General features: G+C 56.0%; 2 protein-coding genes across 7 annotated transcripts; both read right to left on the minus strand.

The window, feature by feature from the left end:
- Positions 1–1,072: 1,072 nt before the first annotated feature.
- PPP5C (protein phosphatase 5 catalytic subunit) lies at positions 1,073–24,351 on the minus strand. The gene is made up of 13 exons (XM_078439654.2): positions 24,067–24,351; positions 18,060–18,301; positions 10,069–10,216; positions 9,266–9,387; positions 6,353–6,418; positions 5,937–6,035; positions 5,032–5,137; positions 4,126–4,268; positions 3,905–3,992; positions 3,099–3,139; positions 2,832–3,010; positions 1,786–1,867; positions 1,073–1,597 (listed from the first exon to the last, which is right to left on the minus strand). The coding sequence occupies exons 1-13, from the start codon at positions 24,185–24,187 to the stop codon at positions 1,535–1,537; spliced, it is 1,500 nt and encodes a 499-aa protein (XP_078295780.1). The 5' UTR covers positions 24,188–24,351; the 3' UTR covers positions 1,073–1,534.
- A 2,340-nt stretch (positions 24,352–26,691) lies between these two features.
- HIF3A (hypoxia inducible factor 3 subunit alpha) lies at positions 26,692–57,233 on the minus strand. 6 transcript variants are annotated; one of them, XM_078439648.2, is made up of 15 exons: positions 56,690–57,225; positions 51,554–51,744; positions 50,367–50,512; positions 48,649–48,733; positions 48,271–48,383; positions 47,644–47,852; positions 45,944–46,050; positions 45,578–45,725; positions 41,568–41,686; positions 40,355–40,545; positions 39,712–39,816; positions 34,591–34,862; positions 33,317–33,434; positions 31,775–31,856; positions 26,692–28,985 (listed from the first exon to the last, which is right to left on the minus strand). In XM_078439648.2, exons 1-15 carry the CDS (start codon positions 56,713–56,715, stop codon positions 28,888–28,890), a joined length of 2,010 nt encoding a protein of 669 aa, XP_078295774.1. In that variant the 5' UTR covers positions 56,716–57,225; the 3' UTR covers positions 26,692–28,887. The 6 variants fall into 6 exon arrangements, with proteins under 6 accessions (XP_078295774.1, XP_078295777.1, XP_078295778.1 ...); XM_078439651.2 differs by lacking the exon at positions 50,367–50,512 and having other exon boundaries at positions 56,690–57,228; XM_078439652.2 differs by lacking the exons at positions 50,367–50,512; positions 56,690–57,225 and adding an exon at positions 55,386–55,497.
- Positions 57,234–69,379: the final 12,146 nt, after the last annotated feature.

Below are 69,379 nucleotides of genomic sequence, written 5' to 3' on the forward strand. Positions count from 1 at the left end.
TAATCTGGCTGTAATAAACTGGAACCATAATAACTTTTCTGAGTCCCGTGAGTTCTTCTAGCACAGTACTGAACGTGAGGGGCGGCCTGGGGACTCCTGACTGCAGCTCTCAGCGACCCAAAGCCCCAGCGCGCCTGCAGAGGGCAGCTTCTCAGCAGGCGGGATCCCCCCGCAGGCCTGCAGGGCTCCCACAACACCGCCCATGGGACACCCCTGGGGTCGGCAAACGGGGATTCACGCCTACCTTCCCCGGGATATTCTAACCCCCGGTGCTCGGCCCCCAGGAAGGGCGTTCATATGCCACGATGCTTCCTTCAGAGAGAGGACCCTACCGCGGGGCCTTCCCAGATGTCACCGTGGAATTAGCAATGCCATCTGCTCATCTCTGCCCTGGGGGAGGCAACCCAGGGGGTCAAAGTGCCCACAGGACTCAACCCTCCTACTGTTGCCACCTGCCCGTAGACAATACCCCAGGTCTACATCTCCCTGGAAAAAGGTGGGTCCAGAGGAGTTCAAACTTGAAAACAGGCCTCTCTCCACAGGCCCAGGGCCAGGCAGAGCAGCCGGGGTAAGATCCGGTATTAATCTTTGATGCAGAAGGAAAGCGGAGCGGTAGGAGGTACCTCTGGTCTTCCTTGGTGGGGGAGTCGTCTCCATCGGGTGCTGCAGGAACCAGGGTGGGGTCTGCCCTGGCGGGCTGTGCGCGACAGAGGGCAGGCTGCAGACCCAGCACATACTCGCTGACAGGATCGTCGGTGGGGGGGGGGAAGGCGGGGGAGGCGGGAAGAACGAGTCTCCTCCAGCTTCTGCTCCGGCCGGGCCTCGCGGGACTGTTCCCCGGAGCGCACCCTGTGCCGCTGCCCGGGGCTCTCCCTCCCGGGCGGCAAGTCGCTCCCTCCAGAGCCCACCGTGAGGGCAGACACTAGGGCAGCCGGGCTGGTCGGGCCCCCAGCCCCAGGGCACCCCAGGGCACCCCAGGGAGGTGGGAGATGAGGGGGGTGGAGCTTCGAGGCCCCCCCCCCCCGATGATGTGGTCATCCCAATCCCAGCAGCTCCACCATCTGAGACAAGCTGACTTACAATAATGACTTTATTTTAACATATTTAATTACAGACATAAAATAGCTGGGGAAGGGGGTGAACCCCAGCCTAGCCCCGTCTCGGGGCCGCCAGGAGGGGGAGACGCAGGCGAGGCCTCCCTGATGACCCTCCTTCTGGGGGGGTCTTCCTATGGCGGGGCCCTATTGCTTCAGGGGGGAGGGGCCATGCAAACGAGGGAGGCGGGGAAGCCTCTGGGCCCCGCCCACCCCACCCGCTGCGGCCTCCCTCCGCAATGCCCGGACGTGCCCCAACCCTGGCCTCTCCACCTCCTTTCTCTTTCTCCGGGGAGCGGACCCTCTGGCCGGCCCCCCACCCCCTCTGCAAACCTAAAGGGGAATAAATACAAACTTTACAAAGTAAAAGGGGGTCCAACGTTGCCCTGGGCTGGGCCTGGGGTCAGATGGGGAGCAGGCCCTGGGATGCGGGCCTCACATCACATCATCCCTAACTGCAGCAGCGTGCTGGCGTAGGCCATGGGCTTGACGTCGGGATGAGGCTGGGACACGAGAGCACACAGGGCAAGGGAGACAGAAACAGGGCAGCTTCAGGGGGGTTGTCTGAACACCAGATGCAGAGACCAGCCCGCCCCCCAAGAGCTGCTGAGCACTGCGCTCTGTCCTTGACTGGGCCTCAGCCTTGTGCTCCCCAGGCCAGGGACAGCAGGGGACAGAGGGGGTGACTCACCACTGCTGTGAACTGGTGGAACTGGGGCCGCAGGTCAGAGCCCCGGAGGTGGATATAGGAGGCTTTATTCCCCATCTGGTCACTGTGGGGACAGGGGCAGAGCAGCTGGTCAGGGGTGGGGAGCAGGGGGGAAACACAAGGAAGGGCTGGGGAGGGGCCTGGAGGGAAGCGACCCAAGGAGGCTGGATGGCAGAAAGTCCCAGTGAAGAGGGAGACACAGACGGACAGAGCCCATCAGAGACACTGACAGAAACGGAGTCAGAGACGTTGAGAGCAGAGAGAGAGAGGCATGGACACAGATAGCCCCAGACACAGAAGTGAGAGACGACAACTGGGAAAGGCAGGAATCCAGGGGAAAGGAGGGGGGCCCAGGAGGTTCAGGTAGGAGGGGAGCAGAGGCGGAAGGGGAAGCAGGGGACAGGTGGGGGGCACATGTCCCCCCACGGAGGCAGGACGCTTGCCAAAGCCTGGACTCTGACCCAAGCACACCCTGGCTCTAACCACCAAGAAACAGAGGACAGAGGAACGTGCTGGCTGGCACCCGCAGGGTGTAGGCGGCCTGGTCCAGAGCACAGGCAACTCTGGGGGACAAGGGGCCTGGTTTCTTCAACCAAAAGCCTACAAGTGACAGGGGAGGAGGGACAGGGAACCGAAAGACCAAGAATGTGTCCCCTGTTACTCGGAAGAAATCAAACCAAAAAGAGCCATTTTTGAGAGACACGAGGAAACGGGACTCTGCGTTCAGGTGATCCCATCTGACACTTGACAGAGTGACAGTGGAATTCCGGTTGCACGAAAAGGTTCAGGGGCACCAGGGGGGGTCGGAGCACGGAAGCGGTGGTGCCCAGGGTGGGGGTGGCCGGAGGCCGGCCCGGGCTGGCAACTGCTGAACCCGGGTGACGAGGACGTGGGTGTTCCTTGTACGGTTTTACCTGCTCTTGTGTGTCTCTGCAACTTTCTACCGCAAAAAGTTAACGGAAAAACCAGCAACACAAGCAACAGCGGGTGGGGAAGGGAGGCCCGGATGGGTCGGAGGCGGGACCCACCAGTAGTTGGGGGCGGAAAAGACGGTGACGCAGCGGCCGCCATGTGCCACCTCGTAGCCCTCGGCCTTGACTTCGTGGCTGCGGATGATGTAGTCCAGGTGGTTGTCCTCCAGGAAGGCCTTGGTGACGTCGGGGCCAAACTGGCAGCTCACGCCCCGCTTGCTGACCGAGCGTCCGTTCTGGGGAGACAGGGGGCTCAGGGTGCCGCCCGCCCCACCCCCTCTGCCCGCAGCCCGCACCCGCCGGCCCAGCCTGGGGAACACTGACCTGCGGCTGTGGGTCTGACCAGAGCAGGTCGCACATGGGACCTGGGTGGGGGAAGGAGAGGGGACGTCAGCGCAGTTGGGGTGGAGGCTGGGCAGGGGCACGCGAAATGGGGTCCTGAGCCCCGTGACCGCCCCGCCAGATCCGGCCAATGTATTTCGGCCCCGCAGGGGGAGGACCCTTTAACAGTGCTATTCGGATCACACCCCTCTGCTGCTCAAAGCCTTCTGGGGCTCCCGCTGCCCTAGGAACAAAGCCCAAGCTCATCCCCCAGGCCTCTGAGGCTCTGCAGGGCCTCATCAACCCCCTTTAAGTACATCCCCGCTCACCCCAAAACCACTGCCCTGCCAGCTGTTCCTCCCGTGTGCGAAGCTCACACCTGCCTCGAGCCCCTCTGTGCTTGCCCGGGACAATTCTGCGTGGCAGGTGCCTCCTTCCCAGTCGGTCCTTGGTGTGGCTCCTAGAGAGGCCATCCGGACCCCCAGCACCCCACCCTCCCCATGCCCTGTGCAACACTTCCCACAGTCGTGCGTGCGTGCGTGTGAGTACTCGGCCACCTGTCCTCACCAGCACGGGAGCCCCGGTACGTCACTCTCCAGAACCCACAAACAAGTGACCAGAGCGCGCCCCACGCGGTGCGCGAGAACACTCCCTTGCAGGCACAGCCCCGTGGGGAAGTGCGCCAACCCGAGTCACAGGCGAGGACGCAGAGGCTCGGCCCTGCCATCCCCGCCAAGGGCAGGAAGCCCACGCAGGAGGTGCCGCGGCCCCGGGAGGGAAGGGGCTGTCACCCGGCCCACCACCCTCACCTGAATCCGGGGGCTGCCGGTTCCGCTCAATCTTCCTGATGTCGTCCAGGGTGACGCCATCTTCACTGAACAAGCCCCCGTGCATGATCTGGGGTGTAGTGCGGGGACAGCTGCGTGAGCGGAGGCACCGGCCACACCCCAACCCTCCTGCTCGCTTCAGGGTGGCCCTCGTGGGCGCGGGCGCGGGAAGGGCCCCGAGGGGTCCCGCCTGCCGCCCTCACCAGCACTTTGCCGTTGATACACTGGGCCAGCGGGAGCCACTCGAACACCTCGCTGAAGAGTTCGTACATCTGGGCTGTGTATTTGGCCTTCACTTCGCCCTCGAAGCCATAGATCTGGTTCATGTTGTCCGTCTCATGGTTGCCTGGCCAGGAGCAGAGCGAAGCGGTCAGCACCCCCTGCACGGGCACCCCCGGGCCCGAGTCCAGGGGCCTGAGGCCAACAACACACACACACACCAGAAACCCAGTGAGGTGTTGACACTGCTCTTAGTCCCTTCTCTGAGAGGCACACACTGGGCAGGTGGCCACAAGGCCTAGGCCCGGCCCAGCCTGGAGTGACCATGGGTATGTCCCTTGCCCCCGGGGCCCTGGGCTCCTTTCTGGAGAACCTGCGTGCCTTCCAGGCTGGAAGGGGGCAGGTTGGAACAAAACACAGGCCCCTCCAAGATGCCTGTCGTGGGCCCGCCCCTTGCTGTGCCTCCCAACTTCCCGCACACAACCTCGTTCTGCCCTCCCGGGACTCCCAGGGCTTGGGGCAGACAAGGAAGCTGCCCGGGCCCCCGTGTCTGGCTTCATCAACTCTTCCGCTGGGGCTCGCTCTTATCACCTCCTGCAGGGAAGCCCACAGCAGACAGTCACCGAGCACCTCCCACGTGCCGAGTGCTGACGCTCAGGCCCCCGGGAGCCCCCAACCCAGCCCGATTCCCCACCTCTCAATGGAGCCCCCAGCCCGGCCCCATTCCCCACGTCTCAATGGAGCCCTCAACCCAGACCAATTCTCCACCTCTTAATGGACATGTGCCCCTGCCCCCCCCGCCCCCCCCCCCCCGGTGGCCCTTGTTCCCTGGTGAGCTCATCTTGCACCAGGCCACACTGACCCCAAACCTTCCTGCCACACAAGCTCACCTCGAAGCAAGTGAAAGTGATCTGGGTACAGGAGCTTAAAGCCAAAAAGGGTGAGGATCACTTCTACGGAGAAGGAGCCGCGGTCCACAAAGTCGCCATTAAATATCTGCTCTGCTAAGGAAAACAAGGCGTGGGGGGCACTGCTCCTTCCCCAGCCTCCCCATGTCCCACGGCTCCTGCCGGTGCCACCCTAGGAGTGGGGATGTCAGCAGGGCTAGGGGATCTGGGCTGTGGTCTTCTTCCTCGCTGTTGGCTCTGGCCCAGTCGCCCAGCCTCTCGGAGCCTCAGCGGGATAGTGCTGACATCCCCAGCCTCATCTGTTGCTCAGGGAACTGGACGGTGGAGGGTGACATGAGGTGGTCAGTCTGCCACAGGGGCAACGGAACATGGACCGTCCCACCCGATATTCACAGGCCTGGTGGCCATTCATCAAGCAACGGTCATCACATCAGCAATCACTTACACAGCTCTGACTGTGGGCCACGCAGCTCTTCACACATACGAACCCATTTACCCGTCTCAACAACCCAGTGAGTCAGACCCCATTATCCCTATTTTGCAAATGAGGAATCTGACGCACCAAGAGGTGACGTCACTGCTATGGTAACGCGGCTGGGGAGTGGCAGTGCCTGGGGCCGTTACGTGTCTGATCTTGTAGCAGCCCCGTTTCAAGACGAAGAGAGGCTGGGGCCCAGAGGGACTGAGCCACCTGCCCCGGGCACACAGCGCAGGGGGACCTGCCCTGGCCACTCTGACGCTGGCCGGCCACTCCACCCACATCCCCGTGCCCGAGCGACTGTTCAGGCTTCTCCCTTCACGGGTTGCCACTGTGCTCTCTGGCCACGGTGCCTCCCCCAAATCCAGGTGGAGGGACAGGGAGGGTCTGCTCTTCTGAGGAAGGATACATAGGGGTTGGTCTCCGAGGGTAAACCGTTGAGCTCAAATATATTGAGGAGGTCATAGAACTGGCCGTGGGTGTCCCCGCACACCGTAATCTTCTCTGTCTGGAAGAAAAGAGGCCACCGGAGAGGGAGGGGCCCAGAGAGAGACGTGGGGAGGGGGCAGGGGTGAGGGGAGGGGCAAGAGGTCATGGCGGACCGAGAAGAACCATGCAACAGACACAGGCAGGGGACACAGAAATGAAAAGGGTGGGACAGAGACCAGGAGAAGAGAGGGACATCCAGGGGAGAGACACAGGGTAGGGGGAGAGGGAAGGCAGACCAAGCCAGGTGGGCCTGTGAGTTTCTGAGCTCCACAGCCCCGCCCCAGCCAGGGAGCCCCCCACCCCCAGCCCGTCCACACACCGCCCCACGGCACGCACCTCTTTAAGCGTGGTCTCCACGAGTGTGCTCAGCTTGGAGAGGACCTCTTTGACCTGTACCAGAATCTGGAAGGCAGGGTGGGCTGTGAGTGGGGCCTGGGGGAGGGCCTGCTGTCCGCCCCGGGCCCCGGAGAGCCTGGGCTGACCAAGAGACACTGCCGAGCGGAGGGTGAGGGAGAGGCAGGCAAGGAACGGGCAGCGGAGGCCAGACAAGTGAGCGCTGGCAGGAGCCACGGCATTTAAAAGTTAGAATTACTGGGGCGCCTGGGTGGCTCAGTCGGTTAAGCGACCGACTTCGGCTCGGGTCATGATCTCGCGGTTCGTGGGTTTGAGCCCCGCGTCAGGCTCTGTGCTGACAGCTCGGAGCCTAGAGCCTGCTTCGGATTCGGTGTCTCCCTCTTTCCCTGCCCCTCCCCTATTCTCTCTCTCTCTCTCAAGAATAAATAAAAACATTACAAAATTTAACATTTGTTTTAATGTTTACTTATTCTTGAGAAAGAGAGGGACACAGAGTGTGAGCGGGGAAGGGGCAGAGAGAGAGGGAGACACAGAATCGGAAGCAGGCTCCAGGCTCTGAACTGTCAGCACAGAGCCTGACGCGGGGCTCTAACCCACGGACCGCGAGATCATGACCCGAGCTGAAGTTGGACGTTCAACCGACTAAGCCACCCAGGTGCCCCAAAACATTAAAAAAACTGAAACATTACGATTATTATTTTTTTTAAAGCTTATTTGAGAGTGAGGACATAAGTGAGGGAGGGGCAGACAGGGAGGGAGAGAAAGAGAATCCCAAGCAGGCTCCACACTGTTGGCACGGAGACCATCTTGGGGCTCGAACTCACGCACTGTGAGATCACGACCAGAGCTGAAGTCAGACGTGTGACCAACTGAGCCACCCAGGCGCCCCTAAACATCAGCGTTATTTTACACGGAAACAGAGACTCTGGGTTCCTCTTAAGATAATCAGCATCACGAAGAAACATAGATGAATCCAGATGTGGTACATTTTACAAAGCAACTGGCCTGGACATGTCTAAAATGTGTCATGGAAGAGTCTCCCCAAAAGGGCAGGAGACTGTTCTAGATGAAAGGAGATAAAAATGCAGTATTTGATCCGTCAATGGATTCTGAATTTTGAAAAATCCAACAACACGGGGGCGCTTGGCTGGCTCAGTCAGCGGGGCATGTGATTCTTGATCTTGGGGTTGTTTAGTTCGAGCCCCATATTGGGTACAGAGATTACTTAAAAAAAAAAAAAACAACAACAAAAAAAACAAACCAACAAAACTTTAAAACAACAAACAAAAAATCCCACAAAAGAACCAAAACCACAAAACAGCTAATTCGGGGAAACCTGGGTAAGCTAAAGAGTTAAAGTATTTGTCTGGAAATGTAGATAATACTAGTTTTTGCTACGTGAAGATTAAAGATGACCTTGACCTTGTCATATAGATTTGTCAGTGTTTCCAGATTTTGTGGATGGCCTGTGGACGGTCTGCATTAGTCGGTATTATTTTATCAACGCTAAATTTCTAAGGTGAGACACCTGAACTGTGGTCACATAGAGTATCCTGGTTTTAGGAGATACAGGTTATGATGCAACTTACTTCTGGCTCATGAAAAGAAAAGAAAACCGAGAAAAGAGAAGGAAAGAAAAAGAAGTGTGTGTGCATACACACGCATACGTAGAGAGAGAAAGGAAACGTGTCAAAATGTTAATTGGTGCATTTGGGTGAAGGGGGCAAGAATATTAACTATACTGTTCTTTTGATTTTTCTGCAGGTTTGACAGTTTTCACAGGTAAGAGGTAGGGGGAAAACCCCCAAACGTTAAACAAAGTAGAAGGCGTCCACTTCTGGTCAGAATGGAGAAAGTTGTAGACTACGGTCATTCTTGCGCTAATGGCAACAGGCCCCGAACCCACAAAATCCAATCTTACGAAAACCATCTGAGAGCCGAGCGTGCGCTCAAATCTAAATGAGTCAACGGCAGACAGCAACCTTCCCTGGGGCTTTTATCCCCGCAGCACGGCAGGAGGGCAAGAGGCCAAGGGGCGCCGAGGCCCAGAGTGAGGGAAGCCAGCGGTACGTTGGTGACAGCGGACAGACCGGAGAAGCCCCCGCCTCCGAACGCCTCTCCCCTCACCTGCCGGCTTGCTCACACGGCCGTCGCGGAAGGCGGGGTGCAAGGCAGCACAAAAGTGGGGGCGGAACGGGAGAGCACAGAACTCCCCCGGCACACCAAAAATCTGGCCGCGAGGCTGAAAATCAGAGAGCTCTCCCACAGTTCCAGAAGCTGGAGACGTTACAACGTCAAGACATCCCTGGGACTTTGCCAGGGCTAAAGGGAGAGTCCCGATCCCAGTCTGAAAACACCGCAAGCCCGCGGTGGGCTAAGTCCAGCAAAATGCCCGAGACGGCAGATCAGATGGACACAGCCCCTCGCGCCAGCGGCCCGACGGAAGAAAGGGCCTCCATCTTCCGTAGAAACTCCTTATTTAGCCCAGTCTCTACTGTTCTTTTGCACAAGATGTCTGGCATCCAACACAAAATGATGAGACACGTGAGGAACAGACCACAGAAGCCGACCCAGAGATGACCCAGATGGTAGGATTACCAGAGACTTTAAAATAACTGTGACAAACGTGCACAGGATCTCGTGGAAGAGACAACACGCGTGAACATATGGGGCAGGGAGAGGAAAACTATTAATAAAAGGAACTAAATGGCAATGCCGGCCGTGGGAACGCAGCGTCGGGAATAAAGACCGCGTCCGCACGGTGCCCAGCAGCGTCGGCTGCCGTGACCACCCTCCCCCTCGAGCCGCCCTCCGTGGCCGAGTCTGGGCCCCGCCAGCGCCGCCGCGATGCTATCCTGGGGTCACGGGTGTGTGTAGCACCTGACGGGGCCTTACCTGGTAGGCGCATTTCCGGTGCAGTTTCTTCTGGTCCTTGTACCACTGCATGAGCTCCTTCATGAAGGTGACCGTCACCTTGCCATCCTCAAGCTTGGGCCCGCTGTACTCATCCTCAATGGCTGGGGTGAATGGGGGAGGAGGGGGACAAGACTCAGTGGCCACAGCCACCGTGAGGCCGAGAGGAGGCACAGGGCAGACAGGGTGAGAGGACGACGGAGGGTGAAGGGTCCTCTCCCCGGCCAGGTGCTTCTGTTCAGGCTGGCCGTGCCTGGCCTCTCTGTGCAGCGCGCCCCCTCTTCCAGCACCCCCCTCCCCGCTGCCTGCGTGGTTTTACAGCACTCGACACCGTCTAGTCCCTTCTCTCCCCACCAGGGCATCAGCTCCGCGAGGGCTGAGAGTATTTTATTCACAGCCGTACCCCCGGTGCCTGGAACAGCGCTTGGCACATAGCAGGCGCTCGATAATTATCTGTGGAACGAAGGACTGAATCGTCTGAGCGCCTAGAGGACCTACACAAATCCGACGGGGGCGGGGGGGGGGGGGGAGGGAGGGAGGGGGGCCGTGAGGGCGGGGCGGGCGGTACAGATGTCGCTAGGGAGCTAGGCCCCGATGGCGGGACGAGGGGCTCGTCCGCCTCGCCTGAACCGCGGGAACCCAAGCCCCAGCGCCGGACCGTGGAGCTCCCAGGAATGCAGGAGCCACAGACCGCGGCCGCCCCTGCCCGCATCCCCCAGCGCGCACAGGGCCCCGAGAGGGCTTGCAAGAACGTGGAATGTTCTAGGCACCCAGGCCTGACTCACTCATGCTCTCGATGTCCAGCGAGTCCACAACGGAGCGCTTGTGCTCGTCGCCGGCGATGGCCCGCTCGAAGGCTTTCTGCTTCACAATCTTGTTGCACTCCTGGTACTTCATCTTGGCGTCCTTGTCGTGGGGCTTCACCTTCACCACCTGGGAGGGCCGGGGGAGGAGGGGGGGAGGGAGAAAAGAGGCATCAACGCCCAGGCACAGCCCGCCTGGCGCAGAGGAGCAGACAGGACGGGGGAACGCCGCGGCTGCCCGGCCCCGGGCTCCACGAACACGGAAGCCAGACCACCCGGCCTCCACGCGCGGGCGGAGCAGCCCCGGACTTTCTCACCTCCAGACCTCAGTCTTGAGCATCCGCACACCGGGCGATGAGAGCTGCCCACGCCGGGCTGTCCCGCGGGGCAAACGTGTTCACCCGTGCAAGCGGGAGTTCTTAAAATCCCTTTGCTCTGGGGCGCTGGGGCGGCTGTCGGTTGAGCGTCCGACTCTTGGTGTCGGCTCAAGTCATGATCTCACAGTTCATGGGTTCGAGCCCCACGTCGGGCTCTGTGCTGACAATGTGGAGCCTGCTTGGGATTCTCTCCCTCGCTCTCTGCCCCTCCCCCAATCTCTCTCTCTCTCTCAAAATAAATAAATAAACATTAAAAAAAAAAAAATCTTAGCTCTGTCGTTAAAAGTGTCCCATCTGAGGAGCACGTGTTCAGCTTTAGGTTCCTCGTGGGAGCCACACCGGCTGAGGCTCACTTTACTGACGTTCCAGTCAATACCGAGTGGGGAGGGGATTAAGAGGAAAGCGGGGGCTGGGTCTACCGTGGCAATGAACAGCCCAGACCCAGCAGAAGAACCGAGGACTTGCTGGGGAACCTGGACTCCCTGAGCCTCAGTTTTCTCTCATCTATGAAAGGGGGGACGGGACACGTCCCACCTGGCAGGGCGGCTGGAAGGACAAGTAATGAAGACGGGGCTCAGCACACAGCGGCTAGCACCTAGCGGCGTCCCCTCAGTCTCCTCCGAAGGGCGGTCAAGACCACGGGCCACAGAGCCAGGCCGCCTGCTTCCAATCCCGGCCCCGCCAACCCTCGGCGGAGGAACGCCGGGCGGCGAGTCCCTCCCTCTCTACGGGAGGGAACTTCTGACAGCGGCCCCGTCAGAGGGTGGCTGTGAGGGTCACAGGAGCGGACACGCACGAAGTGGGTGCAGCGCGCCATCAGGAGTAAAGTCCACACGGGCGCCGGCTGCTAGTCACGGCCCCTTTCCTGGGCCGCCGTGCTCGAAACGGGATCATACGCAATAAAGCCCCGGGCACGTGACTCTGGGGTATAGTAAGTTCTCAATAAAAGGAGCCTGTGCCCACCCCTCCCTCCACCTTCTATCCTGCCTTCTACAAACTCGGATCCTCCCAAGTTCAGCAGCAGACAGGGCTGGATCCGAATCCCAGCTCTGCCGCTTCGTCACCGTGTGACCTTTGGCGAGGACGTCACCCGTCCAGGACTCAGTTATCTGTAACTATGATTGCTCTGAGTGGACCCCGCCGGGCCTGCCCATTCTGCTGGCCACCCGAGGAGCTAGGTCCCTGCGGCTCCTGTGCTGGGGGCGTGAAGAGAAGTGTCAAAGCAGGCCTTCAAGCGTGGGGACGCCACCCCCGGGGAAAGCCTGGCAGAGTGAACCAGAAGCCTGTGCAAAGGCCCTTGCTAACCCCTGAGGGTCACCGTGGCTCATCCACCCTGGGAACGGGTGCACAGACCCGGTGGATGGCAGGAAGCCGGGCCGTGGCAGGCGACGGCTTCCTCCCTGGCTGGGCAGGCTCACGCCCGGGTATCCTGCCAGGCGGCTCCACCTGGGGGTGGGTGTGGCGCGAGGCCCGGGAGGGAGGCAGCACCCCCTGGAGTCCTTCCCAGTGGGGACAGGGTTTGAGTCCACACCCTGGGGTTAAGTCCAGGCCTGGCTTAAGTTATTGGCCTGGCACACAAGGGCCTGCCCACCCCTGCTTTCTGTTTGCCCGGCACCACCCGGCCAGACCAAACTCACAAGTGTCCAATGTGCCAGCTCCCTGTCACCTGGCACAGGCTGCCCCCTGGTCCAGAACACCTCACGTCCGTCTCCAACCCCTTCCTGGTTCCTCTCCTCCAGCTGTCAGCTCCGCTGTCCCCTCCTCGAGGAGCACCCCACACCCCCCCAGCTTGGGTCAGACACCCCTCTGGACGCCCACAAGCCCCTGGCTCACCTGCCCCAGCCCTAAGCACGGCTGGAGATGGCTCTCTCCCCACTGGAAGGCAGCCCCGTGAGGCTGCGGCTGCGTCCCAGGAGGGAATGAATCCCCCCCCCCCCCCGAAAGGAAATGATGAAGCACTCAGCATTTCCCCTGGCCAGTCCCCTGTTCTCACAGAACTCGCAGGATGGCTGGAGGATGGGGACAAATACCAACAAGGCCGGAAAAAGAGGAGCGGCAGCAGTAACAACACACGGCTCACTTCCTGAGCACCTACTATGTGCCGGAGCACGGCAAACTTGCTCCCTTTACCTGCAGAGCAGCTCTGTTGGGTGTTACCACAAGCCCCATTTGATGGATGGGGAATCTGAGGCCCAAGAAGCCAGAGTTCCGTCTTCTCCCTGCCTAGGATCCTGACTTCCACCAGCACGGTGGGTGCTCCCTCCCTGCCCACCGTCACTCGGCCACTCGTCCCCACAGCACCTCGCATGCCCTCCAGGGACGTACAGGGCCAGGCCTCCAGGGGCTGAAGGCAGGCCCTCCCCGTCCTGAGCCCCGCCTCAGCCTCTAGGACGAGGGCAGGGTGCCAGCACCCCTGCAGAGGGCTCCGTCGGCCAGAGTGCTCATTCCAGGCCCGGTGGCCGCTGCTATAGGACTCACTATGGGGCTGGGAAAGCGGAAGTGGCCCTGCTGGGCCTCCCTGCTCCCGCGGGGGGTCATTTGCTCCCGATTGGAGGGGCCTGGTGGTTCAGAACTCAACACTAGACTCTTCTGTAAAAAGTGATATGTGGACCGTGTCGGGGTCCATATCCTGACTGTGGTGTCTGTGTGGTCACGCCAGAGGTGCTGCGGGGGAAACCGGGAGAACGGGATCTCTACTCCTCCTTACCACTGCACGTGAAGCTACGACACTCTCCAAAAGCTGTTTCTAGGGGCGCCTGGGTGGCTCAGTTGGTTGAGCATCGACCTCGGCTCAGGTCATGAACTCGCGGTTCTTTGAGTTCAAGCCCCGCATCGGGTTCTGCTCAGAGCCTGGAGCCTGCTTCGGATTCTGGGATCTTTCGGATCCCTCTCTCTCTGCCCCTCCCCACCTCACGCTCTGTTTCTCTCCCTCTCTCTCTCAAAAATAAATCAGCTTAAAACAAAAAAAAAAGCTGTTTCTAAAAAGTGCCACCTTCAGCTGGGCTTGTTCACGGGCAAGACCCATAGTGCTCGAGCTAGTGACACAGTAACACAGGTTCGCACGTGTCGGGTAACCAGGAACAGCTATGTTACGTGACGCCCCGAGCAGATCCGAGGGGCACTGAGTAGTCACACATATTCCCACCACTGCAGCAAAGCCTCCAGTCACCCAACGTGGAGGCACCAAGACCATCAATGACCTCTCGTCAGTTCAGGTCAGATTTTGCCACCAGATGAGTTGCCCGAACTTAACTACAACGGTGGCCTTTTCAGGACGGCCCGAGTTTGGAACTGAGGGTGAGGGACTGTCGTCCAGCAGCGAGAGCCGGGCCCAGGCTGAGCGTTCCTGACCTCAGGGGACCCACGTGAGTACGCGTGGCGGGTCATTTGGATGACCTACCCTGCATAGATGACGAGCTGTGCCCCAGGGAGGGGCCGTGCCCATCTGAGGCACACGGAGAGCTGGAGGAGAGCCAGGTTCCTAGGCCAGGCACTGCACAGTGACAGCCGTAAGCAGGACACCAGGGTTTTCACCCTACAGGGCGACACCCTCTAGTGAGTTAACTGAGGTCTTACTCAGTGTCCCTTTTATTTATAATAAAACAGAAGAGAAGAGAGCCCGCCGGAGTGGGGCTGAGCCACAGGAGGATACCAGGCCGAGACGCTTCTGCCCGCTGCGTGCCTCCAGGGGCCAGGTGCTTGACTCTGGTACGAGACCGTCACTTCCTGGCTGCGGGATCTCAGGGAGCGAACTACACTCTGGGCCTCGGTTTCCTCATCTGTAGGTCGGGGAAAACAGTCCCCACGCACAGGGTCGGCGTGACGACTCCGTTACGAGGGCAGGCAGGTCCCAATCGCGCCCCGCCCACGGCGAGCACCGTGCCAGGCCTTAGCTGACTGCTCCCCCAACCGTGGGGACAGCCACACCTTAGGTGTGCGGGCGCCTGCACGGGCTTGCAAGGCAAGACGCATTTCTGACTGACTGCGCTGGACTATGCTGTGAGAAGAAACCCGAGGGCGAGCCGCATTGTGAACCAAACCCCCAAAATCCACGAAGCGGGGTGGGGACTGCGGGAGTCCCCCAGATCCAGCCAGGGCCCACACGACCATCTGAGCGCCAACCACAGACAGGAAAGAAGATGGTGGGGTGAGGGGGAAGGGCAGTCTTTCGACAAGAGGACCCCAAAATGGGACAGGGAATCCGGGAGCAAGGGTCCCTCTGAGAGGACTAACCTGAGACGAGGGGGTGGAAAGGGGAGACTGTTCCTACTGAGGGGCCCTGGAAGGGCCCACCAGCAGAGGGAGACACACGTGGACCCCTCCCCCGCCCGGGGCCCCTAACAAGGTCCTGGTACCTGCAAACAGCCCTTCCTGTGGGCCACGGGCTCCCCCCGCCCCGACACCCCCATGAGAAATGCCATCAAGTGTGTAGTGTGGGCAGGTCCCGCTGCGAATGTACAAATCTCCCTGAATCGTCCCGAGAAGGCCCTGAGGTGGGCCCTTCTACAGATGAGGACACCGAGGGCAGACAGCCAAAGCACTCCGGGCCACACGGCTTACAGCTGGGGTGTCCCGACCGCGCTGCCAGTACCAACTCCTACATTAGTGACCTTGAGGCTTTTGCCTATGACTCACGGTAAGGAATACATATTTTATATCACACGCCTGTGTTTACGTAAGTGAAAACGAGCTTTTCACAAACACGTATACCCACTTCCTCCGAATGAACCGTTGTTTTCTTTATTCTATTTGATGAAAGACAGAGGTGCTGGTCTCAAACCATTAAACTGACTTCACAGCTCACTCACAGCTACAGGCAGGAACTCTAGGTTCAGGGCCCAATTCGGCCAGGAGATCCGGGAGGAGGGGTTTCCCCCTCTAGACCTCAGTTTCCTGCCTGCACAATGGACTGAATTCACACACGTAAAGAGCTCACACAGAGCTGGGCCCACGGTGAGCGTGCGGATGAGGAAACTGAGGCTGAGAAAGGAAAGGGCCAGGCCACAGAGAGGCAGAGCCTCGGGCTTGTTATTCAACCAAGGTCACATCTTGGCTCCGCCTCCGAGGACGCCAGGATCTGAGAGCGGGCCTGAGGCTCCAGCAAGCATGTCTCCAGACAGCTCTGGAAGGGAGGAGGGGAGGAGGTAGAGACCGGAGGGTGAACTGCCCCGGGCCGGCCCTTCTGCCCGTTGCCCACAGAGCCCGATGAGATGTGGCAGCGTGGAGAGGCGGACAGCCTACAGGCACATGGAGGGCCCACAAGGATCACAGGCTCGTGCGGGGACTCCCACGGCTGCTGGTGAAGCCACCACAGGGAAACAGGCTGTGACGATTTAAATGCTGAGCATGGCCCCCGCCTCAGTTTGGTCCCCAAGAGGCTGTGGATCCCCCTCACCTGCCTTCCATGGCATAAAAGGCCTGGGCAGAAGTTCCGATGTGGTTATTTCCACAAGACGGCCAGAACTGACCATCTTCAGCCTCACAGAGTAGGCGGGGTTAGGCCCCCGACTGGGCCAGAGCCACAAGAAGGGTCCTTCCCTGCCCCCCCGCCCGGGGAAGACTTCCCTACACCTCTGGGCACGGTGAGACACTGGCACAGGCCTGGGCACAGGCTCATCGGCCCTCCGCCCTGCCCGGCTCTTCCAGGCCTCTCCCCGCACCGCGAGCCCTGCAGAGAAACCCTGCCCCCATCCGACCCTGAGTGCCCTCCCGGGTTACTCATTACTGGACCCTGCGCCCCAATGACCTCTACTCACACCACTTCGCCAGAGCACCATGGCCACTCCGGAGGTGGCCACTCCTCTTGCCACAATTCTCCAGATGAGGACACCAGGGGACAACAAGGGGAGGCTGGGCTGGGGAACGGCTTGGGACCCGAAGCTCGTAAGGACTCTGTTCTGGGGCTCCCTACACCATCCTGCCAGGGGGCACCCCACTCCCTTCTCCATTCTGACCCCAGTCTCTAAACTACCGCCTCTGGGGTGCCTGGGTGGCTCAGTCGGTTAAGCATCCGACTGCAGCTCAGGTCATGATCTCACAGCTCATGGGTTTGAGCCCCACATCGGGCTCTGTGCTGACACCTCAGAGCCTGGAGCCCGCTTCGGATTCTGTGTCTCCCTCTCTCTCTGCCCCCCCTCTGCTTGCACTCTGTCTCCCTCAAAATAAACATTAAAAAAAATTTTTTTTAAGCCACCACCTCTTCCATGGCCCTGCCCCCACCCCAATACAGGTGTCCCCTGGCCCTGTCTTGGCTCAAGACTTCACTTGGCCTAAAATCTACCCTCCACCCCAGGCTGGCGGCCAGCCCCGCTCCCTCTAACTGCAGCCTGTGGCTCTCAGCCCCCAGGCACCCTCCCCACCCAACAGAGGCTGCTCAGCGCGTATGGTGAACGAAATAAAATAGGATGGGGGTGAGGGGGAAATAATAACGCAGCACGCTCCGACTGAGCCCCTGAGGGTGCCAAGCACTGACCCAATAAACCGAACAAGCAAACTCCTTCCTTTCAGGGGGCTCACTCTCTGAAGCCGGGGAGCCACGGGGGCCTGGGTTCGAATCCCAGCTCTGCCACTGGCCAGCTGCATGCTGACGGGCCGGTAGCTGAACTCTCTGGGCCTCAGCCTCCCCATCCGCACAGTGGGGTTCATCACCGTCCCTGCCCTGCCCTGGGCTGCCAGTCCCCAGGGAGGGCATGGGACACGCCTGGAGTGAGCGCTGGCCCCCGGATGTCACAGCGCCTGCCGTTACCATCAGAGCAATCGTAGCGATGGCAGTGGCTGACGAGCCGGTGAACTAGTGACTTCCCGCGGTGCGCTGGGTCCTCTCCCTTGTCACCTCATCACAACACGTGCCCCACCCGCTGCCCTCTACAGCTCATCGCCCCGTTCCGCCTTCTTCCGAGCGTGTACCCCGCCTGCGAGGACTCTGTTGGCCTCAGCTAGGACACAGGTCTGCGTTTTGCCCTCCTCCGGACTGGAACTCCACCAGAATATGGCTGCGTGGCTCTCATCCACCAACAGTGCCAATAACCGTAACAGCTCGTGGGTACAGAGCACGGACTACGTGCCAGGCACTGGTCTAAAGGCACAAAAAGCAGAAACTCATTTATTCTTCACAGCAACCCTTAGAGGCAGGTCTCAGTGTTCTCCCCATTTCGTGATGTGGACAAGAAGGCACTTGGGGCGCCCGGGGGGGGGCTCAGTCGGTTGAGCGTCCAACCTCGGCTCAGGTCATGATCTCACGGTCCGTGAGTTCGAGCCCCGTGTCGGGCGGGCTCCGTGCCGACGGCTCGGAGCCTGGAGCCTGCCTCGGAGTCTGTGTCTCCCTCTCTCTCCGCCCCTCCCCTGCTCATCGTGCTCTGTCTCTCTCTCTCTTTCTCTCAAAAATAAACAAGCATCCAAAAACAATTGAGAAAAAAAGACGGCACAGCGAAGCCAGGTAACTTGTCACTTCACTAAGCAAGTGACAGCAGAGCCGGGATGGGAACCCACAAAGCGTGCTCCAGGCCGAGCCGCTGGACGAGTGAGGGGTGAGTGAACGCGGGCCCGGCCTCCTCACACCCTCCCGCCGCCTGCCCAGCACCCCGAGGCCCGGCTCACCGTCTCGTAGTCACGCAGGGCGGCCCGGAACTTGCCCAGCGCCATGTTGCTGGCGGCCCGGCGGTAGTAGCCCTTAATGTACTTCTTGTCGATCTCGACGGCCCGGGTGGCGTCGGCCAGCGCGTAGCCGTAGCACTCGGTGCGCAGGTAGGCCAGGCTGCGGTTCCCATAGTAGATGGCGCTGCTGGGGTTCAGCTCGATGGCCTGGCTGTAGAACTTGATCGCGTTCTCGTAGTCCTTGGCTGAGGAGACGGAGGAGCTGGCCTGAGGCAAGACCACTGCCACCCGGCAGGAGAGGCCCCGCGGCCGGGTCCTGGCCCGGCCCCCCCACCCACGGGTGGGAAAACCGAGGTCCGCAGCTGAGCTCAGAAACGTCTGTTCCGGCCCGCCCCCTCTTCCCTGTTCCAACCGTCCCACCCCGGCACGGGCTTGGTCTTCTCAGGTTCGAATCCCCAGGACTCAAAGTCACTTCCACACAACCCCCCCCCACCACCCCCAGCCGTCACCCCTTAAGGCGCCAACCGGGGCAATACTTCTTCCAGGGAGGACTTCCAGAGGGTCCTCCTCTGGTCCCACGGCCCGGAGAGGACAGATTAATGAGTGGCGGAGCCGAGATGTTGTGAATCCAGCACAGGTGAGTCTGCCCTGAGCCCTTTGCTTGGCCAGCCCCCACACTCACACAAGTAAACCAGCCCAAAGAAGGGGCCTAGTAGGAGAACAGGAAGTGGGAAAGGAGAAGGAACCTACTTAGGCCTCAAGGAGAAGGGGACACGCCGGCAGAGACCCAAAGGAAGCAACAAACTGGACAGGAGGAAAAGCATTCCCAACAGAAGGAACAGGAGGTGCAAAGGCCCCGGGGTGGGAAGTGAGGGGGTGTGCTGCCAGCGCACGCCTTGTGTCCGAGGACCATTGAGAGGCTGGTGTGGCTGGGGTGGAGGAGGCTGAGAGCAGGGAGGCTGGCAAGACAGATCCCGAAGGCCACAGCCACGGAGGGTGTAGATATCGATGTTCTAGGCGTAGAGTGACAGGATGTGTCTGACCAAGGGGGAAAGGCTGATTTTGTTTGCAACGAGCTATGGCTGTGCCCTGCGCTTTACATTTTCACCCGTGGAATCCTCACATCTCCACGGCATAAGCACCATCTGGTGTTCACTTTAGAGATGAGCCACAGAAGCCTTGCTCAAGGTCAGACACCCAGTCTGTATCTGCAGAGCCAGGCTTGGACCCTTCCCACGTGCCCATCTGACAGGCAGGAGAGCAAGGCTCAGAGGCTTGCCTGGTTTGGGGGACCATGATGTGCCAGCTGCCGTGCGGGGCTCTTGGTACACGAGTCCCTTCATTGAACCCTCACAACAACCCTGAGGACGGCTGCATTAGCCCCATTTTCCAGACGAGGGTACGGAGGCCCAGAGAGGGAGATCCCGTGCTTGCGATCACAAGGCAGGTGGCAGGTGGCAATTCCGAGCCAAGCCAAGACCCAAACGCGCCCAGCCTCACTCTCACACCAGGTGACCCCTGAGAGGAAACCTAGCACAAGGAGCACGCAGACAGCGGCAGGTGGCCCGGGCCCAATCCTGGCCCCACCTCTTACCTGCTGGGTGTCTTGGGCAACTTACGTACCCCCTCTGGACTGGAGTTTCAGAGTCCTTCTCCTAACACTTGGCCTAAAATGGGAATTCCTACCCTAACTCCCACCTCACTCTTCTCCAGCGTGGTTCCAGCGCCATTGGATGAACCATGACTTTCCTTTGTTTTCTTTGCTTATAATCCACATCCCCAATTTGAACCTCAGCCCTGTGAGGGCAGGACCCATTTGTCTTACTTCTTCGAGCCCCTGCTCAGTCTGAGGACACAGCAGTCCTTTGCCCTGCCCTCCTAGGGCTCACAGTCCAATGGGGGACACACACACACACACACACACACACACACACACACACACCTCCAGACAATGATGACCCAGAGTGTTTAGCACAGGGGCAGACCAAGATGATGCCAGAGCAGAGACCTAGAGGTTGACAGTGAGTCTGGTGAAGAAGATGGAAGAAGAGGGTTCCAGGCTCCATGAATAGTTCTTGAATGAATGGGCGAAGGAAGGAAGACAGAGACTGACAGACAGACAGACACAATGACACCAGGAAAAGAAGTCAGGTCTTGGGGAGACGGCCAGAACAATAGAACGATCCCTCCTGCAGGCTAATATCTGGCAATCTGTCAAATGGCTCAGATGTCCCCTCTTACAGGAAGCCCTCCTCCGCTCTCAGGCTGGGTGAGGCACTCCTCTGGGCCGCCCCAGCCCCTGGGCTCCCCTATCCCAGCCCTGCCCATCACCGTTAGGCGATGGGTGTGTCTCTCCAGGACTGGGAGACCCGGAGGGCAAGCCCAGGACTTCCCAGAAACAAGCCAGGGCAGAACCAGACAGCCTAAGTCTGAGGGACCCTCCCTGGAATGCCAGTGCCTTCGAGGACTACTTCAGCCTCCTGGCTGTGTTCCAGAGGCCAGCTGGCCAGCTCTCTTGACGGCTGAGGTGTTACTCACGGGGCCCGTTTGGCCTGGGGTGGGGAGCCTGGTGTCTCAGAGCCCGATCGGCCCTGCCCTGCCTCGTCTAGTGGCTCTGAGGGCTAAATAAACTCTCGCGTGAAATGCGGCTACAGCAGAGAAGGCGATCAGCAGATGCTTGCAAAAGGAGTGAGTAAAAAATGAGTGAACAAAGAGGAGAACCAAGCAGAGGAAACGGGAGGAGCTGCACTTCAGGCACCTGCCCAACAACACCGGTTCCTGAACCTGTTCTATCTGCTTTACGAGCGCATCCAGTCCTCCAGATTTTAGAGGAGGAGGACACCAGGGCACAGAGAGGTTAAGCCATTTGCCCAGGGGTCACACAGCACGAAACAGGAAGAAACAAGATTTGAATCCAGGCAGCCTGAGCTCTTAACCATGTCGACAAAACCAGAGACCCAGAGGCGTCTTTGGGGGTTAAATACAAGCCCTCCCGTTTTACAGAAGGGGGGCGATGAGGCCCAGAGAGAGGGGAAGAGAGCTGGGCAACATCGGGGACCAGGCTCTGCCCCCCAGGGCTTCCGGAAGGGGCCTGAGCCCAATCAAGGGCTGTCCTCTTCTGCCTGCAAGCTCCAGGTAAGGACTCTGAACAGGGGCACCAAGCACGTGGCGAGGAAGGGGGATATCCGGGCTCACACTCTGACCTTGGGCAAGCGGTTTCACTTCTGAGCCTCAGCTTCCTCTAAGAAACAAACAGGGCCGCTCCTCCCTCCCTCCCTCCCAGCGCCCCGGGAAAGATGAAGCTGTACCTGGCCACCACAGGGGCTCAATTAAGGAGAGCGGTAATTATTCTTTTTATTGTTATTCCCACAGCCCCGGAGGCTGGGGCTCGGTGCCTGCCACCGCCTGCCAGACAGTGAGGGGCCTGGACCAGGAGGGCCCTTCTCCTCTCAGCCAGCTCAGTGCCAGTACCTCTGGCGGCCTGCCCAGCCCTCGGGCTTCCGAGGGCCCCGGGCCTGGAGGGCAAGGAGCCCCTCCCCGTGACTTTCGGCTTCCCAGAAGTCCTACCTTGCCTCAGCACCCACCCTCCTATTTGCCGCTCTTCCCGAGCCCCATTTCAGGGATGGCCCCACCTTCCTCGCTGTCCCCCGGCTAGAGGCTGTGCCTTGTCCTGGACGCCTCTCCTGACCCCTCAACCCCCAAAGCCAGGCCAGCCTCCTGAACATCTCTCAAATCCGTCCACCATCCCTACGGCCCCGCCCTGTCCTGGTCTGGCCTCCATCCTGCCCGGCCCAGGTTCCTGCCCCAGCCTCCTCCCAGGTCTCCCAGCCTCCGGTCCTGCCCCTCCGCAGGGGTCTCGCTAAAGCACAAACCTGACCCGGTCCCTCCCCTCCTCAGGACTATCCACGGCTCCCCAGAGGCCGCAGCAGAAAGCTCAGCCCCCTCTCCTGCCTCTTCCACTCCAGCCCCACTGACTTCCCTGGTGCCAGGTTCCGCTCCCCTTGCCAGGATAGGCCTCCCCGACCCCGACCCCGTTCTCCTTGCCTGGGGGGAGGTCCCTCCTCCCTCTCTCCAGGCGGCCGCCCTCTTTTCCTCTCTGATGCATTTCTTGAATCGCTTTCGGTCTCTGGTCAGCACCACCACCGCCTCTCACCTGTCTCCGTCTCTCGCATCCAATGTCAGCCAGGCAGCTGGGGGAATCTCACCGGGCCTCTTCACCGCCCCCAGGATGACATCTGCACCCCCCTACCCCCCCCCCCCCCCCCCAGCCAGCCGCCAAGGCTCCACCTCCAAGCCTCATCTCTCACGGGCCCTTCCTACCTCCTTCTCCGGCGCTGCAGCCTGACCCACGTTCCCACTCTGAATCCCTCTGTGCTCCCACCGAGGGCTGCGAAGGCTCTGGATCCCTCCCCTCCTCTCATCCCTAAGGATGAAACACTTCACTTGTCAACATTTGCTGTCCCTTCCTTACTTCCCAGTTTGCTCTTCGGTATCCTCCAGGCTGACGCCCACCCCCACTGGTCCCCAGAAACTGCTCCCGTCAAGGCTAGCTGGCACCAACATCCGTGGAGCCAAATCCCACGGGCACTGCTCGGTGCTCGCCTTGGCAGCATGTGACCCGGGCCACAGCCGCCCTCCTTCTGGAAGCACTCTCTTCTCCCATCTTTCCTGACTTTTCCTTCCATTTCACGGACCACCTCTCCTCAGCTTCTTCCTCTTCTGTACACGTTAGAATTCCTCAAGGTTCCGGCCCCTTCTCTCCCTACAAGACCTCATCCATTCCGAGGGTGTTCTATTCCCCTCATTGGCTGACCATGCCTGAATTCCTCTCCTCAGAGCTCCAGACTGGACCATCTGTCTACTCAGGGTCTCCTCTTGGACACCTGAGTAAAATCCAAACTAGCCTTGCAGTGACTTATGAAACCCTACCCGGGCTGGCCCCTGTCCTAAACGCATCTTGTATCAGTCTCCCTGCTGATCCGCTAAAGTTTCAGCCACGCCAGTCTTTCATTTCCTACCGCAGGGCCTTTGCACATGTCTCTGCGCCCACCTGGAACACTCCTTTGTGACTCTTCTCTACTTAAATGCCTCCTCCTCAGTTAAGGCCTTCCCTGACCGCAGTAGCCTCCAGCCCGATCTCCACTTCACACCCTGTGGGGGGGGGGGGGGGTTCAAAGCCCTCATCACAACTTCTAAGTATTTTATTGTTTCTGGTGTTTTTACTCAATGTCTGATTCTCCTGCTAAATTACAAGCTATAAAAGGGCAGGGCCACATGTGGCTCATTCACCGCTATAACCCCAGAGCCCAGCAGAGTCCCTAGCGCATAGCAGGTGCTCAATCAACATGCTGAATGAATGAATGAATGAATGAGTGCCCCCACATCTTACTCTTTCCCAAGATCCCATGTCATACTATTCTTGGGATTTCCCCCACCTTTACTCCCAGAGCCTCCCACGCATCCCTTTTCCTCGTGCAACCCCAAATCTCCCACCTCCTCGCCTTGCCACCTAATGATCGATCCCCGCCCCCCCTCCGCCCTTACAATTCCCTACTCAATTGGGACAGTGTCCCCCAGGCCCCACTTGGTGCCACCCACCCTAGACCTCCCCACTTGGTAGCACCATCACTCCCGAGCCCCCTGTCACTACTTGAAGGCGCCCTCTATAGGGCTCACCATAGCTAACACCTCTCAAGGACCTCACGTTTGGAAGTGCCCTCGTTCCCGTCCCCCTCCCGCCTGACACTTGGTAGCGCCCTCTCCGGCCTCCCCATTTAGCAGCACCCGCTCCGAACGCCACCTCTCGCTATCACCCCTTCTGTCAGAGCCGCCCCCCCCCCCCCGTCGCCCCCCGGGTCGCGCCATCCTGCCTCCCCACGCCGGGTCACTTGGTAGTGCCTGCCCCGCGCCCAGGCTGCCGCTCCGCGTTGCCATGGTTCCGCGCGGGCCGGGCACCCCTTGCCCTGGGCCGCTCTCCACCCCACCCCGGCCCCCTCCCGGGCGGGCGCACCTTTGAAGTAGTCGTTGGCCTGCGTCTTGAGCTCCTCTGCCCGCTTCAGGGCGCCATCGGCCGGGGGCTCGTCCCGGGGGGGCTCAGCACACTCAGTCCGCTCGCCCTCCGCCATCGCCATGCCGCAAAGCGACCCCCACCCTGGCAACGGCCGCCAGCGGCACCCGGCCGAATCGTCGCGAAGGAGTGCCGACTTGCCGCGGCCGCTGCTGCACAAGTGTCGTAAAGCGCGGGCCCCGAAGGCGCCCTCCGCGCGCCTGCGCAGGGCCCTTTCGCCGTAGAGCGCGCGGAGGACAAGGTGACCAGAGGGCCCCCAGACAGCGCCCTTCTTAGAATGAGCCATTGGGGGGGGGGGGGGGGCGGGGAGGAAGGGGGCTCGCGGGGCGGGGGGCCGGGAGGAAGGTCTGGCGTGGCCCCCCGCCCCAAAGTTACCGTGTCCCGAGGCGGCAGAAGTTCGGGGGGTTTTAGGGTGGGATTTCCCCGCCGTCTCCTCGGGTTGGTGGGTGTGGCTGCCAGGCAGCACCGTGCCCAGCGCAGAACCAGAGCCGCGAGGCTAGCCATACTGCCAGTTACTCGTGTGACCTTGAGCAAATCGGGGCAGTTACCACCACCACCACCCCCCCCCCCCCCGAAAAACGCGTGGCTTCTCAAACCAACGGAATAAAGTTTCAACCTTGAGGTCAGTATTGCTAGCTGTTAACTGAAGGCGCCCCGGATGCCCAAGTCGGGAGCAAGACTCGGAAGTTTGGTTACATACACCCGTCTCCTTTCTTCATCCTCCGCTTCCCAGCCTTACGAGGTGCCTCAGTGCCCTTAGGAAAACGCCGAAATTTCTGATGACCTAGGAAACCTCCCCAGATGCCACTCCCACTCCTGCCCCCACCCCCCAGCTGTACACCCTCGCAGGCCATCCTTTCCAAGCCCTCAGCCGCTACCCATGTGGGACTATGGCTCTAGATCCCTTTAAGGCTCTGCTGGGGCTCCCCTTCTGGAGACAGAAGCTAGACCACTCCCCCAGCCTCTTTGTCCTGGCGGCCTGACCTGACCCCACAACCTCCTATCACAGCCAACAATCAGCCTAGAAAGTAGATGCTAACATCAGCTCCATTTTACCGCTGAGGACTTTGACATTCGTAGAGGTCATCAAACTTGCCCAAGGTCATACAACGAGAGTGGCAGAGCCAGAACTTCGACTTGTCCCACCTTAATTTCTGCGCTCTTAAGGCCCTGCTCGACTGTCTCTGTGTTCATCGCTCACCTTGTGGGTTCGATTTTTGAGATGTTTAGGGGTGTGTGTGGGAAGCCTGCCGTGACGGGTTTGGATCCAGGATTCGAATCCAGCTCAGCCCTTCCCTGCTGTGTGACCTTGACAAGTGACCATCCTCTCTGAACCTCAGTGTCATCCTCTGTAAAACGGGGACAATAACCATGCCTATTTGTATACAATTAGAGGAGAGTTTGAGATCAAGTGTTTGGCACAGGGCCCAACACAGATCAAGTAGTTTTGATGTCCACTCCGTTGTAAATACCCAGACTGGGACTGAGTACCCAGAGCTGGGAGGGAAGCTCCCGGAGGGGCTCTCTCAGCAGGTCTTGGGAGGACCTCACCCTGCAGGGTAGGCAGGGAAGACTTCCTGGAGGAGGGGAAGTCTGAACCAAGACGCGAAATATGAGTAGGAGATAACCAAGTGAGAAGGCATTTAAGGTGAGGGGCCAACAGGTGCCAAGGCTTAGAAGTGTCTTCTTTCTTTGAAAAGATTTCTACGTCATGGGGGAGGTGCCTGGCTGGCTCAGTTGGTAAAGCACATGACTCCTAATCTCAGGGTTGTGAGTTCAAGCCCCAGGTTGGGCGTAGGGATTACTTAAAAATAAAATGTTAATTGAATTTAAAAAAAAAAAAAAGATTCCGGGGCGCCTGGGTGGCTCAGTCGGTTAAGCAACAGACTTCGGCTCAGGTCATGATCAGAGTCTGTGAGTTCGAGCCCCGCTGTGCTGACAGCTCGGAGCCCGGAGCCGGCTTCAGATTCTGTGCTTCCCTCTCTCTCTGCCCCTCCCCCGCTCATGCTGTGTCTCTCTCAAAAATAAAATAAAAACATAAATTAAAAAAAAAAAAAGGTTCCTACATGGGAGAGGAGTTATGAGGTGATCTACGGAGACGGGACGGAACAGGCACACCCAACTGCACGTGAATCTGTAGACACGCAATCTCTCTGTGTCACATGTAACACCATACGCTCAAGTACAGAGAGCACTGTGTCACACAGATCTCCGTCTACGAAATGACGGTGTCAGAACGGTCCCATCCGTGCAAGCAAAATTGCGATACCACAAAACCTCCCACACTCAGGAACGCAGAAACCCCAGGTAGCCAGAAACCCATAAAGCAGAGTCCTTTCACTCCGATGCTAACACATACGGGTAGAAGGGATTACGATCCGCCCCCGCCCCGCAACCAGTTCACCGAATGATGTCACAAAGACACGTACATAGAATTACAACATCACCGGACATGCGCTGTTACCGACCCACGCAGGAACACAGAGTCACACGGACTCAAAGTGACACAGCCAGCCAGGATACCCACGCACCGCGAAGCGACCCCGCAGATGAGTCAACACACAGAGCTCTGGTGCCTACCAAGGCGAAGTCTTTATGCTGGTGTACAGACTAGCGGGTTTCAGAGCCAGAGTGGCTGGACCAGTCCCTTCCCCTCCCCCAACCCCGTCCAGTTCCCTCCATCGAGGGCCCAGGTCACCCCCTGAGGGAAGGAGGGGCCGGAGCCTTCTTCCCCCATAGCACCAATCTGGACAGGCCATCCCCGGACAAAACAGAGAAGTGCCTTCCAAAGTGGGGGTGAACTGAGCTGAGAGAGGGAGGCCTTTTTGTGGGGGAGACCAAGAGTAGCACCGTCGTAGCAATGGGGTGGGGGGCAAAGGGGGACACACAGGTAGTGGCGGAGTACTGAGGAGTCCCGGCCTCTCTCCCCACCCGTGATATGCAGATAGGGCTGTGCGTGTGTCTGTGCGGCTGGGGAAATCTCCTGGATTGTAAGGGGGTCCCAGGTCCCCCAGGTACCTGGGGCCAAGTAAAGGGAAGTGCGTCTCTGGAGAGCTGGGGGTGGGGCAGCGGTGGTGGTTCTAGGAGAGGGAAACTTCAGGGACATGAGATCAAGAACGGAGGGGCTTGGGCGTGAAGTCCACTAGCAGAGGCACTTGGAGGCTGAGTTCTAGAACCAAGTGAATTTTGATCTGAAATCAGAGATGATGGGAGGCTGTGAGGCCTCGAACCAGAGGACTCTATAGACCATACAGAATGGAATTCAGAAGTCTGAGGACCAAGTTCTAGAACCAGAGAGATTTTGGAGTCAAGATCTAGAATCAGGAGCTGGAGGTTGCAGGGTCTAGAACCAGAAATCTTTTAAAGGCAAGATCTAGAATTAGAAGATGTTTGGAGGCTAAGTTCGAGATCTAGGGTAATTTGGAGTCATAAGATCTAGAGAGGGCATTGGAGATTGTGAGGTCTAGAACCAGGAGGGTTTATAGGATGAAGTCTGGAATCAGAAGACATTTGAAGCCAAGTTCAAGAGTCAGGGGAAAATGAGAGCATCAGATCTGGAATCAGAGCGTCCTGGAAATCGCAGGGTCTAATGGTTTTATAGCCTCGAACCAGTGAATGGCGGAGGTCATGAGGTCTAGAGCAAAAGAGAACCGGTGTGTGGTCTGGAAGTATTAGCGTGGTTATAAGATCAAGACGTAAAGCTCGTTTTACTTCTTTTTGATTGGAAAAGCAAGTCTTGAGTGTAGAAAGTTGAAAAGGAAGGAGCTGGGCATCATGAAGCATCATGATTTCGAAGCTTAAGGAGTCTGGATTTGGAACCAAATGTACTACAGGTCAGGAAGACTAGAACCAATATAAAGTTTAGGTTGTGAGGTCCAGAACGAGAAAGAGCTGGCCGTCGTGAGGTCTGGAGTCAGAGGGGTTTGGAGCATGTGAGGTCGAAACCAGACTGTGTCGGGGCGGGGGGGGGGGGGTGCTGTGCGGTCTAGAACCGGAGAAGGCCAGGGATTGAGTGGCCTAGAACCGGAGAGAGCTGGAAGTCATACGATCTGGAAGCAGCGGAAGTTGGAGGCTGCCCCTGGAAATTGGAAGCCCATGAATGAAGCCAGTGCCCAGGGGAGACTGAGGACAGCAGAAGCCCCCAGGGGAGGGGCAGGCAGAGTGGGGTGGCCACTCGGGAGGCTAAGGGGTTGATCTGAAGTTGCTAGGGGTGAGGTCTGCCCCAGAGGCCCCCCCCCCCATTAACACCTGAAGAAGGGGGGGGGGGGGTGGGAATCAGAGTTCTGCATTCTTATGGACCCCGGGCAATTCATAGCGATTAAAACCCTGTTGTGAAAACAACAAAAATGGATGGAAAGAAACGTGACTGTGGTTATCAATACTCCCCAGAGCCCAGAAACACAGACCTGAGCCCCTACCTCCCCCACCCCTAATTACCCAAAATCAAGGAGGAGAGTGGGAGAAAGGGATGAGGTAACCAGTATAGAGAACCCCAAGGGAAGTCCTGAGAGAAGGAGGAGGAGGGCGCCAGGGACCCCCTCCCAGAGGTCACTGAGCTGAGACCACCCCAGAAAGCCCCCCAGACATGGAGGGGCAGAGGGGTGAGGGCTGAGGTAGGCCCGAGGCGGGCGGGGGCCACTGAAAGGAGAGAGGGAGCCCCTCTCCTGGTGCCCCCATCCTGTGCTTTGGCTGCCGGCGTGGAGTGTGGCTGAGGTCCTTTCTGGGGAGTGGAAGGGCGCAGGGAAGAGGGCCCGCAGAGCTGGCTCAGTTGGCCTGGCCCAAGCCTGCCGCTGGTTGGAAGTGGCTCCTGGGCTCCACGGGGTCCTCGTCCGCGTAGAGAGAGAGCAGCGGGGGACCCAGGCCTGCGGGGAAAGATGAAGGGTCAACCAGTGGGGCTTCCCACCCAAACCCGTTTCTTCCCCTCCTGACATTTAAAAGCGTGCGTGGTGAGGCAGGCACGCCCGGGATCAAATAGCAAACTCTTGGGCCAGTTCTGTCCTCTGAACCTCAAGTGTCCGGGATGTTTAAGGCAGTAGTTAAGAAGGCTGGAGTCACGGGCACCTGGGTGGCTCAGTTGGTTAAATGTCCGACTTCGAATCGGGTCATGATCTTACGGTTTGGGAGTTCGAGCCCCGCATCGGGCTCTCTGCTCTCAGCATAGACCCCGCTTCAGATCCTCTGTCCGCCCCTTCCCCCCACCCCCGGCCCTCCCCTGCTCATGCTTTCTCTCTCTCAAAAATAAAGAAGCATTAAACAACAAAACAAAAGGCTGGAGCCAGATGCTGCCTGAGTTGGAATGCAGGCCCTGCTGTTTACTTGCTGTGTGACCCAAGGTGGGTGATGTCACCTCTCTGTGCCTTGGCTACCTCGTATGTAAAATGGGCTAACAATACTTCCTCTCCGGGGCTGTTGTGGGAAGCTAAATGAATCAATCCACGTGAAGTGCTTTGGGCACTGACTAGTATTGGTAAGCTCCTACTGAATTGTTGTTACCTAGAAAACAGGGATGCTCCTGTCTGCCTCACGTGTGAGAATTCACCCACTCAGAAAATACTGTTGAGCTCCTGGTGTGTGCCAGGCACCAAGGACACAGCAGTTAACAGGACAGATGAACCTCCCGGCCCTGACATTCCAGCGAGAGGGATCGGTTGGGTCATGTACACAACACGCTTAGCCCAAAGAGTGGCACAGAGTGAGCGCCAGGTAAATGTTAGCTCTTCGTTTACAAATATGTACTGAGGCCCTGCTCTGTGCCCAGCCACTGCCCTGCCTCACGCAGAGAGTATGGCAACCACAAGACAAGTCCGGCCCCTGCCTCCCACAGCGCACACCCCCGGGGAGAGGACAGCCAAAAATCAAATCATGACATGAACGCTTATGTAAATATGATCTGTGATGATGTTATGAGCCATGAGCTTAGGAAGTTAGAGAGGGCTTCATGGAAGGGGTAATACTCGATCTGAGATCAGAAGGATGCAATAAATAGGCAAAGAATAGAAGAGAAGGCATGCCAGGCAGAAAGATCAGCGTATGCAAAGGCCCTGAGGCTGTCTCCTCCAGCAAGATTACTTCAAAGTCAGCACGATGCAGAGTCCCCACTGCAGTCAGCCACCCACCTCCCTCCCCTCTCTGCTTCAGCCCTACTGGCCCTGTCTTCCCCCAACTAAGACAGATGCACTCCCACCTCAGGACCTTTGAATTTGCTGTTCCCTCTGCCTGGAGTGCTCATCCCCCCAGAAATTGTCACAGCTCACTCCCTTACTTCCTTCAGGTCTTTGCTCACATGTCACCTTCTCAGTGAGACCACTCTTGATCATACTACTTGAAATCAAAATCCTACCACCCCAGAGTTCCCTTTTCCTTTGCATACATTATTTTTTCCAGAAGTGCTCTGTTCCTCTCTCGCGCCCTTAATTATATGTGTTTCTTCATTCTGGACTGTCTCCCCCGCTAGCATGTCAGCCCTATGACAGCAGGGATTTCCGTTTTGTACACACTCATGTCTCCAGCCCCTAGGACAGTGCCTGGCATGTACTGTGTATTTGATAAATAAGTGTTATATGTAAGAAGGACAGACTGAACCAAAAGACAGTCACTGTGGCTGAAACAAGGATGTGAGGCCGAGTGGGGTCTGTGAGGCCCCGGGCAGACCCTACAGAGGCTGGAGTACAAGGTTGAGGAGCTTGGTCTTTCTCAGAAGGGCAGTAGGGAGCCATGGATGAGTTTGGAGCAGAGGGAGTTCAGGGTCAGATTCGTGCTTTGGAAAGATCTCCTAGCTAATGCCTGGACATTTTTTTGTTTTTGTTTTTAAGTTTACTTATTTATTTTGAGAGAGATAGGGAGAGAGAGAAAGAGAGAGAGAGAGCGAACGTGCACATGTGGGGGAGGGGCACAGAGGAGAGACAATCCCAAGCAGGCTCCGCGCCATCAGCGCAGAGCCTGATGCAGGGCTCGAACTCACAACCTGTGAGATCATGACCTGAGCCGAGATCAAGAATCAGACGTTCAACCCGCTGCGCCACCCAGGTGCCCCTACACGGAGGTTTTGAGTGGAGCTCCGGCTCCTGACGGTTTTGCTGGAAGGTGAGGACAGTCGCTGTGGAACCAGCTTCGCGTGAGGGCGGACATTTCTTGAGTGTTTACTCCTCGGGTCTTGTGCTAGGCTCTTCCTGTGCTGCCCCCCGCCCCCCCCCCCCCCCCCCCCCAGAGATCTTGAAAACCTCTCCGTCAGGTAAAAACTATTGCAATGGATCCTATTTGACGGAGGGGGGACTACTGAGGCTCCAGAAGCAGAAACTGTTTTCCAAAGCCACGCAGCTGGGAATGACCAAGGCGGGACAGCCCCCGAAGTGTAAGCAGACACAAGCTTCGGGAGATCTAGATTGGGCCTGGGCTCAGCTTCCACCCCAACGGGCCGCGTTGGCCAGCCCCTGCCCCCCTCGGAGCCTCTCTTTCCCCCCTCGGTGCCGCTGAGAGCAGGGAGGGGCTGTGTCTACCAAGGTGACAGCCAGGCGCTGACAGCCCCCCACCCTCACCCCTGCCACCTTCTGGATTGCCCCACCCTTCTCTCAACCGTGGCGGGGGGGGGGGGGGGGGGCGTCCTAGGAGGGAAAGGGACCCAGGTCCTCTGTATACCCAGGGTGCTACTCACGGAGGGGCTCATTCAGTTCCAGGAGGTGGGTGCCGGGATCCTGCTGGCTCCCTGGAGCTGGCCCTCCTGTCAGAAGGAAACTCTGCAGGACAGAGACAAAGCTGCCACCACCACCACCGCCAGCATCGTGAACATCCCAGAAGGCAGGATGGGGCGGTGGTTAGGAGCACTGTGGGGTTCAGCAGCCACGTGTGGGCTATGGGACTTTGGATTAAGCCAGGGTCCTAGACAGCTCTCCTCTGTGTGTCCCTCCAGAGCCTTGTTCGCCCCTTCCTCTGTGTCCCAGCAGGCCGACCTGGGCGGGTGGATTCCGGCAACATGCAGCCTTGTTCTAGGTATTCCTGTTGGGCTCACATAATGGGAGATGCTCTCAGGAGGGAGGAGGAAGCGGGGCGGTATTTGATCTCGCTGCTTCTCTGCCGGCTTGTCACGGGCTGGCGGTGTCCCTCCATGGAAGGTTTCTGCTCTTACGAGACCTACTCTCTCCAGGATCCGGCGACCGCGGCCCGCCCTGTGCCTTCAGACTGCGGACGGTGCCGGCTCCCCCACGCTGCTGGCCCCAGCGGGGGCTGCACCCCCTCCTGCCGATTCCCTATGCGCTGCCCACACCTTGGCCAGTAGTCCTGTTTTCAGACGCTCCTCCACACCCCCGTCTGAGCGCGCCGTTTCCTGCCCAGACTCTGACCGATGCGGTTGCTTGACCTCTCGTGGGTGAGTGTGAATACCACCACCAATAATAATAATAATAATAACCACAACATCTCAAGAGTGGTCATCAACCGCGCCTCTCGCGTTCAAATAGCCCTGCTCAGCGTGGGGAGCCAGAGACCTCTTTTGTGGGCATCAGAGAGCCATGGAAGGTCCTGGAGGGAGGCTCTGTGGAAGTGGCACAGCCTGGGCAGGGTTTCGGAAAGGGTCTCCTGGTTGCCATTGTGCAGAAAAAGGACGGCAGAGGCGAGATGGAAGCGGGGAGATGGGAAGAAGGGGGGCGGGGGTTGCTGCTTCCGCTTGGTTGTTTTTATCCTGTTTATTGACAGGCACTAAGGATCAGCTCGGGACCTAATTTCATTTGCTTCTCGTGGTAGCCCTGTGGGATGTCACCACCCCCCTTCCCAGATGAGGAAACTGAGGTTTAGAGCGGTCACCGTACCTGCCCAAGGTCTCACAGTTATCAGGTGCCAGACCTGGGACTTGAACCCAAGTCCGTCTGACTCTAGTTAGTGTCTGGCCTCCTAATGCTACACTAATAATCCAAGGCCAAGACCTGTTCTAGGTCTGGGAGGGAGGCCCATGGGAGTGTAGGACGTTCCCACACTTACTAAACTTTGTCATTTCTCCCCTTTACCCTGCTTAATTTTTCTTCTTAGAACTTACCACCGACTTAGATAAATTTGCATGGCCTCACCTGGACGACTGACCTTCCATTTGACCTTCAGCCACCCCTTGCCCCTCTCTGGTTCCCCCCTCCCCCATACATAAAACAGTAGGTTTAAGCCTGCTAGGTTCTGAGGGCCAGAGAATCCCATTAATCCCCCAACATACCAGGCTGAGGGGAGGCAGCAGGAAGTTTTCGGGTTCTGGGCTGGGGGACCGTTTGGGGGGTTTCACTCCCAGCAGCTCCACCCCCTCGGCCTCGTCCTCTGAGCTCTGAGCCAGGGTCCTGGGGAAAAACAGGTAAGAATCTCAGAATACAACAAACCTGAGCAAGTGTGGGCACCACTGTGAGGAGATGATGAGCATTCATTTATTCCCCTAAGTGTTTATTCCTTTACTCATACACTCACCCATCCATCCATCCACCTATCTGATCATGTACCCACCCATCAATCTACCCAACCATCCATTGATCCATCCATCCATTCATCCTTCCATCCAAACATCCATTCATCCATCCATCCATCCATCCATCCATCCATCCATCCATCCATCCTTCCATCCATCCATCCATCCATCCATCCACCCACCTACCCACCCACCCACCCATCCATCCATCCATCCACCCACCCGTCCATCCATCCATCCTTCCATCCAAACATCCATTCATCCATTTATCCATCCATCCATCCATCCATCCATCCATCCATCCATGCTTCCATCCATCCATCCATCCATCCATCCATGCACCCATCCATCCATCCATCCATCCACCTACCTACCATATTCATTAATTTCCTCCCTCCCTCATTCAATAAGTCTTTATTAGGCACTCACTATACATCCAGCACCAAGCTGAGAGCCTTGGGAAACAGTGAGATATAGCCATAAAATCTCATAAGGATAGTAAAGGGACCATTCTGGACACTAAATGGGCACATGCCTACCACACAGAGTGCAAAAACTTGAGTATTAGTAATTTAATGTCTCTGGAAGGGGGACACGGACCCTCTGAAGTTATATGCACAGCTGTGCATCCGTACGTGTATGAACGTTCTTGGGAAAGAGTCCATAGCTTTCAATAGATTCTCAAAGGTGTTAGGAAACTTAGTTCTAGACAGTTTCTTTGACACTGTTGCAATGTCCTCTTAACTGTGACGAACATTGTCGCTAGGCCAGATATAAATATGTTCCAAAGGAGAGGGCCCTGGCAGGCTGGTTGGATTTGGATAAACAAGGAGAACAGTGGAGGGCATTCCAGAAGGAGGGCACAGCCTAGGCAAGGAGAGAGGTTGGAACAAGCATGGCATGGGCTGGGGACACTGAAGGCCGGGCGGGAGCAGAGGTCAGCAGGAGGAACGATGAAGGGTGAGGCTGAAACAGGAAGGCAGGAGCAAGACAGGGGTTCACTCCCTTCATACCGTCCCTCTACCGTGGCTCACCTCTTCCGAGCCCCAGCCACGGGGGACGATGCCAAAGGGTCCCCTCTGGAAGGGCTGGAGCAGCTCAGCCGGGGGTCACTCCCCCAGCGGGGCAGCAGGGAGGGCTCAGGGGTTGGGGGCGACAGGCCATGGAAGCTCCGAGCGCGGGGCCGGGGGACAGCGCCTGGAGGTCTGCGGAAGGCCCTGGGTAGCTGCTCGCTGGAGTTGAGCTGGAAGTCATCATCCATGGAGATGTAGGGGGCCAGCATCTCCAAATCCAGAGCATCGACATCCTGCGGGAGGCAGGAGGAGGTTAAGAGCAAGAGCCTTGGCCTCAGGTGGGCCCGGGCTGGAGTCCCAGCTCCGTCGCATCCGAGTTGTGTACCTGAAGCCAAGAGTCTGAGGGGCGCCCGGGTGGCTCGGTCGGTTAAGTGTCCGACTTCAGCTCAGGTCACGATCTCACGGTTCGTGAGTTCGAGCCCCACACTGGGTTCCCTGCTGTCAGCCCAGAGCCGGCTTCGGATCCTCTGTCGCCTTCTCTCTCTGCCCCTCCCCCTGCTCACGCTCTCTCTCAAAAGAAAAGTCTGAGCTTCGGTTTCCTCATCTGTAAAATGGGTGTAAGGACCCTGTGGTAACCAGTCACCGAGATGGCTCTCGAGCATCCCCACCCTTGGTATTTGTGCCCCAGCGTAATCTCCTACTCCAGTGACTAGGGTTGATCTGGGAACAACCCTGATGGTGTGTGACTTCCAATGTTAGGTTGTGAAGAAACTGTGGCTTCTGTTTTTGCTGGTCCCTTGCTCTGGGGGATGCCCTCTGGAGAGGCCCCCATGGTGAGAAACGGAGGCCTGCTGCCTGCAGGCGCGTGAGTGATCTCGAAGGCGCATCTTCTCGCCCCTTTCAAGCCTTCAAGTGACGGCAACCCTGCATGACGTCTCGACTGCAAGATGTCTCGTGACATCTCTCCTGCACGAGACGCCAAGGAAAAGCCACCCAGTTAAGTGGCTCCCAGGCCCCCCGGTCCCCAGAAATGATGTGAGGTAATACACACTTATTATTTTAAGCTTCAGAGCAGTAATCTGTTATCCAGAAACAGATGACAAGGTTTTGCCGCCGTAACGAAACCTAAAAGGCGGGGTGGCTTTAGCACAGGGCAGTGGGCGCGGGCTGGAAAGGCCCTGAAGAGCCTGTCAGGGCCTAGACCGCCTCGAACAAACTGTTGGTGGAAGCGTGAACCATGAGGAGCCAGCCCGTGAGGGCATAAAGGGAGGTGAGGGATGTGTTACGAGAAGCCTGAGGAAAGGAGGTTTTCGTTTTGTGGCAGCTAAAGTTGAACACCGGGCGTTGCGTGCAGTTTTCTGGGACGGAGAACACATGACTCGTGAGCCGGGCCATCTAGCTACGGGATTCCCAGCCACGGTGCGGGATGGCTGCCTGATTTCTTGCCACTTGGGAGTGAAGGCAAGAGGAGAGAAGATCTAAAGGAGAAACGTTAAAACACGCAGGAGCTGGGACTGGAAAGTCTGGAAGATTCTCAACCTCCCCGTGAAGCGAAAAATTAACTTTCCCCAAAGCGGGGTGTGTCCTCTGTCAGGGCTCCTTGGGATTTCCCGGGGGGGCAGGGGTGTCATTGCTCCTGGCGGTGAGCCCCTGGTGCCACGCCAGATACTTTCTGGCAACAAGATGACTCGGGCGGGGGGGCTGGTCGTGCCCGAAAGGCCAACTATGCCAGGAGAGGGGTTGAGGCCACGTGAGATCAGCCTGACCTCCGGGGGAAGCATGTGTAGAGATGGAGGTCAAGGTCAGCCACATGGGCAACAGTCCAGCCATGCCGACAGAGTGAAAACTCCGGACACCACAGCTTGGGTGAGCTTCCTGAAGTGGGGCTACTCCGTGTGTGCCCCCCCCACACCGGTGCCGGGAGGGGAACACGTCCCCGGGGTCACGAAAGGCCTGCATTTGGGAACCTCCTAGTCTCAGATTCCACCCTACGGATCTCTTCCTCTGGCTATACTATTCTTTTGCTCCAACAAAACGATCGTCCTGGGGGCGCCTGGGTGGCTCAGTTGGTTAAGCGTCCAACTCTTGACTTCAGCTCAGGTCATGGTCTCGCCGTTGGTGAGGTCCAGCCCCACGTTGGGTTCCAAGCTGATAGCAAAGAGCCTGCTTGGGACCCTCTCTCTCCCTGCCCCTCCCTGGCTCACGCACTTGTGCACACACTCTCTCTCTCTCTCTCTCTCTCTCTCTCTCTCAAAATAAGTAAACCTTAAAAAAATTATTAAAAGATCAACCTAAGTCCAGTGCTGTCCTAAGTTCTACAGCCAGCTCTAGCAAATTGTTGACACTGAGGGAGTCCGTGAGAATCTCTGAATTTGTAGGCAGCTGGTCTGAAGGGAGGGTGGCCTCGCGGACCCCCAAGCTTGCGGCCGATGTCACAAGTCTTGGACAGAAGTGGCAGACTGGAGGACGGCGACCTTCACCTTGCATTTGGCTGACCCTGGGAGCTCCCCAGATGGTGAAGGACGCTAAAATTGAGAAATGGTTTCTGAGCAAAGGCAAGTGCTCTCCGGAAGGCATGGTCTAAAGATGAAGCCAGCGTGTGACTATAAAAGTCTCTGGTTAGACTTCAGGAAGATCAAAGGCGTTGCCTAGAACATCCTTCAGGCAGATAAACTAGAACTTAAGGATATGCTAATCGATCTCAGACAAACTTCCTCACTCTGTCACTCATCATCTCCGCAAAATCCCAAGGCAGAGAAGGGCTTATCTCAAAGAGACCTATGAGCGTGACTTTTGTCTAACGCAGTGCATTCCGAGAAGAGATTCACGTAAGACCCACACATTTTTAAATAAGGATTATTATATAAACAGAAACACTGCCAGCTTGGACTGGAAGGGACAGAGACCGTGCTAAATGGAAAGAGACCTTTGGGCCACCAAAGTTCCCTGACAAGCAGCAGGTTCTGAACCCTCCCTCCCCCCCTGCCCTCAGCTGCAAATACATATCACCTTTTATGAAAAAGGGAGGAGGATTTTGAGGGAGAAGCCCAGCGTCTAACAGCGTGGAACCAAGAACCATGGAGAAAGCCTCTAGGAAGTACAGTTAAACCTTGGACTGCAAGGTAACTTGTTCTGCGAGTGTTCCACAAGACGAGTAAACATTTCTAATAAATTTTAACTCGATAAACGAGTGAGGTCTTGCAACACGAGTGTACATGATGGTGGAGGTCACGTGATCACAACTGAGCCCGGTGGTTCTTGAAATTCGCTGATACGCGAGTACTTCGTGTTACAAGCGCGTTTTCGATGAATTGTACGCGCAGACCAACGTTCCACTGTAGTAGCAGTGGGTTCTGATCAAGGAACTTCCCATAGTTGCCCAACTGGATTTCAAAACTGCCACGGGCCAGCGATACCTGTGCACTCTTCTCTCCCTCTTTTTTTTTTTTTAACTTTAAAAAATGTTTATTTTTGAGAGACACCGAGACAGAGCACAAGTCTCGGTTAGGGTTAGGGTTAGGGTTAGGGGTTAGGGTTAGGGTTAGGGTTAGGGTGGGGGGGAGGGGCAGAGAGAGAGGGAGAGAGAATCCTAATCAGGCTCAAACCCACGAACCACAAGATCATGACCTGAGCCAGAGTCAGACACTTAACGGACCGAGCCATTCAGGTGCCCCTCCTCTCCCTCTTTTTGACCAGGAGGATACGTGGCATCACTCCGTGCCTGTCCCGCCACTGTATGCGGGGCATGTGGCTGGCTCATCACTTATCTCTTTCGTTCACAGGCCAACAGAGGGGGAGCTTCACTACATCCGGACCTGATGTAGGTGATGAGATTCTGGGCTCCAGGCTGACGCTGTCACTGGAAGACTTTGGGGGCACTTCGGAGGGGGTTGAGTGTATTTTGCAGGAGGGAGAGACATGCATTGGTGGGATCCCCGGTGGTCCTTGCCTTTTGGTGTTCACCCTCCCTGCGGATGCCTTCTGCATTGTACCAGGATTGGTCTGTATGACCAATACAATTCGGTGAAGTGATGGTATGCTGTTTCTGAGATTAAGTTATAATCTTCTGTCTTGGGCTCCCTCTTGTTATCTCTTGGATTCCTTGCGTTGGGGGAAGCCAGCTGCCATGCTGTGGGGACACTCAGGCAGCCTGTGTGGTAAGGAATTGAGGCCTCCAGCCAGAGCCAGTGAGGGACCGATGCCTGCCAACAACTACGTGTGTGAGTTTGGAAGTGGGTCCTCTGGCCCCACACGACTCCCCTGACGGGAGAGCTTCACTTCAGCCTCATGAGAGACTCAGCAAAAACCATCCAGCTAAGCTGCTCCCAGATTCCCGAGTCTCAGAAATGGTGTGACATAATAAATGTTAGTCGTTTAAGGTGCTCAGTTCTGGGGTGATTTGTTAGGCAGCAATAGGTAACTAATATATCATGTCACTGTCATTTATCTAGCCACTAAATCAGTCATCCAAACATTATCCATCTATCTATCATCTAATGAACCAATGGCCTAACAACCCAACCAAACATGCATCATCCATCCATCCAATCCATCCATCCATCCAAATAGCTGTTTGACCATCACCCATCCATCTATCTACCATCATCCACCTAATGAATACAGTGGTCCATTCATTCATCCATCCACCCATCCATCCACACACCCATCCATCCACACACCCATCCACCCACCCATCCATCCACCCACCCATCCATCCACCCATCCATCCACCCACCCATCCATCCATCCATCCACCCATCCATCCACCCATCCATCCATCCATCTATCCATCCATCCAAATAGCTGTCTAACCATCACCCATCTATCTATCCACCATCATCCACCTAATGAATACAGTGGTCCATTCATTCATCCATCCACCCATCCATCCATCCATCCAAAAAGCTATCTAACCATCACCCATCCATCTATCCACCATCATCCACCTAATGAATACAGTGGTCCATTCATGCATCCATCCATCCATCCATCCATCCATCCATCCACCTAATGGACACAATGGCCTTTCTATCCATCCATCCACTCATCCCCTCAACAATTCCACCACCCTTCTCTCAGGCTCATACATGTCCGCCCTCAGAGCAAAGAGGTGAAGACTGTTCCTTCCGTGCCAGCCCTTACCTGAGCTATATCTAGATCTGTCTCCACAGCCTCAAGGTCTTTCCCAGAGGCCAAGAGTTTGTGTGTATTCTCCATGTCCATGAGTGGTTCGTCTGGCAGATCGGCCTGTGGGAAGAGAGTAGACACTGAAGGAAATCTTGAGCCTAGAAAATATTAACAGTAAGGTAGTCCACACATTTGAGCTCAGAGGTAGGAGCGAGGGTCACATATCAGAGAGCTGGGGACCCTCACAATAACCAATGAGATGGCTACTTGTTACCATCCTAATTTTATGGATGAAGAAACTGAGGGCCTGCTTGTCCAGGGTAACACAGCTGGTAAGTGGCAGATTCAGGATTTGAATCCAGGTTTGTGTAATTTAAGACATTAGATGTTCTTGACTCTTTGACGTCAAAACTCAGAGAGCCTGAATGCTTGGCCACAAGCAAGGAGAGGGGTCACCCATGCCAGTCCCAAATATCCCAGGTTTTGGTCCAGGTAACAGTTGAAGAATCTGGGATCTAGGTCTTAAACCCCAAACCCCATCTCACCCCAACCTCCCCACTGCACAGATGGAGAAACTGAGGCCCAGAGAATAGCAAGATTCAAGCCAAAGGCCAAAGCAGCCTGGATCCCAAGGGTTCACATGGGAGGTACTGCTTACCGGAAGAGGGCTTTGGGGGCGCCGTGTGGCTGGGGGTGCACTGGGGGTGGCAGCTACTGAAGTCCCGTCCAAGATAGGTGCCAGGAGGCGACGGAGGTCAGGGCTACAGAAGCTGCGGGGGTCAGCGGCCAGGGTGGCCTCGCTCAGGGCAGGGGGGTGCAGGAAGGCCAGGATCCGGGGACCAGAGGCATCTATAGGACACATCGGTGGGGAGGACACAGGATGGTCATCCAGGGCTGAGGGGCAGAGCCCCCTCGCCCCCAAACCCCAGGGAGCCTAGTTGACATTTTCAACAACCAATCAGGGTAGACAATGTCCACAGTGCTGGGGAACTGAGTTCTGGAAAACCCTCGTTGGACCAGGTTCTGTCTCTTCAGCTGCCAGATTGTAGTGAGACCCTGAAGGGTCCTAGAGGGGCCAGTGTGGGGGAGGGGGCACGCAGTAGGCTCGGGATAGTAGCAACTGCCCAATGAGGGGGAAACGTTTTAATCTTTAAAATCGATACTGCTGGACCAAGGCACATGACTGACCCGATTCTCCAGTGGCACAGAACAGCAATCAGCCACTCAGCTCTGGGGGGCTTGCATGTTAGGAGAAAAGACTGGCCCAAGGCCCTCAAGGAGGTTCTAAGGTCCCTGGAGGTCAGTTCTGAGCCAGAAAAGGAAAGGATATCAGTGACCCCACACCACACCCAAGAGCACGGGTTGCCAGCAACAGCTTGAAGAAGGTGACGGCCTTGAAGAACCAACAGGAAAAGAAGTTTGTCCAGGATTGAGGAGTCAGGTGGGGGGAAGAAGGAAGAGGTAGAAAGGAGCCGGACTTGGGAGGGCAAGATTACTGGACGCCAATGAGCAGTGACGTGGGGGCAGGGAACGAGCTGAAGGGTGGGGGCAATGGGGAGCCATAGCAGGATTCAGAGCAGAGGGGCAAAAAGACTGAAGCAATCATCCCAGGGACACAGAAGAGGAAGGATAGAAGAGAGAAGAGTGTTCTGGGCAGAGGAAACTGCCAGTGCAAAGGCCCTACGGCATGAGAATCTAGCATATTCCATGAGCACTAAGGAAGCTGGCACCACTCAGAGTGTGAGCGAGAAGGGGAGGGAGGCAGGAGGCAGGTCACACACGGCCCGGTGAGCCACACTATTAAAGCATTTGGGCTTTCCCTCCAGCATCCTGGGGCCACAACCCCTCCCAGTCCCAGCCCTGCCCCATACCAAGGCTGTCCCCAGGATCAGGGGCGTCCTTCTGGGAGGGGGTGCCCCGCTGAGCGGGTCTGCGGGAGTGTCGCTCGGTTTGCTCCAGGGACAGCACCACTCCGGTCTCTTCTACCCGGCTGGGGTACAGGGCAAGAAGAGGAAGTCAGGGAGGGTCCTCGGCCCCAGCCCAGGCAGCCCCCTCAGCTCATGTCCCGTCACGGGGAGGCAACCCCACGCAGGGGCAGGGCGGCATCGTGTAGAAAGTTATTTGCCACATTTACTTATTTCTTTTAAGGATTTAATTTTTGTTGAGTGCTTTTTATTATAATAGCATTTAAAATAAAGTTATGTGTGTCTTCCCAAGCTCTCTCTGTGGAGGGAGACGGAAAAAACGAGTTGGCATTTAGCACAGCCTGGGTAAGGGAGGGGAGACAGGGATGGGGGCGGGGGGGGGGGGAAGGAGGGACAGAGAAGGGGAGGGTGAAAAGGCATAAGAACAAAATATTCTCTTCATATTTACTTATAAAGATATTCTCATAGATGGATTGATGAAGTATATATAGTCGATGTTCTTACCTTACCAAATATGAAGAATTCAGAGGGGTACATTTTAATGAATAAGATTTTATTTATGAAGTTTCTATTCCTAGACATTTTTCATATTCAAGGGAATGGGTTTATAAATATATCCTTCTTATGTCCCCCGCGCCTCCCTTCCCCCCAATCGCTAGCTGCCGAGACAACCCAAATGTTCGCTGAGCAAATTGGCTTTTGGAGAATTGGTCTGGGGGCTGAGAACCAGGCCCTCATTTGCATAAAAATACCCAGGATGGCAGGTGGATGGTCCTCCCACGAGCCCGTTTGAGACACTAGGACCCTTCCCCACCCTCACGGAACCCCTTCTGGGCTGGAAACATCCCCATTTAGGCTGGACCAAAGCCACCCCATCCCCTTTGAAAAACACAAGGCCGCACAGCCACACCTATACACACACGGTACACACAAGCGCAAACAGGAACACTCATATACACCCAAGTGTATACACAAGACAGCTGTGCATAAGCCGTGCTCTAAGGCTCACACGTGCGTATTTGGCACAATCGTTCATTCCGTAAACATTTCCTAGACAACGAGTATTGCCTGCTGGCTAAGAACAGCGGCTCGACAGCCTGAGGCCTGGGTTCAAATCTCAGCGGTGCCACGTTCAAGCTGTGCGGCCTTGAGCATGTGGCTGAACCTCTCTGTGCCTCATTTGCCTCCACTGGAAAGAGGCAATAGCAATAACACCTTCTCCCCAGGTCGTTAGGAGGCTTAAATTGACCAACACACATAAAATGCAGAGAACCGGGCCTGGTACCTGGTGAGCGCTACGTAAATATTTGCGATTCTTGTTTGTCGAACACCTACCGGGTGCCAGGCGCTGTTCTAGGTGCTGAAGATTCAGCGGGGCCGCGTCGGAATGAGTTGTATTTTTTTTTTAAGTTTTGTGAGCGTTTATTTTGAGAGAGAGAGAGAGAGAGAGAGAGAGAGAGAGAGAGAGAGAGCGCATGCGCACACGCGCACGCACACGCAGGGGAGGGGCGAGGGTGGAGAGAGAGAATCCCAAGCAGGCTCAGCACAGAGCCCAACACGGGGCTCAGACTGACGAACCAGGAGATCGTGACGCGAGCTGAAATCGAGAGCCGGACACTTAACCGACTGAGCTTCGCAGGCGCCCCTTGAGGCGTATTTTTGTAACGGAATCGCTTACTGCAGTGGAAGGAGGCTCAGGTCTGGAAGGGGAGGGATTTTTACACGACAGAATAGAAGTGCCCGCGTACACGCAAATAGCTACCCAAGTGCACACCACACCACACGTACGAAGAACAAGGATGATTAGTGCCATAGGCTCCTTATGTCGCTGATATTACGCAAACTCCCATTCATTCCTCACCCATTTCTGCCAACAAAACTGAGCTTCCCGGGCCTGCTCTTTGCCTAGAGTGCAGAAGACTGGAATCACGGGGCCTGGCCACAGAAAGGCAAACCTTCACAATGAATGAAAGGGGTTTTGAGCAGAGAGGGGGGGGCAGGGCCCCCTCTGCTTTGCAGTGACAAATGGCCAGACCTCTTTCCACATCTGCAAGTTATTCAAAGGTTCTGATTTGAAAAGGTGTGAAAGTGAGGGCATTCCAAAGGTAATCAGCCCCGTATTCTTGTGCAACACAAAAGACTTGTGCGGATCACTTCTGTTTTCTACCAGAACGCGTCCTCGATCAAAAAAGACACAGGGAAACTCCTGAGGCTTTAGAAACTGATACCATGAGCTGGAAGGTAATCTTCAGAGAAAAGCTGTAATTCACCCTGTCTTAGGTGCTCCCGTGCCACCCTCGTCACAATGTTGTCACGGCGGGAAACTTCTAAATGCTTGATGCAGCGGGGGAAAGCCCGTACGCCCGGTAGAATGAAACAAAACGAGACAGAACCAGACAGAACGAAATGCCGGCAGCCGTGCAGAGGAACCTTCACGCTGCAGGTAGGAATGCAAAATGCCGCAGCCTTCTCGGGAGATGGAGTTAAACATACCCTGACCATACGACCCATCCGTTCCACGCCTAGGTGTTTACCCAAGGCAAATGACAACATGGGCTTACAAAATCTCGTACGAGAACATTTACAGTAGCTTTCTTCGTAATCACTCAAAATTGGAAACGGCCCAAATGGCCTCCAACGGGTGAATGGATAAACCAACTGGTCTGTTCATATTCATACCACAGATCGCCACTCGGCGCGAACACGGAGCCACTGGGGCGCCTGGGTGGTTCAGTCGGTTGAGCGACGGCCTCCTGATTCCGGCTCACGTCACGATCTCATGGTTCATGGGTTCGAGCCCTGTGTCAGGCTCTGTGCTGACAGCACAGAGCCCGTTTGGGATTTTCTCTCTCTCTCTCTCCCTCTCTCTCTCTCTGCCCCTCCCCCCTGCTCTCTCTAAACAAACATCTTAAAAAAGGAGCTACTGAGGGATGCCTGGGTGGCTCGGTCGATCGAGGGTCCTGAGCATCCAACTTCAGCTCAGGTCATGATCTCACGGTTTGTGGGTTCAAGCCCCGCATAGGGCTCTGTGCTGACGGCTTGGAGCCTGGAGCCTGCTTCGGATTCTGTGCCTCGCTCTCTCTCTACCCTTCCCCTGCTCAAACTCTGTCTGTCTCTCTCTCTCAAGATAAATAAGCATTAAAAGAAATTTTTTTAAAAAGGAGCTACTGACAAATATAACATAGATACAATTTAAATATATTATGCTAACTGAAAAAAGCCAGAACCAAAAGGTTACATACTATAGGATTCCATGAACATGACATTCCGCAAAAGGCAAAATTCTAGGGTCAGAGAACAGTTTGGTGGTTGCCAGGGACTGAGGGTGGGTAGGGGGGTTCACTATGACAGAATGTTTTGGGGCAATTTTCTATACCTTGATTGTGAAAGTGGTTACACAATCCCGGGCCTTTGTCAAAACTCAGAACTGTATACCAAAAAGAGTGAATTTATTATATTCCATTTTCAAAATGTTTTTCTAATGTTTATTTTTGAGAGAAAGAGAGAGAGAGAGAGAGAGAGAGAGACAGAACGTGAGCAGGGAAGAGGCAGAGAGAGAGGGAGACACAGAATCTGAAACAGGCTCCAGGCTCTGAGCGGTCAGCACAGAGCCCAAGGCGGGGCTCGAACTCACCGACCGCGAGATCGTGACCTGAGCTGAAGCTGGACGCTTAACCGACTGAGCCACCCAGACACCCCTATACTTCAATTTTTAAAAGGCAGCAAAGCCCCCATGATTCTGCTAGATTTACTTTGATTTGAACGGACTCTTGTTTAATTTAAATGAACAGCAGGCACACCCACGCACATACCTGTGCGCATTCGGTCACACGTTCTGCGTACACGTACATGTGAATACTCCCTCTCACGGATGTGTGCCTGACACACGCACACACCTATCCACACACACGCAGGCCAGACCCACACACACAGCCTCCCCGCCCCCTCCCACTTACCTGATCAAAAAGTGGACGCAGACGATGCTCTCAGACTGGGGACCCCGGCCCCCTGACACCACTGTGGCCTGAGTCTGGGTCCACAGGTAGCCACCACTCCGGGCCAGGAAGCGATACTGCCCCGTTACCGCCTGGCCCTTGCTCAGCACTGGGGAAGGGGGACGGGGAGGGGTCAGGGCCCCAGAAGGGGCAAACGGGGAGAGGAGGCTCTGGGAGCAGGGGGTTGGGGATGCGGGAGGGAGCCGGGGAAGAGAAGGTTCCTTGGGGCGTGGGGAGCAGGGAGCTGGTGTCTGGGTTGGGAGCGGGGCTCCCGGGAGCGTGGGGAGCTGGGGGGCCGGTCGCAGACTGCCGGGGAGTCTCACGTACAGGTGTGAATGCTCTGGCCAACGGCGTCCGAGTCCAGAGCGTGGATGTACTCGTAGGCGGAGCAGCCGATCAGGTCGTCGGGGCTGTAGCCGGCCACCTCCGCGATCCTGGGGTGGGTGCAGTGGGGCCTGGTCAGTTGGACTGGCTGAGGTGGACGGTGGGCGGAGGGTGGGGCTGGGGGACGCGGGGGACCAGCCGGCAAGACAGAGAGAGACTGGGTCGTAATGCAGAGAAAGGGAGAGTAAGAAATGGAAAAGGAGGCGTGCTGGGCTGAATGACGGCCCCCGGAGAGATCCACCTCCCCATCCCCGGACCCTGTGACTATGAGGCCTCACGTGGCGAAGGGGACCGTGCTGGGGACAGGGGATGATTAAGTGAAGGATCTTGAGATGTCGCGCTTCACCTGGATGATCCGGGTGTGCCCAGTGTGGCGACAGGGGCCCTCGAAGAGGAATACTCTGTCCAGGGCAGGTGTTGATGGAGGCGGGGGGGGGGGGGGGGGGGGGGGGACGTGTGTTCTGAAGTTGGAGAAAAGGGCCCCAAACCAAGGAATGGAGGAAGATTCCGGAAGTTTTTAAGGCAAGGAGCCTCCAGAAGGAATGCAGCCCTCGACTTTAGCTCCATAAGACTCGTTTCAGGCTTCTGGACCTCCAGAACTCTGAGGTCGTGACTGTGTGTCGTTTTGAGCCCCTTGGGTTTGTGGTGACCGCTACGGCAGCAGGAAATCAGTACGAGGTGGGGGTGGGGCAGGGAATGGGAAGAGTAAAGAGAGGGAGAGAGCGAAGGAGCAGGGAAGAGAAAGGAAGAAAGGAAATCACAGTAAGAGAGGAAAAACCCAATAGAAAGTAATAATGCTGATGATGATTAAACATAGACACGTCTAGGGGCACCTGGGTGGCTCAGTCAGTTGGACATCTGACTTCGGCTCAGGTCATGATCTCACAGTTCGTGAGTTCGAGCCCCGCGTCGGGCTCTGGGCTGACAGCTCAGAGCCTGGAGCCTGCTTTGGATCCTATGTCCCCGTCTCTCTCTGCCCCTCCCCTGCTCACGCTCTGTCTCTCTGTCTCTGAAAAATAAATAAACCTTAAAAAAATTTTTTTTTAAAAAATCCAAAAATAAACCTCAAAAAAATTTTTTTAATCCAAAAATAAACAAACCTTAAAAAATTAAAAAAAAAAAATCCAAAAATAAACATTAACAAAAATTTTTTTTCAGTAAAACCAAAATACGCTTCTCTAGCACTCTCCCCCAGGCAACACACTGGGTGCTCGGAACAGGGGCTCTAAGGAGACTCTGGTCACTTCCCGGGACAGATGAGAGCGCGGCACAGAGATGCGATGGCCTCCGGCCAAGAGTACACGGCCAGGCTTTAAAGCCAAGCCGTCTGAGCCCAGACTTGCCATTCCCGAGCACAACTCCAGGGTGAGGGAAGGAGGGAAGATGCCGAAACAGGAAGGAGAGGGAGGAACAAAGACTCAGAGACAGACCAGGAGAAAACCCAAGGCCAAAAGACCCACAGAGGATTCACAGACAGCCACACAGAGACAGAGACGGATGGCATCAGAGACAGCCGGAAGTGGACCAGAGGGAGAACAGTGGGGGCAGGGCGGGGGGCGGTGGATGGGCCGGAGCTAGGCATGAAGGAAGAGGAGGAGCTGGGCCAGGGGAGGGGGTGGGGGGGCCGCGGGGCTCCTGCCCACCTCTCATCACAGTAGGTGAACTTCATGTCCAGGCTGTGGCGGCTGAGGAAGGCGCCCCGGCCCAGGGGGGGCTCCAGGCTGCCCGGGTGGGGGATGGCTTCACAGATGAGCACCAGGCATTGCAGGGGCGGCTCCAAGTTGGGGCTCCCTTCGGGGGAAGTCTGCGCAGGGGGCTTGTAGGCCCTCATGTGTCCAGAGCAGTACAGCACCTAGTTGGGATGGGGGGGGGGGGGGCGGGCAAAGGCGGTGATGCACATGGGCCTGGGGTTCCCATGGGCCCGGGAGGTATGTCTATAGGCGCCCCACCGGGAGCCAAGAAACCCCTGACCTAAGGAGGTTCTGATCCAGATTCTGAGACTCAGGGAGCTCTGAAGACCCCAGATTCCAGCCCCGTGGAGACTCCAGGCACCGAAGGCCGAGGACCCCCAGCCCCAGGCCCACAGGCTCAGAAAGGACACAAGGACTCCCAGCCCTCCGGCTCCACGGACACCCAGCCTTCTAGATTCAGCCTGAGGGTGCCCCACAGGATCCCCGCACTCGCAACATGCTGGGAGAATTTTCGGGCTCAGGCCCAGCCCCAGCAGGCCCCCAGGCCCCTCACCCTCCTCCAGGCCAGGCCCTGCCCACCTTCCAGGTGGCCGCCTTGAGGTTGAGGGTGCGCCCGCGGCTGGTGAGGGTACTCTTCATGCGCAAAGAGAAACACCGCTCGGTGGGGGCCTCTGGCTTCTTTTTGGACAGACCTGGGTGGGGAAGGGCCACGGGGAAGGGGGGGAGCGGGTCGCTGGGCGGCTCTGGACAGACTCGACTAAAGTCTCCCCGGCCTCATTCCCACAGCTGAGACCTGGAACCAGGGAGGGCCCCAGGGCTAGGGAGTGCTCCCTGCCGACACCCCAGGGCCGGGCCGGGTTCCCTCTTCCCATTTATCGGAGTCTGGAGAAACGGGATATGCAGTGGGGAAAGCCTCAGCTTCTATAACCAGGGGACAGAGGCCTCCAGGGAACTCACTCGGCCGGGGGGTCAGCGCGTCCTGGAGCTCCTGTTGGTCACAGGGGTGGATGAAATCAAAGATGCTGTGTCCGATGAGCTCCAGCTGCCAGGGAGGGAAGCAGGAGGTGTCTGGGAGGAGGCGCACTTTCACCAGGGCCTCCGACCCAACTCCTCCTTCCTGTCCTCACCGCCCTTCCCCCCCCCCCCCCCATTCGTGAGCCTGGATTACTTTCCCAGGCTTTTCTCTCACTCACTCAGTCACTGAGCAACCACTTCTTGAGGACCTGCTGTTTGCCAAGCCCTCTTCTAGATGGTAAGCAAAGCTGTGGCCACGCAGGCAAAATCCCTGCCTCTCGGAGCTTACTGGCTAGTAGGGGAGATGGCCGATGAGCAAACACATCAAACGCCACAGTTATAAAGCCAGAGAGGAAGTGATACGAAGAACATCAGGGTTAGGCAGTGCAATGATGGGCTGCTATCTTAGAGGCAGTAGTCAGGGCCCGTGAGAGTGAAACGAATCGCTGAGCCAAGCCAGCGAGGCGGTCGTGTGGCTCTCTGGAGTGTTCTGGAAAGAGGGAACCGCAAGTGCAAAGGCCCTGAGGTGAGCCCCCATTCAAATCCCACCTGTTTGGCAAGCCAAGGACTCAGCGTGTTGCTTCAGGTCAGGCAATGAGCCTGGCGCTGGCCGGAGGGGCATCAGATGGAGGCAGAGCCACACAGCTCTCAATCCAGTGGTGGTGTGGACCAGGGGAAGAGAGCTCTCTCTCCTCTAACAGCCCCTTTGTAGCTGGATTCAAATCCTGGCCCTGCCACTTCCTAGCTTCGGGGCCTTGGGACATTCACCTCTCTGAACCCCCAAGCTCGGGCTGAAATGGTACCAAGAGTGGGATAACAAAGCAGGAGATAGGCTCCAAGTATGGAGTCCGTTTATGTGAAACAGGAAGAAGAAGGGTAACCCTCCCGTGGGGCATGCTGTATGGATGAGCTGAAATCAGTTCCCCACCCGTATCTCCTGCCTCCCCATCCCCAGACCCCTGCTCAGGCTCCTCTTCTCCTACCCGGGGCCCCGCACCGCTCCCTGTGGGCCCTCAGCCTCTAATCCCAGCCTCCACCTGTACCTCTGGGCACACCTAGAGAGAGCTTTCCAAAACGTAAGTCCTATTCTACCTCTCCCACAGCCTCTCCCCTGCTGAAAATCCTTCTATGGCTCCCCAGTGCCCTGGCAATAAACCGCTTTGGTCCTAAATTACCTAGCTCTGTTGACCTCGGAATTTTTTTTTTTTCCTCTCACCCCTCCCCTCGCACTCTGCACTTAGCCAGGAGAAGCATCTCGATTTCCTCCAAATGCTCTGTTTTATCTCACCTCTGGGCCTTTGCATATTCTGTTCCCTCAGCCACGCACATTCCCAGTCTTCGCTGTTCCCGTCCATTCGCCCTACCTTCTGACTGGCTAAGTCCTTGGGGTTTCAGCTCAGGTGTCTTCTTTTCCAGGAGGCCCTCGATTCCCCCTGAGGCTGGGTCAGGTAACCCCCCCCCCACCCCTTCCCCTGGCTCACACAGCCCCCTAGGGTGCCCCATCCCAGCTCTGATCATTCTGAGTCCTCCTGTCTGGTGACACGTCTGCCTCCCCTCTGTACGGGGAACCCCGTCAGGGCAGGGCTAGGGCAGTCTCGGTCACCTCTGGATCCCGGCATCGCCTGCCCAGGGCCAGGCACAAAGCAGGCAGCGCCTCTCACCTGACTGAGGCCCAGGTGTTTGCTGACATTCTCCGACAGGTAAGCCATGTCTCCCTCGGCAGTGAGCACCATGACGAAGCCCTCCAGGGCCTTCAGGTAGCAGGCATCCAGAGCTTCTCCCCCTGCTCCCACCTGGTTCCACTCCCCTGGTGTCAGGGCCAGGGTGGATGGGGTGTGTCTAGTCAGCCATGGATCCACCCCGGCCAGCCTCCCTCTGCCTTCCCTCACTCAGAAGAGCTTCCAGGTACCCCCAGGTGAGCAAGAAACATACGCCGGAGGCTTGGAGTCCCCAAGGAAGAGGGCAGGGCCGCCAAGGATTGTAATCCTAAGGGGGCAGGGCTTGCCGGGGACACAGAATTCTAAGGCGGTGGGGGGGGGGGGGTCTCCCACGGGAATAGAATTCTAAGGGGGGTAGGCTTCCTAGGAGGGCAGAATTCTAAAAAGATGGGATTCCCAGGAGATCAACATTGAAGGGGCCGGGAGCTCGAGGGCGTCAGAATTCTAAGGGGGCCCGAGACTCCCGGGAGGGAGGGGGTGGGGGGAGGGGGGTTCGGAATTCTTGGGGCAGGACCTTCTAGATGGACAGAATTCTAAAGAAGCAAGGGCTTCCAGGTGACAGAATTCTAAGGGGGCAGTGCTTCCCAGAGAAATAAAATTCTTTGGGGGCAGTGAAGTCTCGTGGGCAGAGCCTGCCAGAGGATGACTCCACATTCCTCATAAAGTCCTGAGGATTCCAAAGTGTGTGTGTGTGTGTGTGTGTGTGTGTGTGTGTGTGTGTGTGTGTGTCAAAGCCTCCTGCAGGGTAGCATTCCAACTGGGTGGGAATTCAAGAGGATGGCTAAGGGGAGGGGTGATGGACCTTAGGGAGCTGGGGAGGGTACTCTCTCAAGCAGGCATTAGAAATCGGGCAGCTAAGCCTCCCCGGGGGATTCGTGGCAAGAAGGTCTCCCAAATCCTAAGGGCTGAAGCACCACCCCAGGGAGTTAGCCGGCCTCCTATTCCCCAAGGAGGGCCACCTAGAAGGAGGTCGGGCTTTCCCAAGGGGCGGGGCCTCACGTGAGAGACGACGGAGAGGGCGGGGCCCCGCCGGGGAAGCACCTCCCAGGGGGTGGGGCCCCGCCGGGGGAGACGTGGGGGCGGGGCCTCGCCGAGGTGGGAACCGCCCCCCCCCGGGGGGCGGGGCTCACCTGCGGCGCAGAGGCGGTGCATGCGCAGGTAGCTGATGGTGAGGCGCATGATGGAAGCCTTGTCCAGGTGGGCGCTGACCCCGCGCGCGAAGGGCAGCGTGTGCGCCAGCTGGTACAGCACCTCGGTCTCCTGGCTGCGCCGGCTGCGGGCCGCATCCCGGGACTTCTCCTTGCGCAGCTCGGTGCTCGACCTGCGGGCATCGGCAGCGGTCACTGGCGGCGCCCCCGGAAGGGAAAGAGTCGGATGGGACATGCGCGCGGGGCGCTGCCGCACGGGGCCCGGGCTCACAGAGGGCAGGGCCGCGACCGTGCAGGTCCCGCTGTGTGGCCCGGGCGAGTGCCCGGAGCTCTCTAGGTCCGCGAGGGTTGTACTCCGGGGCAGCTCCCCGGCCGCGGGTTTTATCTGCCCCCGCGCCGGCGCTTGCTGCCCCCAGCGCCTTGCTTCTCTCCGAGGCGTGCCTAAGGGCCGCTGTCCCCTCCCTGACGTATCCGCTGTCAATTCCCCGGGCCCGGGACGGCTGGGGGACAGGGTGGCCTCCTGCCGGGAGAGGGCCGGCGGAGCTGGCCCCCAGCCAGGGAAGGGAGGGGGCATGATGTCAGCAGCCTCCAGGCCCCCTACCCTACGGCCTCCCGGAACCCTCTCTGCTGCCCTTTCCCCTCCTCGGCTGAGCTGAATCCTCAGAATCTTAGAACACAGATCTCAAAGTCCAACCACCCACCACCAGGGGCCCTGCCGATGTGACACAGCAAACCAACCCCAGTGTTCTGTGAAGCCAACAGCTAACCACTCACCCCTGCCCTTTAATCCATTTCAAATGCCTGACTTCTGCACGTGGGGTTGGGGGTAGACGGATGAGTACTGTTTTGTCACAAACATCTGCCACTTATCCCGCATGTACTGTCAGCCCCCAGGCCAAGGAGGTAAAAGACCTGAGCCCACTTAGACCTCAGACGACCCCAGCAAGAAGGCAATAACATTATCCCCATTGAACAGACGAGGAAACCAAGGCACAGAGAGGCACAGCGCTTGCCCCTAACGAGTGAAGCCAGGTTTGAACAATGGTGGGCCTGAACTCTTCACGTTTCTCTGTTCTGTGGCTCTGGGTTTATCTCCAGGTTAGTGCTTCTCTCTGCTACCGCCACTGTCTTAAGTGTCCGAATCCAAACTGCATGGTTTTTTGAAAAAAGAAAAATTATAGAGTATAGTACATATAGTATATATAATCTTCTCCCTCTCTGAATACACACACACACACACGTGTATATGTGTGTGTGTGTGTGTATACATATATATCTCAAACTCACAAATTGTGAGATCATGACCTGAGTCGAAGTCAGACACGTAACTGACTGAACCACCCAGGTGCCCCTATAGATATATGTAATTTTTTTTAAGTAGGCTTTAGGCCCAGCACGGGGCCCAGTGCGGGGCTTGAACTCACGACCCTGAGATCAAGACCTGAGCTGAGATCAGCAGTCAGATGCTTAACCGACTGAGCCACCCAGGCGCCCCTAATCTTCTCTGTACTTATCATATTGAGAAAGCCATTAATAAGCAGCTATAATTTGCTAAACATGCACGTGTCTTGCACTGTTCTAAGTACTCTGCCTATGTGTACTCATTCAATTCCAGGAGGCACTTTAAACCTCCGTGTCACAGAGTGGAAACTGGGGCTCTGACAGGGAAAGTCCTTTGCCCCAAAAGTCACAAAGCCAGTAACTGGCAGAGCCGGGATTTGAACTTAGGCAGTGAGGTTCCAACGCCTTCATTCTCTGATCCCTTCCTGGTGACCCAGCCCAGGGAAGCAGGACTAACTCTAGGAGGGGAAGTTGTCCCTTCCAAAAACCAGAGGCCACTCCTGGGGATGGCATCAACCTCGCCCCCAAGCAGGAGACCTGAAGCCCCACCCACAGGCACAGATGGGGAGAGGGAAGGGGACTGTCCTGTCTGTCAGGCTGCTGGGGGAAAAAACTGCAGCCAGTGGGAGGCACAGAAGGGGGCAGGCTGGGTGGAGGGGTGGAGGGAGCCAGCAATCACCCCCCCCCCCATTCCCTCCCTCCTGGCTGGTTGGAGGCAGGGGCCTCCAGTCCTGCTCTGCCCAGAGGACATTCCGTCCTGTCCCGTTCTGTTCCAGCCCTGTTTGTCTTCCTGCCCAGAGGGTGGGGGTGGGCGGGCCTCCCTGAGCTGGGGGCCCAGACGGAGGGAAGAGGGAGTAGGAACAGGAATGGGGGTGGGGCTGGCCCCCCACCTCCCGGGCAGCTGGGCTCTGTAATCCTGTCTGTGGCAGACTTCTCCCTCGATAGAAGGAGCCAGCTGGTGGCTGCGGCAGGACCCTCCTTCTAGCTCCCAGCCTGTTCTCTGGATGTTCTTCTGACGGGAAGTGCGGGCCTCTCGCTGGCTTCAGAGCTGCCTGGGTCTCCGGGCCTGGGTCTCCGGCCTTTCGTTAAATGGGGTAGGGACTTGTTCAGCCTTTCATTAAACAGAGTAGGGACTCGTTCCTCAGGTTTGGGACTCCCACTACGTCCCAGCTGTGTAACTTTGGACAAGTCGCAGGGCTTCCCCCGAGCATCGAGCATCGCAACACAACCTCACAGGGTTGTTTTAAAGATGAAATGAATTCCCATACGGCAAGGACTCAGAAGGGGGCCTGGCGATTGGGGAGTGCCAGGAGAGACTTAAACTTTGTGTTATCCCCTCTTGGTCCACATCAGGAACGGAAGGCTGAGGAGCCTCTTGCGTACCAGGGAGGCCTGTGGTGTGTGTGTGTGTGTGTGTGTGTGTGTGTGTGTGTGATTACACACGTGATTTTCGCACACCTAGGGGGTATCCTGCCCCAAAGATCGGTTCCCTCACTGCTCCTCATCCTGATGTGGTGAAGTGGAGGGGAGGGATGATCCCCATCTTCTAGGATATGTGACTGAGGCTCAGAGAGGCAGTCACTGACACAAGGCCACGCACCCAGGAAGCAGATGAGCTGGGATTCGAACCTGACTCTGGGGCCTGTGCTCTTAGATGCCATGGCTTGGGGGGGCATGTCCACCCCAGGGGCCCCTGCCCTGCCCCTCCTTGGCCCCGTGGCCTCAGTCCCTTCCCCGTGTCCCACCTCTGCTGCCTCCGGATTTCCCCAGCTGGCCAGTCTCCCCAGCTGGCCCCATGCCCAGCCCTGGTCCAGCCCCCTGGCACTCTGCCCGGCTTGGGACGTGCAGCTGGAACCCGGCCACCCTTCCTCTGTGTTCCAGCAGAGAACAGGGGGTGGGGCCAGGGCCTGGAGGCCCCAGGGTGAGGCCTGGGAATGGGGGCTGGGGCGCAGTGCCCCCCCCACACACACACAACCAAGAGAGGGAGAAGCCCACCTCTGAAGAACTTGCCACCCAAGAACACAGGCATGAGAAAGTAGGGAGACCCTGTGCACACTAAGGGCTGCCCTTGGCCCTCTCGCTTCTGACACTGAGTTGGGTATTGGGGGTCTTGCAAAAAGTGTAGCGGATCTAGGGGGGCTTTGGTTGTATCTGGGCAGGGACCCTTCTTGACACCGTGAGGCCAGAGGCAGGGTTTGGGTTTGAGAAGGGACTCGGGGTGGGGGCCAGTCAGGAGGAGTCTCTCTGCCTCTGCCTCTGCTCATTCCCGAGGATGTGGTAATCCAGTGGGGTGCCTGTACCCAAGGTCCTATCTTCTCCAGGAGCCCTCTGATCTGGGGCGTGGTGGGGGGAGGGCACCCGGGCCCTTATACCCATCAGGAACTTCCCAAGAACATCCCTTCCCGGGGTGGGATGGCAGTAAGCCTGAGCTGGAGGAAGGGAAGGGGGTGACGAGGTATGGGGGCCCACTCACCATCGCCTAGGCCCCCTTTGGCCCAAGTGCCATCCTAGGGGTGCAGGAGGGGACGGAGCGTGGCTGGGATCCGGGTGCGAGTTATGAGAGGGTGGTGCACAGCACTGGGATGACACCACAGGAAAGGGTTGGCCTTGGTGGGGAAGGGGAGCGCCCCAGCTCAGCCAAGGGGGCCCCCACCCAGCCAGGAGGGGGCGCTGGGAGGGGCTGGGCTGAGGCTGGCCCAGAAGGGGTGGGATGGAGTTCCCTGGCAGGCCCAGGGCCAGAGACTGGAATAGAACTGAAGGGGGAACGGCTTGGGGTGGGGGGTGGTAAAAAACATGGGGGTGTGGACGGATCCAATCAGACCTGTGAAGCCAGGGAGGAGGGAAGGGGGTGAGGCTTCCCGGATGCTTCAGATTGGACAAGGGAAACCGAGGGCCTGCAAGATTTTCCAGGGTCCCGTGAAAACATGGCCAGATAGACACCCCCCCCCCCCCCCCGGGGCAGCAGACCCAGAGCACCCAGCGGATCTGCACCTGCTGGGAGGGGATCACGGAAACCTACTCTCCGGCCGGGAGGACCCAGCTGAACACTCCCTGCTTGCACAGAATCAGACACAGCACCCTCTGGGGTGGGGGTGGAGGGGCTAGGCTTTGGGAAGTGGGTCGGGCTGTTTCCTTGTTATGAAAAGGGGTGCCTCTACCTTTGCCAAAAGGTCCCCGGGAAGGTTCCCAGATAGCTTCTGAGAGGAGACCCACCTCTGCTTATTTCTAGGGGACCCAAGGTTCGCAAGACTGGCGGGGGGAGGGGGGGAAGCATCCAATTATAGGAGATGTCTCTTCTCTTGAACTCAGAGTCTGACTTCCCATTCCAAGGGGCTGTCTATATCTGTAACATCTGTATACACCGCAAGATCCCAGGGATCCGGTTGCAAAGAACCACCTCAATTCTGGGAATTCGGAGGCCGGTAATGTCAACATGTGGAGGGAGAATGCCTTATTAGAAGCCCGGGAACTGCTCGAACACCAGCACCCCCAGTTCCGTGGGGGACCCCGACCAGGTGGGAAAGCGAACTCGGGGCAGCAAGAAAGTGGGGATCACGGCCCTGAAGTCACTCCAGGCTAGAGGGGCGGGGCAGCCGGGGACCTGGAGGAATCCCCCTCGCCTGCACTCGGGTAGGGTGTAGGGTGCGGCGGGGATGTGCCTCCAACCGCGCGTCCCGGGGCGTCCTTGGCCGGCACCCGCACATCCCCCGCCCGGCTCAGGGGTCCCCAGAAGGAAAGCCCCCCGACTTCCATCATCCCCGCCCCGAACCCCCGTACCTTGCGCGCTGCAGCCCCAGCGCCATGGCTCGCCGTCGCCGCTCCGGAGCCCTTCGAGGCCCCTCGCCCCCTCCCCTGGCCCTGCGAGCCCCCTCCCCAGCTCCGCCCCCCGACGCACCGTTGGCTGCGGCGTGCCCGGCCCGCGGCTCTGGTTGGACGAAGGGTCTGTCACTTCCGAGAAAGAGGCGGGACCAGAGGCGAGGACCTAGAACTCCGGAGAGGGGGGGGGGGGTATACCGCGGCACACACCGCCCCCCAGCCACACCCCTCGCCGCGGACTTCCTCGCCAGTGTCGCCCGCAGGGTCCCCGGGCCGCGCCTCCCGGCCCAGCCTCTCTCGCCAAGTTCCCACACCAACCCTCTCCCGAACCCACCCAATTCACTCCGACTCTTACACCGCACCCCCCAACTCTCACCCCCGGCCCGGCCCTCCGTTTCCCACCCCCGGTGGGGCCCCTCAGACCACCGTCCCACCCACTCCCAAGTCGCCCAGCTCTGCCCTTATCCGCTGGCGAGAACCCCCGCCTCTCGCCACCCCCCACTGCCAACCGCACCCCAGCTCTCCAATCCCTCCCCCAATGGACCCCACCATTCCCTCTGGTCCGCAGCCCCCTCTGCCCCCGTCCCTGCAAGCCAGTATCCCCACCTCACCCCCACTCCTCCAGTCTGGCACCCTCTGCACCCTCAGCCCCTCCTTCTTGCCTCCCTAACTCCCTTTTCAAGTTCCCACTGCTGAATGATCAAGTTCATGTCAAGTAAATATGTACAACTCAATCACACCAACTTTTTAAAAGAGCAGAGAAATGGTATCTACTAGCGAAGTAAGACGGGAAGGGTACAAGGTCACCAAGGAGTGGCTAAAGCATTAGGATCGGATTGGGAACAGACTGTGTGTGTGTGTGTGTGTGTGTGTGTGTGTGCGCGCGCGCGCGCGCGCGCATGTGTGTCTGTGTGTTGGAGGGGAGCGGTTTACTAATCCTCGGCCGACCAGTATTCCAGATGCAGCTTTGGACAGGGAAAAGGATACTATGGCCCAAGTTTATAGGGTTTGCCCCTTCCCAGCATCTCACTCAGTTTACCAGCGGGGAACCACTTCTCTCCCTTCTTACTGTATTTACATTTGAATAGGGCTGGCCCTAACCCTCCCCTAACCGGCTCGGGGACAGGAGGATCCAAACCTAGCCAATCAGTTTATTCTGTTTCCCTGGTCACCGTGATTGGTTCAGGGAAGACATGGGACCTAACCCTAGCCCAGTGAGAACCAACCCGGAGACATTTGCTGCAAGGAAAGAAAAAGGTTCTGTATTTCTGCTGGAGTTGCCCAGCTGGTGGGAGGTGACCCTGGAGCAGATGGGGCTCACCCTGTCCCCAGGAAAGAAGAGGCTCTGTGAGATGAAAGTCAACACAGAAGAAATGAAAGTTTGCGAAAGACAGTCTTGACATCAGCATTTGGGTGCCTGGATCCAGCCATTCCTGAACTCCAAGTTAATCTCAGAACCACTACGGTGTTTGGGGCTGTGCCTGTTGTTGTTAAATATAGCCTTATTCGTTGACTTTGTGCTTAGATTAGTATGAGTCGATTTCAGCTGCTTTCACTCAAAAGAATCTTGATAAACAGAGAAAATATCTCCCAGGCTCCAGTGTGGAGGCACGTGGGGTATGAGAAAACAAGAGGCCTAAATTAGAAAGGGCTGCAGGGGAAGCAGTGTCCTACGTGCGGAAGCAGGGGCTGTGCAAGTCGTAGCAGAGAGCCAATGCGAGGGATTGACAGAGCCCAAGGGAAGCTGGCACTTGTTAAATACACATCAAAACAGAATTTAAAAATACGTACGGATGCACCAGGCCTCTACAATCTAGGTTAGCATTAACTTGGCGGTTCCTGGCAGCTAAGGCAATGTTTGAAGTGGACTCCGACTACAACCCGGAGCGTAAAGAGAAGAGGTGGGAGGTGGTGGTGGAGGGGTGCAGGCAGGTGAAATCCAACCAGATCTGAAAACCGTGGAAGAAGGCTGGGCAATCTCCTGAAGGCACTAGGGAGCCATGGCAGAGTTTTGAGCAGGACAGGAACACAATGTGTGCCTTATAAAGATTCCTCTGGCTGCCCTGTGGAGCGTGGATGGATGAAAACAACACAATGGCACTCGTAGAACCTAGGTGGCACGGTTCGTGTTCATCACCATGAAATCTTTCAAATTTTCTATATCTTCGAAAATGCTCATAAAGAAACGTTGGGAGAAACAAATGTTCGGGAGGCCAGAGGGACATGGTTTGGAGATTGATTATTTGGTTGTATGGATGAAGTTGTGGTTTTGTTGTTGTTGTTGTTGTTGTTTTGTTTTGTTTTGTTTTGTTTTGTTTTGAATATGCTCTGCCTTGGGCAAACGGAATCCTCTGTTTTTGTTTGTTTGTTTGTTTGTTTGTTTTGTTTTTGTTTTTTTGGGGGGGAATCCTCTGTTTTCAAGGTGAGTTGAAGTCTTTTCTGTCCTTCTCTTCCCTCTCCCCTGGATCTATTTATCCTACAATACACCCACCCCCTCATTCATTCATTCATTCATTCCATTTATCCCACACATTTCTACGGAATGACAAACATACCGTTGTAGACATTGGGGATGCAGTGGTGAACAAGACAGGTCAAGGTCTCTGACCTGCCTTCAAGGAATTTACACTCTGGGCAGACAGACTATACAAAGAGACATAAATGAAATACATAGTACGTTATATTGTGACAAGTGCTCTAGAGAGATGTAACCCAGAGAATGGAGGGAGATAGTGATTTTGGGCCGGGGGGGGGGGGGGGGAGCTATAATTTTGTATAGTTTGATCATGGAAGAGCTTGGTGAGAAGGTGACATTTGAGCAAAGACTTGAAGATGAGGGGGGAAACCCTGTGGATTTCCGGGAGAAGAGTGTGCTAAACTAAGAGAACAGCAAATGCAAAGGTCCTGAGGTTGGACCGTTCAGGGCTCAGCAAGGAGGCCGGTGTGGCTGGAGCTGAAGAATGGATGGGGAGAGTGGGAGATGAAATCAGAGAGGTGGGGTAGGGTGTAGGGTGGGTTTTTAGGCTTTCCCTGGATTTGGCCTTTCGCTGTGAGGGAGATGGGAGCACGGGAGGCTTTCGTACAGGGAAGTGACATCGGAGTTAGGTCTGAATGAAGTCCTTTTTCCCTTCCCTTAAACGAAGGAACTAACTATAAGCTCTCTAGTTTCGGAAACAAACCACCGCCCGAGGTTTATTTTGCTCGTGAACTGCCATCCGAGCAGGGACTGGCGTAGACAGCCGTCTCTGCCCTACCTGGCCTCGGCTGGGGCAGCTCAAGGGCTGTGGGCCGGAAGGATCTGAAGCGTCCCCACCCACATGGCCGGCAGTGGATGCCGCTGTCAGCTGAGACCTCATCGGCGGGCTGGGGCCGGAACACCTACAAGTGACCTTTCCACGTGGCAGCTTGGGCTTTCTCACATCACGGCTTATTAATTTATTCTGAGAGAAAGAGAGGAGCAGAGACGGAGAGAGAGAATCCCAAGCAGGCTCTGCGCGGTCAGCGCGGAGACCCGGGCGGGGCTCGAACCACGAACCCTGATCAGGTCATGATCTGAGCGGAAATCGAGAGGCAGACGCTTCACTGACTGAGCCAGCCAGGTGCCCCTGCCACACTCTTCATAAGACGGTGTCTTGGGGACTCAGCACGAGCAGGGGAAGGACAGAGAGAGAGAGGGAGACACAGAATCCGAAGCAGGCTCCATCCAGGCTCTGAGCTGCCAGCACAGAGCCCCATGCGGGGCTTGAACCCACGAACTGTGAGATCACGGCCTGAGCTGAAGCCAGATGTTTATCGGACTGAGCCACCCAGGCGCCCCAGAGAGTCGTTTCTAAAAATATATATATATAATATATATAATATATATAATTAATTAATATATATAATTAATTAATATATATAATTAATTATATATATAATATATAATATATAATATATATAACAATATATATTATATATATAATATATATAACATATAATATATATAATAATATATATAATATATATAATATATAATAATATATATAACATATAATATATATATAATATATATAATATATAATATATAATAATATATATAACATATAATATATAATAATATATATATTATATATAATATATAATAATATATAACATATAATATATATATTAATATATATTATAATATATATTATATATAATATATATATATATTTGATAGAAAATAATACCACCCGGGATAGATTGGATTATTGTTTTCCAGTCTCCATTCCCTCCTTATTATAGAACAACGCATCCATGATTTTCCTATGTGACCATGGAAGCTCTCCTAAGCAAATCGAACGCATTCCCCGGCCCGTTTGGTCACGTGACATCGCTTGGCCAATCAGAGGGGAAAGATGCTGTTGTCGGTGTACACACACAAGACTCCACGGAATGTGGTGTGCCCCCTGTTGGGAGGGCACAGCACCGATGAAATACTTCCACCAGAATAACTGAACCTGCATCTGATTAAGCTCCCGGATGTAACCATCCGTTTACAGGAAAGGCAGTGGACGGGCGAACACATTAAACAACACTGTGAAAGAACAATCAGCCAGATGTAGACTGCGGGCAACTCTAGACCAGCGTTGCCCAACAGAACTTTCTAAGTTGATGGAAATGTTCTAGATCCCTGCCGGCCCAAATGACAGCCACTGGTCCTGTGTGAGTACTGAGCACTTGAAATGTGCTCAGGGTGATTGGGGAACTGAATTTTTTTATTTTCAGTTTCTGGGGTAGCTCTTTCTTTTTCTTCTTTCTTTTCTTTTTTATTTTTTTAATGTTTATTTATTTTTGAGAGAGAGAGAGAGCACGAGCAGGGGAAGGACAGAGAGAGAGGGAGGCACAGAATCCGAAGCAGGCTCCAGACTCAGCCACCCAGGCACCCCTCTTTTTTTTTTTTTCATTGAGGCAAAATTCACATAATGGAAAATTAACCGGTTTAAGATGTATATAGTTCAGTGACATTTAGTATATTCACTGTGTTGTGGAACCATCACTTGTATCTACTTCAAAAACATTTTCATCAGCCCCGAAGAAAACTTGTCACTCACTTGTCACTCTTGTCTCTGCCCTCTCCAGCTCCTGGCAACCACCACCCTACTTTTTGTCTCTATGGATTTATGTATTTTAGATATTTCATGTAAGTGGAACTGTACATTATGTGGCCTTTTGAATTTGGCTTCTTTAACTTAGCACTATGTTTGCAAGGTTCAGACAGTAACCCAGGGTGAGCTTGTATCTCTACTTCATTTCTTTCTATGGGTGAATATTAGTCCATTGTATGGCTACACCACAGTTTGCTTACTCATTCATCAGTTGATAGACATTTGGGTTGCTTCTGTCTTTTGGTTGTTATGAATGATGAACATTCATGGACAAGTATTTGCTTGAACACCCATTTTCAATTCTTTGGGGTATAGGCCTAGAAGGCGGAATTGCTGGTAATTTCTAACCTTTTGAGGAACTGTCAAGCTGTTTTCCACAGTGGTTGTACCACTTTATATTCCCACCAGCAATGAACAAGGGTTCCAATATGTGCACATCCTCACTAACATAAGGACTATGGGTCCATGATGATGAGGAAGGGAGAGGAACCCCCCACCTACTTCTACCTGAAAGTGAGTTGTCCACTGGACCCCACCCCCACAGGGACACGTGCTTCTGGATTAAATTGGGATTAAAGTATATCTACTGGGGCACTCGGGTGGCTCAGTCAGTTGAGCATCTGACTCTTGATTTTGGCTGGGGTCGTGATCTCCGGCTCATGAGATTGAGCCCCACATCTCTGCTTGAGATTCTCTCCCTCTCTCTCTGCCCCTCCCCTGCTCTCACTCTTTCTCTCTCTCAAAATAAATAAACCTTTTTTAAAAACCGAAGTGTATCTTTGGTTTCTTTTCTTCTCTGAATTGATGATAGAAAGCTGCTTGCCTTCTGCTCTTCTAGCTTGCTGAGTGCCTGCCCTGGAAGGATGGCAGTGTGTCCCAGGGATTGGGGGAGGGGACTCTCCCCTCACAATTAGAGGCCAGTGGTTAAGGATGCTCGGTTTGGAGTTTGGGAGGCCTGGGTCAAATCCAGGGTCTGCCACGTACATGATGCATGACTTTGGGAAAGTTACGTAGTGTCCCGATAACTCAGTTTTCCTCGTCTGTATGGTGGGGATCATAATAGTCCCTACGCCTTAGACTGTGGTGCGGACTTGGGGGGGGGGGGGAGGGGCAGAGGGAAAGAAAGAAAGCATCTCAAGCAGGCTCCATGTTCAGCGCAGCGTCCCACACGGGCCTCGATCCCACGACCCTGGGATCCCACCTGAGCCGAAATCAAGAGCCGGACGCCCAACCCCCTGAGCCACCCAGGCGCCCCTGTGGTGTGGATTTGACGAGAGCAGGCATGTGAGTGTTTCGCACAGCGCCCGCCACCTGGCGAGTTCGCGGTATGAGTTATCATTCACTCGATCGTTTACACGAGCTTTAATGATACATCTACTCTCTGCCCGGTGGAGCGTCGGAGAATTTCACCGGAACTGTCCCTGCTGGCCAAGGGGCTCCAGCCTGGAGGGTGGACGAGAAAGGCTCAGACGGGCGCTTTCACTACCCATGTACGTGTCCACGCGCATACGTGTCACGTGGATGTCGGGGTCGCACAGGTAGGGGTCACAAGACAGGCTGGCGTTAATGCACGTCAGTAACAAGCCACGTGGCGGAGGCCTTAAGACTGAGATCTGTGCCTTAGCCTTAGACACGCCTTGATATGAGCAGGCTTGTCGACGTGGGCACGCGGGTGAGCGTTGGCACCAGTGCGCATCTGGGTTCCGTAAAGAAGGGCACCTGGCATCGGTGAAATGGGAGGCAGCTCGCGCGCGTGCCTATATGGTCACACGCACGGAAAGGTCTCACGCACGTCCCAGGTCCCTGTACAGATGCTCGTGTGCATGCCTGTGTCGGTGCAGGTAACTGCCCGGGGCCGTGGGATGATGGGTGGATGCTGTGGCCCAGGTCCCCCTCTGGCTCCCTCAACACCCCGCCGCCCCCCGCAAGAGGATCTCCCAGGGCCCCGAGCCCCCCAGCTCACCTGCTGATACTTCTCACAGCTCAGTGAGCAGCCAGGGCGTCCCGGGAGGGGTATGTACGTGTGTAAGGTTTCTGGCCATTGGTGGCCGGGGCCAGGGGCTCCCAGCTCTTGCGACGCCGTTGCCCAGCCCTGACGAGGAAGGGTTTCCTGGGTCCTCCTGGAATCGGTCCGTGCGGGAAGAATCTGTGACTGTCAGAGGCCACAGCGACTCCCGTTTCATAGACAAACAGCAGGAATTTGGGGCGCGTGGGTGGCTCAGTCAGTTAAGCGGCTTCCTGAGTCTGAGCCCCGCTGTCAGCTCAGAGCCCGCTTCGGATCCTCTGTCCCTCCCCCCCCCCCCGGTGACCCTCCCCCCTCTCAAAAATAAATACACATTAACAAGAAAAAGAATCTGGATCTTTTTAAAAAAAAAAAAAAAAAGCAAGAATTTAGTTCTATTTTTTTTTTTAATTTTTTTTTTTTAACATTTATTTATTTTTGAGACAGAGAGAGACAGAGCATGAACGGGGGAGGGGCAGAGAGAGAGGGAGACACAGAATTGGAAGCAGGCTCCAGGCTCTGAGCTCTCAGCCCAGAGCCCGACGCGGGGCTCGAACCCACGGACTGTGAGATCGTGACCTGAGCTGAAGTCAGACGCTCAACCGACTGAGCCACCCAGGCGCCCCTAGTTCTATTTTTAATATGCTGTGAATTTTCCAGAAAAGCAACTCCACGCGAATCAAGGGAAGATCACACCCTGTTCGGGGCAGCAGTTGCTATTGGGGAGCGTTGACTCTCTCAGAGAATCACATCACCAACATCCCCCCCTCATCATGATAGTTGAATCCCAGACAGCAGAGCTGACCCCTCTGCTTTGGCTTCTCCTGTAACCGGCATGGACATACGAATGGTCTTATTTCGCCCTTATTCCAAAATGTCAACGGTAAAGAAAAAAACAGACATTTGACTAAATCTCGTCCTATTCACCTTAAATCTAAACCTGTAATTCACCAAGGGGCGCCTGGGTGGCTCAGTGGGCTAAGCGGCTGACTTCAGCTCAGGTCATGATCTTAGGGTGCATGAGTTCGAGCCCCGGGTCGGGCTCTGTGATGGCAGCTGGGAGCCGGGAGCCCGCTTCGGATTCTGTGTCTCCCGCTCTCTCTCTCTCTCTCTCTCTCTCTCTCGCTCGCTCTCTGCCCCTCCCCCGCTCGTGCTCCGTCCGTCTCCAACTCTTCAAAAGTAAATAAACGGTTAAAAAAAAAAAAAAGTTAAACTTCCAATTCGCCAAAAGCAGGAGCATCTGGCTGTGTTATGGCTGTGAGCACTGACCTAATGCAGCACCTTGGATTTCTTATAAATTACAGGCTCCCATCGGTCATTCACAATCCCCAGATCCAAACAACTGAACAGGAAAGGCTTGTCTGAGTGGATGGCAAAGCCTGACCTGATGCAGGCTATTTTTGGTAATCGGTGTTTATCCCACTTTGATGTGGCCAGCCCGCATTTCCCTGCAGAAATACTAAAGTGCCACCCTGACCCCAGATGGGCTCTCACGGTATATGCACCGCATATGTGCGGCGCCTTTCTAGAACCTAACCACCTACCCCCTCAGTTCTTAAACACACGCATCTGTGAAGGACTGTACGTTGTAGTTTTTCCTTTGCTTCTTTTTTTTTTTTATTTTTTTGATGTTTATTTATTTTTGAGACAGAGACAGAGTCTGAACAGGGGAGGGACAGACAGAGAGGGAGACACAGAATCTGAGACAGGCTCCAGGCTCTGAGCTGTCTGTCAGCACAGAGCCCGACGCGGGGCTCGAACCCACGAACCGTGAGATCACGGCCTGAGCCGAAGTCGGACGTTTAACTGACTGAGCCACCCAGGCGCCCCTCCTTTGTTTCTTTATATTACAGACAACTTCTCGCAAGGCATTTCAGTTAGAGATGATATGCACGGGTAAATTATGCTGCGCGTGAACTGAATTTCATGATAGTAAAAGGGTATCTAAAATATTTTTTTAACTTTAAGTTTATTGATTTATTTTAAGAGAGAGAGAGAGAGAGATCATGAATGGGGGAGAGAGATCATGATCTCAGAGAGAGATCAGAAAGAGAGAGAAGAATCCCAAGCAGGTTCTGCACTGTCATCGCAGAGCCTGACGCAGGGCTCGAACTCACAAACCATTAAATCATGACCTAAGCTGAAAAGAGAGTCGGACGCTCAACCGCCCCTAAAATATCTATTTTTTTTAAGAAGGGCACTGGATTGAACGGAGAACTGAAATTCTAACCCAGAGGTTCCCAAAGCACGGTCTGCAGACCCCTGGGGGTCTCTAAGATCCTTTCGTGGGGTCCACAAGGGCAAAACCATTCCCATAATAATTCCAAGATGTTATTTGCCTGTTCTTTTCCCCAGAGTCCAGTGAACTTTCTCAGAGGCCATGTGATTGGGGATGATGTCACTGCTCTGATATTAACACGTAGTGGGTTTATCATTGCTATTTCAAAACGAATAACTAAATCTTTTAAAAATTTGTTTAAATTTATGTAAGGTAATTTTCAGGATCCTGGGAGCCAGTTTTTAAAACTTGAGGAGCTTGAAATGGGCCGTGGTGGGAGTATTTACACCATGGAAACACCGCATCACGGGGTTACTTTTCCTTCCGACAGCTGGCCCGCATAAATGAAAACTCTTTGGGGAGCCTCAATAATTTTTTTTCAGCTTATTTATTCATTATTGAGAGTGATTTTACCTATGAATCACCATTCGTCGAAAGGTTACATGCAAAGGACTGTTACAAGCTATCACACATCCTATCACTCAATCGTCACATCTCCCCTACAAGGAAATATTATTTCCTCACTTTTGTTTCCTGAACCGTTTGAGAGTAAGCGGCCAGCATCACCCCTCACCGCCTCATCTCTGAATCTCTGGCCTGTAACTTCTGGAAACAAAGGCCCCTCTCCTATGTATAGTCTTTTGACTTCTACGCCGTCCGGGTCTCCTTCTCTCGTCCTGTCCATCGCAAAACACTCCACTCGAGCCTGTGCTCTCGCCTCTGGGACAGGACGAGACAGAAGAGCCTGATTTAAATAATGAAAGAGGGAGGCAGCTGTTAGAAACTTTGAACCTGTCGGGGGAATCACCTGGGTGGCTGTCCTCCTCCCTCGGGGGACCCTCACTGTCCACTATGACCTCATGGCCCTGTCTCCGGGTGGGCCTGGGAGGCCCCACTGGCTGGCCCTGGGATATTCTGATGTTGAATTCTTCTTGCACTGTCATCAGCGAGGGCCACAGGGCAGAGCCCCAGGATCTAAGGACCCGGGAGCTGAGACCTGGGAGTCCCTGCTCTGTTCACCTTCGAGCCGGGGGCAGGGAGGGCGCAGCAAGGCTGGGGTGGCTCAGAGAGGTGAGGCCTCCCTGAGCCTGCACCAGATACCCCACGCTTGGGTGCGAGAGAAGACACACGCTCTGGGCTGAAGTCTTGTTGGGCAGAGAAGGTCAGGGACAGTGAGGTGACAGGTCACTGCCTGGGGTGGGGCCTGCAGGATGGGATGCTGCCTGATTGATAAATCGTTGAATAAAGCCCATGAGATCTTTAAATTTTACTCAGTTGGATTTTATTTCCTTTTTTTTTTTTTAAGATTTTATTTATTTTTTAAATTTTTTTAAACGTTTTTATTTATTTTTGAGACAGAGAGAGACAGAGCATGAACGGGGGAGGGGCCGACAGAGAGGGAGACACAGAATCGGAAGCAGGCTCCAGGCTCTGAGCCATCAGCCCAGAGCCCGAGGCGGGGCTCGAACTCAGGGACCGCGAGATCGTGACCTGAGCCAAAGTCGGACGCTTAACCGACTGAGCCACCCAGGCGCCCCAGATTTTATTTATTTTGGAGAGAGCACAAGCGAGGGAGGGGCAGAGAGGGGCGGGGGGACAGAGGATCTGAAGCGGGCTCTGTGCTGACAGCAGGGAACCAGATGTGGGGCTTGAACTCACAAATCTGGAGATCATGACCTGAGGGGAAGTCTGAGGCTCAACTGACTGAGCCACCCACGTGCCCCTGGATTTTGTTTCTTAACCCTTTTCTTCCTCCAGGGACAGGAGAGGATCAGACAAGCCCTCTTCCTGTTACGGGATCGAGGAACTAGGTCGGTATTACGAAAATTGGTCCTCCCACCCCCCCGAAAAAAGATAATGAATTCAGCATCTATCCTGCCTTTTACGCAAGCACTGGACCGCAGTGTAGACAATTAGCTGAGAAAGACAAGTATTTCTTTCTAGAAGTAGTCCAAATAGGGACACCTGGGTGGCTCAGGCCGGTTAAGCGTCTGACCCTTGATTTCGTCTCAGGTGGTGATCTCACGGTTCATGGGGTTGAGCCCCACGTCAGGCTCTGTGCTGACCGCACGGAGCCTGCTTGGGGTTCTCTCTCTGCCTCTGCCTCTGCCTCTGCCCCTCCCTTGCTCGCGTGCTCTCTATCTCTCCAAATAAATAAATAGACTTAAAGAAAACTTAGTCCAACCAATAGAGGTAGAAAAAGGGGGCAGAGTGACATTATTACTATTTTGCGACTCTGAATGAATGAATAGATCTAAGCGGCAGCTCAGCCGCCCTCGCGGCGGCCCACATCGCAGGGGGGGGAGCGGGGCAAGTGGATGGGATGCGCCTCCTAGTGGAAGTCCTGCGCACTACACGTGATGTGTCCCTCCCTTCCCTGCAAACAGGAGGAATCTCGCTCCGAGCGCAGGCCCTTGGCAGAGGCCGAGATTGTGCTCCAGACTGTGGAAAACCGCAGGACAAACAACCTTGTTCCTTCGTCACGTAAACTACCAGGAAACAAACAAAAAAGATGTAGGGGGAATCGACAGGCTAAAAGGCATTTAAGAGACATACTAACTGGGGTGCCTGGGTGGCTCAGTCGGTTGGGCGTCCGACTTCGGCTCAGGTCATGATCTCACGGTCTGTGAGTTCGAGCCCCGCATCGGCTCTGTGCTGACCGCTCAGAGCCTAGAGCCTGTTTCAGATTCTGTGTCTCCCTCTCTCTCTGATCCTCCCCTGTTCATGCTCTCTCTCTGTCTCAAAAATAAATAAACGTTAAAAAAAAAAAAAAAAAAAAGAGACATACTAACCAATCACAGCGTCTGGACCTGATTTTTGGGGGGGGGGGGGTTGTTTGTTTTTTGTTTCTTTTTACTTTTTTCAGTTTTATCAAGATATAAATGACATCCAGCACCGTATAAACAAGTGTAAGGCATACAGCGTAATGATGTGACTTACATATATCGTGAAATGACGACCACGATAAGCTTAGTTAACATCTGTCATCTCGGGGTCCCTGGCCGGCTCAGTTGGAAGAGCACATGACTCTTGATCTTGGGATCGTGAGTTCGAGCCCCACACTGGGTGTAGAGATTACTTACATAAATAAAACTTTTTTTTTTAATGCTGTCATTTCATATAGATAGAAGAAAAAAATTTCTTTCTCGTGATGAGGAAACGTTTAGGATCTACTCTCTTGGCAACTTTCAAATATCCCACACGGCAGTCTAACTACATAGAACTGTGGTCATGTCCTAGGTTAT

This window comes from Panthera onca, chromosome E2, assembly GCF_046562875.1.
Source record: "Panthera onca isolate mPanOnc1 chromosome E2, mPanOnc1 haplotype 2, whole genome shotgun sequence".
NCBI lineage: Eukaryota > Metazoa > Chordata > Mammalia > Carnivora > Felidae > Panthera > Panthera onca.

What these genes read in the sequence shown, in the direction of transcription:
- HIF3A (XM_078439647.2), bottom strand. Translation starts at nt 52,145, where the DNA reads ATGCCCCCTCCCTTCCCTGGCTGGGGGCCAGCTCCGCCGGCCCTCTCC. An exon ending in TCAAGGCGGCCACCTGGAAG is followed by an intron (nt 47,853 to 48,270) that starts GTGGGCAGGGCC and finishes CATCCCAACTAG; the next exon opens with GTGCTGTACTGCTCTGGACA. An exon ending in GTGGCTGGGGCTCGGAAGAG is followed by an intron (nt 33,435 to 34,590) that starts GTGAGCCACGGT and finishes GTTTTTCCCCAG; the next exon opens with GACCCTGGCTCAGAGCTCAG.
- PPP5C (XM_078439654.2), bottom strand. Translation starts at nt 24,187, where the DNA reads ATGGCGATGGCGGAGGGCGAGCGGACTGAGTGTGCTGAGCCCCCCCGG. An exon ending in GCTGGACATCGAGAGCATGA is followed by an intron (nt 9,388 to 10,068) that starts GTGAGTCAGGCC and finishes CATTCACCCCAG; the next exon opens with CCATTGAGGATGAGTACAGC. An exon ending in TGGAGACCACGCTTAAAGAG is followed by an intron (nt 6,036 to 6,352) that starts GTGCGTGCCGTG and finishes CTTTTCTTCCAG; the next exon opens with ACAGAGAAGATTACGGTGTG.